The sequence below is a fragment of the Protobothrops mucrosquamatus genome, unplaced genomic scaffold (genome assembly GCF_001527695.2).
Source record: "Protobothrops mucrosquamatus isolate PMUCROS unplaced genomic scaffold, P.Mucros_1.0 scaffold199, whole genome shotgun sequence".
In the NCBI taxonomy this organism is placed as follows: domain Eukaryota; kingdom Metazoa; phylum Chordata; class Lepidosauria; order Squamata; family Viperidae; genus Protobothrops; species Protobothrops mucrosquamatus.
In genome coordinates, this window is record NW_015386555.1 from 352056 (window position 1) to 413003 (window position 60948).

Genomic DNA, 60948 nt, shown 5'->3' on the forward strand with positions numbered 1-60948 from the left:
CTTTTATCAACAGACAGTATACTTTTAAATACTTTCAACTTTTAGGAAATAACCATTTAAAAAGATAGTCATTTGTCCAGGATGCTTTCATTTGGATTTTTGCACCAAACAGAGGGTTAGATGTGATGATCTAAATGACCTTCCTTTTCTATGATTCTAGATTGTTCAGTCTTCAGTCCAGACTACTGAGCTTCACAATGCATCCAACCGGCCACCTTGAGACACCCAAAACTACAATAGGTGGTCACTGAGATGATGCAGCAGTTTTCTTTGTACATTTTATGTTCTTATAGAAACATAACATTTCAAGGAAGAGGACTAAAATAATACTTTTCTTTGACTTGTTACATTTCTATCTACATATTTTTATCTTTACGTCAGAATATGAAATATCTAATGTTCCATTGTTCGTGGAAAGCTTTACTACTTCATTCTGCTGATTGTATACACTATAATCAGAAGTTATCGCTCTATGAAGCTTGCCCAACCTCTCTGTCTGGCAGCAGGACTTATAAAGAATTCTGGTGGCCTTTGAAGTAATTTCAGTTTCCTCTTTTCAGAAAGTTTCTTCTTGTTACCATAGAAGGTAATGAAGAGATGGATTAAGAAAAGTCTCTCTTACGCTCAGTAGATCAGAGGCAAAGGCAATACACTTTTTTGTATTTTTGTGGTTTTTCCGTAGCTTTCACAGTTATAGTGGGGAGTAAAATTTTTTTTAAAAGAACATTATATTATAAAAAGAATAGTTAGCCATCTCTCCTACTTTACACAATGTAAGACTGTTTCTCAAGATCTGACAAAAGATAGAGATGTCAAAGGAATCTATCCTGGCTTTATTTCAAGGGTCATAACCTGCCGATGTGGGCTCTGTTGTGGCATAAAACGACAGCTGATGTCATCCTCATACTTGGCTAAAAATAGTTGAAATGAATCAGTCGAGCCATGAGAAAGTTATGCAAATATGACTGTATATTTAAGAAAATGAAAGTCCAACATCCTTGGAGGACACCAGTTCATAAAATCTGTTCTAGCATGGCATCCGTCATGTCCTTCAACAGCATCCACCTTGTCATCCTGCTAAGGTGGCTGGGAAATTCTGAGAACTGAAGTCCACACATCTTAAAGTTGCCAGATCTGCAAAACACTGCTTTGAAACAATGAAAGCTTGCACGAAAAGAGCAAAGTATTGTCCCCCTCTACCCAACCCCAGTTCTAGCTCAATGCTCCTTCAAACTAGGTACTAGTCCTGTGGTTTTGGTCATGAAAAGCAAAGCTTACAAGCCTCTTTTAGCCCTTAAATCAGGGTAAACAATGCATAGTCTATACCAGGGATGTCCAATCTTAGTGACTTTAAGACTTGGGTACTTCAACTCCCAGAATTCCTCATGAGCATGGCTAGCTGAGGTATTCTGGGAGTTGAAGTCCACAAGTCTTAAGATAGCCAAGGTTTGACGTGGTCTACACAGTGAAAACAATCAATGTAACCTTTGCCAAACTTTGCTCTCTGGAATCCATTAAAGTCTGATGTCTAAATTTGGTAGGATGGTTCACTGATAACTGCCAGTAGTAAATTGCCATTTGGCAGCTGAATTGCTTCTTTTTGCCATTAATTCATTACATACCACTCTGAGTTTTTATTTTTATTCTCTTTATTTCTGGCTGCTGGCCCCACTCTGCCTTGTATCATGGCCTCATGTACAGCAGTTTCTAGCTAGAAAACATGTCCAAAGCAGCTTATGGCCATTGTTAGGTTACCTACCTGAGCTTTGCATGGTTTGCTTGTAATTTCTAAAATAAAGTTAAAGTAAGAATTGCCTTTAGAGTGGGAAGTAAAATCTGGAGATAAAATAGCTGAGGACATGAGTTCTTCTGCTGAACTCTAAGCTCTCATGTGGAAAGCCCATCAAACGATGGAGAAATCTGAGAACTTACTGGAATAGAGGCTGAGAAGAACTACAAGTTAAGCACAAGGACAGTGAAGAGTAACTGTGAGAATATCTCACAGAAAATATCTCTCATTTTATATGGATAGGAAAATATTGCACAACATACCCCTGTTATTTTATCAATCTGAAATATTAATTTTGATTACTCTTTTGTGTGCTCAATCTTACTTAATATTACTTAGTTTGGGTATGTTTCCCACCTTGAATAGAAATATATATAAATGGCAAAATAAAAATAAAATAATAATTATAATTATGATTCTTAGATACCTTAAATATTGGTGGTAGGTTATTGTGAATGATTGATGAGGAAAGCAGTAATAATTAATAATAACACAATAGTAATAACAATATTCAAATGTTTGTTATCTCCAACATGTGGGAAATATTCAATCATACCAAAGCAATGAATATTGTACTTCAACAAGAATCTCTGGAAGATATTCTAGATGTGGACTTCAAACATGTAATTGTTAGAGGAGTCTTCTTACATAGTTCCAAGATTACAAGTTTTTTCTGCTTAGAGAATAAACAATTAGTAGCCATTTGGAAATACTTCCCGATCCAAATGAAGAGCATTAATGTTATGGATTGTGTGAATGCCTTACCTGTAAATGGTGCTCAGGATTCTTTGAGGACACTTCTCTCAAGAGTAGACATTTCTTTATTTCAAGTCTACAATCACTATCCCTATGGATTTTCTTTAGCTCATGGACATAAAATCTGTTACTACTTCGTCACTTCTTTGTATTTGGTTGGCATCAGCGCTTAACATAACCTAGAGAGTCATGTTAAATTAAATGGTGACAGTTTGTGGACTTCTAGCTTACAGTTATGCCACTGATTTACTGTTTTAATTATTTAAATTAAAACAGAATTGTTTAATTAACATTGTTAACCGTAAGCCTCTCAGAGTTTTTGAAAACAGAATGACATATAAGCCAAGACGCATAAATAATATCAAGTTACCTAAGCATTTATGCCATTTCTGACTCTGATTCACTGATTTTAAAAAATATAGCAAAAGGATTGATGAGACAAGGCCTTTTCTGTTGTGGTACCCCACAACTGAAATAGCTTCCCAGTGAAGATATCGTTGATTTTATGAATGCTCACTTTTCCATGAACTAGAATGAAAATTTAGTTTTGGTGGATTTTCCTCAGCTATAGATATAAATTAGGCTTTGACTATAGTCGCAATTCAATAAAGCTCAATGGCAGCAGGTTGGAGGAGGCAAATGAACTACTTTAAATCAATAAACAAGTTTTGTGCTGAACATACACACACATCCTTGGCTTAGCTTATTGGTTTCACTCACATAACAACTATAGACTCAGTTTTCAGAGAGAATAGAATAGAATAGAATAGAATAGAATAGAATAGAATAGAATAGAATAGAATGACAGAGTTGGGAGGGACCTTGGAGGTCTTCTAGTCTAGCCCCTTGCTCAAACAGGAGAACCTATGCCATCTCAGACAAGTGACTGCCTAGCCTCTTCTTTAAAATCCTCCAGTGATGGAGCGCCCACAATTTCTGAAGGCAAGCTGTTCCACTGGTTAATTGGCCTCAGTGTTAGGAAGTTTCTCCTTAATTCCAGGTTGCTTCTCTCTTTGATCAGTTTCCAGCCATTGTTTCTTGTCCTGCCCTCTGGTGCTTTGGAGAATAATCTGACTCCCTCTTCTTTGTGGCAGCCCCTCAAATACTGGAATACTGCTGTCATGTCTCCCCTATTTCTTCTTTTCTTTAGACTAGCCAGATGCTCAGACATTGATAATCCAAGCAAAATAGGGAAGGGTGGCCTTGTGTGAAGTGCGATGATTTTGCCAGATTGGGTCTCTCTATCTCTGCCTGTCTGTCTTTCTGTCTGTCTGTCTCTCTCTCTCTCTTTCTCTCTCTCACTCACTCACTCTCTCTCTCACACACACACAAATGCACAAACACACACACACACGCACACACATACATGCCTATAGGGCTAAAAATGCAAGCAGTTACAATTATTTCTACTGCTTTCACACAAAACTGGTAATTATGTGGGAACAGCATAGGAACAGCACTTACTACATCTTCCCAGAAACCACAGTTCATATATGCAACACTTCCTCTCACCCTTAAATAAATGAGCCTCCCTAATATTTCTGAGGGAGGAGACTTGTTCTAGTTGTCCAGAATTACTCCTAGGTAAGAGTCATGGGACTGGAATTTGGCTAGAGGACTGAACCCTGTGTTTCTTAGGACGGCATGATGGCACATGCCTTCCTCTAATTGTGCCTGCCAATTTAATAGGAAACATGGCAGCAACTGCTGTTTTACAGCGACAGCAAACATTCCATGAAACTCTGCCAAATAAGAAAGCAATTCTTAAAGCTTTGGCACTATAAGCACCTCCCCAGGGAAACGGATGCACGTAATAGAACTCTCAATTGATTCAATTTCTGTATTGCAGTGTTTTATACCAGTCCAGTACGAAATACTTAAAAAAAAAATCCTCAGTATGAAAGATCCCTTTAGAATAATAGCAAGCTAAGTACTGCAGCAGTTGACAAATTTAACATCAATTTTTGGAAGAAAAAAAGAAAAGAAAAGGAAAGGTATATTGACCCCTAAAACATAGAAAGTGACAACTTGTGTGTGTCTTTCTGTGTGGTTGCGTGCGTGTGTGTTTGTGTGTGTGTGTGTGTGACAAAAGCAAAACAACCTGAATCTAGGCTTAGATCCAGGTATCACTAAATATGACCACGTGAAAATTAGGGTGGAAAAAATCTGCTTCACAGTGACTCAGTACTTGGGAGCAAAATGAGATAAAGTAAAATGAATCAAATATAAGTGCAGTACAGTCTGCTAAATCAGTCTCTGAAATCTTTCAGCCCCAAGGGGCAGATCTCAAGCTAGAAAAAATGTTAGGAGGCTGGGAAAAGAGATTTTAGTATTTCCCTGATATAAATTGCATACTTTGCCTCTTTTTGCTAAAATAACACGAATCCATTTGGCCATCAGTAAATGAATCAAGTAGCACTACTGCTGGCTTGTGATCAACTGCAAAGATGAACTGGAGCTTTAACTTGGCTGAAGGGTTTGCTTCACAGTTGCAAAATAAAGATTTATATCCTTTCACATTGTTTCAGCAGAATAAACATTTGAATTTTTAAACAGTAGTGCTCCAACAATACAGATGCAGTGGAAGAAATCTGCTTCATTAAAATTGCTGCTGTGCCTGACTAACTCACCCATTTTGGCATCTTAGCCGTTCTTGAGAGCAGTTATAATAATAATAATAATAAAGTTGGAAGGGACCTTGGAGGTCATCGAGTCCAACCCCCTGCTCAGGCAGGAAACCCTACACCATTTCGGACAATAATAATAATAATAATAATAATAATAATAATAATAATAATAATAATAATAATAATAATAATAATAATAATAAAATAATAAAATAATAAAATAATAAAATAATAATAATAATAATAATAATAATAATAATAATAATAATAATAATAATAATAATAATAATAATAATAATAATAATAATAATAATAATAATAATGATAAAGTTGGAAGGGACCTCGGAGGTCATCTAGTTCAACCTCCTGCTCAGGCAGGAAACCCTATACCATTTCGGACAAATGGTTGTCCAGTTTCTTCTTAAAAACTTCCAGTGTTGGCGCATTCACTGTCCAGTCTCTTCTTAGTATCTTGGAATTTTCAACATTCCCCTGGCTTTCTGCTTTCATTGCAAGAATGGTATAGTAATTCTGTGGATCCTTTTTTACACTCATAACCGTGGACGTTAGACAAGATTTTCCAGTTTTGCAAATTTGTGACAAATCTCATGTGATAGAGTATTACTTATCTGAGCATATATCCATCAGCGGGTGTACAATCCTTCTACAGGAAGCACTTTTGCTTCACCAGTCAGCACAATCCAAGTCTATGTGATGACACTGGATCAGGGGTAGCATCTGTGCAATTCTATTTTCACTAGATACTTCATTTTAGAATTCAAAAAGGGCGAGGGCATTGCCTTAAATGGGCCTCAGAGATCCAAGGGTGCTCTGTGAGTGGCTGGGAACAGAATTAGAAAAATATTTATTTATCATGTAGGAAATACTGCCTTTTCCTCTTTATCAAAAGCTGCATAGGGCTTTACTGTATCCCCAGTTGCCTTGGGCTGCCTGCATTTCCAGCAAATATAGAAGTGGCAGTTATTGCCTGACTTATTGTGATATCTACTTCCGTGAAGTGATTTCCTGTTTCTTTCTGAACCCAGGTATGTTGTGTGTTGTTTCAAAAGTACAGCAACATGCAGAAATGTTCGCAATGTAACTCTACTGGAAAAGAGAAAGGCATCAACTCTTCGGAAGAAAACCAAGGAAAGGGGTTCATTTCTGCCGCCCTGGGGGGGGGGGAGTCCATCCTTAGCATCAGTGAGGCAAATTGATCATAGCTGCAGAACATTTGACCGATTGGAACATATGGAAAAACACCTCTGTGGCATTTAAGGATCTGCTTGGCCACTCTCCTGAGCCTGAAGTCCCTGATAAATAAATGAAAAAAAAAGATTCCTTTAAATAATACTTTTTAAGTGAAATAAGTGGCTTGAATATATTGACTATATATTGACTCTAATCACTGGACCTCCACATACAGAATTCATTGTTCATCTACCCAAACTCATGGCCCTAAAGACTGTAGCTCAGCAGGGAAGTTCCTGTTTGCAGGCAGAAGGTGGAGGTTTAATGCCTCACCATCTCCATGTAAGTCTTCCATGTCTGAAACTTTGAGGGACTCTCCCAGGCAAGACCCACAATGCCAGGTTAGAGATGCCAATGTCTGGCACCAGACAACTTTTGAAAGTGTGGAATAAAAGTTTCCAGATGTCTAGCAAAGCCTCCAGACTCTGTATCAAAATGCCTCTTTTAAATTGTGTCCCATTCCACATGAGATTGAAGCCGGTGCTCTGAAGCACTTCACTTTCCACTTTGCCTCACCTGCCTCCGCCTTGGGGCAGTGGGACCTTTTCGGGAGACGGGCCCTCCCCTGCCCGGCACAAAAGGGCCTTCATCCATTCTGAGCAAACCCCTTTCCAACAACTCTGCTCAGATACTGGATGTGGACTACGTGAGTCCTTTCTGCATCTGTCTGAATTGAAGTTGCAACAGACGTGCCTCCCCTCTGCCTTTGGCAAGCGAACGTTGCATCCCCAAAGGGAAGCGACTTGTGGTTTCATGAGGCAACTGGCAAGATGACACTGACAGTAGCAAAAGTCCAATTCCCGAAAAGGACTCTAGCAGCAGTGGCAACAGCAGCAGCAGCAGGACACTCTTGGAAGGATTGCAGCATCTCTGCTTTCGAGGAGCGGAGCCCAAAATCCGTCCCCGCTCCCCCTGTTTGCGCTTGCTCTTTCATCCATTCCAAAGCATGCCTGCTTCGTTGTAGGGAAAGAGTGAGGGAGCTGCAGCTCAGTTCAGCAGACTGATTTGGAGATTTTTTTTTTCTTCTTCTCTGACATATGCAAGCTGACTGCCAAACCTGAATTGCCAGCAGGGAAAGGGACTAAGCAACTGCTTTAAGTTTCAGCCTGTCTGTGGTGCAGGTTTTTCAAGTCACACATACACACCTGCCTGTCACACACACACACACTTTCTCTCTCTTGCCTCTCTCTCTCTCTCTCTCCCTCATTCATACACACTCACACACATCTAGGGATAAAGGTGCTGTCTGAGGTTGCCGCCTCTGTAGGTACCTTCATTGAGGACCTTGACTTTCCAGAGAAGATCTCCTGAGAGCCAGGTAAGTGCCAGACTGAACGGCAGATCTTGATGACTTGAAGCCCAGAGGTGTCTTCTGCTTCTGCTTCTCCAATGCAGTGAGAGGCCTGGGTACCTTTAGGCAGAAGGATCCGGGAAGGGAAGCAAATTTAAAGGTTTCAATTCATGTATTCTAAGAGCAGGGATTGTTCCCCCTCAACTTTTGCTGCTGTTGCTGTTGACCTTTTTAAAATAAAGCCTCCCAGAATAGCAAAAGCAAAAAAAGAAAACCAATGCAGGTTTTATTCTAACATTCTTTGCCAGTTCAATTTTGACAATGAGTGAAGCAAGACAGAGAAAGAAAGCAAACGGCAGAGAAAGGGAGAGGAGGTATGGGACACACTTGTGGATGTTTTTATGAAAGTGGGAGTTTGGGTAGGGCTTGCTCCATCGTGCATATGTTTAGTGTCTAATGTATTTTAGGGTTGGTGTGAAAGGTATTAACATGATGGGGGTTTTTTACGTTAGAAAATTTTGATATTTGCAAGGCAGACAAGTTCAGAGCATTCCCATTTGAAGAAGGAAATGTCCATTTTAAAAGAGGGATTTCAATTTTTAATTCAAAAATGTCAAGGGTCTTGAATGGCAAAATTAAAAATCTGACCTGACGTTGTTCCAGAATTCTGTTTAGTGTTGTCTATTCTCCTGGCAACTTCAGGGCAGCCCTTCAGCCTGAGGAAAAGAACCTGTAAACTTGGTGCCATCGTTCGTTAAAAAGGGTTCATGTATGAGGAATCCATTCGGGTGGGGTGGTGAGTTAGGAAAGCAAATGGCCAGGATAATCTGAAGGCCTACATTTTGTAGTATAGCTTTCTGTTGGGCTACATTTGCCCTGACTCTGCTGACCTCCGGTTCTTCTGGATGGCTTTTTTTTAAACAAGCTAGGGTAGTGCCATAGGGATTTTTAATTACTATGATTATATTTTTCCAGCATGAAAGTAATGATGATGCTGTGTTATGATTGTCTTTTATTTTTAATATGTTATTGCAAGGGCTAGCTAGTCTTGTACACTACACTGGTAATTCTAAGATTGTTGGAATTTAAATCTCACATGAATCCTGTTCCATCCTTTCCACAAGGCAGGAATTGTCAACCACAACTTCTTTCCAAAAGTTTCTTTGCAAAACTCAGTCTTCTTTCTCTAGCTATGTAGTTGTGGCAGGGCACACATTTTACTTATGAGTATCTGCCAACCATCAAATGCCACTAAGCAAGCATCTCCAAATTACAGGCAATTCAATACCTTCAGTATGCACAAAGAGCTGATTTTGCCACCCTTGCCAGTGCTATCTTAAAGAAAAGAGGGATTCCCCCATAAGTTGTGTAGTAAGAAATGCCACACAGTAGTAATATGGCAGAAATTGATATATTTCTGTGAAGCTTCTCATAATGATGATCCGGCCAGAAGTTTATTCTGCAAAGGGTGATAAAGCAAGAAATAAACAGTGGCTAAGAATAGCAATTGAAGCAGAGTTACAGCCTGATTCACAGACCAGTGAAATATTGTGATGATTGCTATAAGGTGGCAGATGTTAGAGAAAGTGGCCTTATTCAGGCATGCCCAGGTCCAGTTTGGATTCTGGGAAGAAAAGAGAGTGCATCTCAGGACAGTTTTGCTTCCTAGAGAAATTAGAATCCTCCCATTGTTTCTGCTGAATAGGAGCTGACTAAATACACACCAGTCAAATAGATTCTTTGACCAGCAATATTTGTTGAAGGCTCTTATTCTTGTCCCACGGACAACTTCTCCATACTGTGACCCAGACTGAAACTTAAGAAGTGAGTTACTGAGGAAAATGGAGGGCAACAAAGATTTTTGCAAATGTAAGTGAGGGGATTCAGAATAACAGAATACAGAATAACAGACTTGGAAGGGACCTTGGAGTTTTTCTAGTTCAAACTCCTGCTCAAGCAGGAGATCCCATATCATTGCAGACAAATGGTTGTCCAATCTCTTCTTAAAAACCTCCAGTGGTGGAACACCCACATCTTCTGGAAGCAGGTTGTTCCACTGATTAATTGTTCTAACTATCAGGAAATTTCTTAGTTCTAGGTTGCTTCTCTCCTTGGTTAGTTTCCATCCATTGTTTCTTGTCCTGCCTTCGGGTGCTTTGGAGAATAGATTGACTCCCTCTTCTTTATGGCAGCCCCTGAGATACTGGAACACTGCTATCATGTCACCCCTAGTCCTTCTTTTCATTAGACTAGACATACCTAATTCCTGCAACCATTCTTCTTATGTTTTATGAATCGAGGTCTTTCTTATTTCAAAATTGCCCTGCTGGGTGAGTATGATAGGAGACCAAACAGGGGCTGCAAAATTCCAGAAGACACCATCTGGCAATTCCCTAGTTATTAATCAGATTTTGTCAGTTCAGATCAGGGAGCTCTAGCCTGTGCTGATTGTAGCTGGAGATCCAGCTTCAGAGCCAGATTTCAGAGCCCTCTTCAGAGTTGCCACTAACATATATATCTGAGAACTATAGATAGTTTTCATGATATACTCACCTTTCCTTTTCCCTTCATCATAATCTGATATAACTGTTGTTTGTAACCATGGCATTGCTAGGGCTGAAATATATTGTGGGGGAGGGAAATTAATGTGTAGTATTGAGAATGTAGAGCACTTATAGAGCTGAAATCTATAACTAATTCGAAGCCATCTCCCCCACACACCTATAGCCATAGGTTATTTTCTGCAACCAGTTGCAAAAATAATAGTACTGCACACCTATCTCAGAGGACCTGGAGGATTGCCTGGAATTTTTCAAGGAGCAGCTGGCAGCTCCCAGTGCCTTCCTACTTGCCTGCATTTCCCTTCAAGGGCCCTTGGTTTTTTGCTTTCCCCCCAAATTCAGTAGACAGATGAAGGTCACCTTCTGGTCCAGATAATGTCTTCAGTGGTTAGAAGTAATTGTTTGGTCTGAGAACTGCTTGCTTTCAGGAAGTAATTTCACATTTTCCAAAACACTTGTGTGTATGTGGGCACTTGAGAAGAGAGATAGACAAAGAGAGACAGAGAGATATATCTCCTCATGCTGTCTCATTGGGTGGTCTCTCTGTCTATTACTATAGTTAGAAGAGATATTATGCCACCTGAACAGAACAGAATGTTACCATTTAAACCAGCTGTTATGTGTTTTTGTGTGAAATCCAACAGAGCTCTTTTCCCTGTAAAGAGTCCTCAGACAAGACTCATAGTGCTCATATAAGCTGTAGTAGGGCAACTGCAGGACAGCTGCACGCTAGCTGAAGGCTTCGTGCTATCTCAACAATTGTTTCCTGCAGTACAGGTAGTCCTCAAATTACGACTACAAGTGAGCCCCAAATTTCTGTTGCTAAGCAAGAATTGTTAAGTGAGTTTTGCCCCATTTTACGACCTTTCTTGCCACAGTTGTTAAGTGAATCACAGCAGTTGTTAAGTTAATAACACAGTTGTCAAGTGAATCAAGTTTCCCCATTGGCTTTGTTTGTCAGAAGGCTGCAAAAGGGGATCACACGATCCTGGAACACTGCCCCCATCATAAATACATGCCAGCTGCCAAGCGGCCACATTTTGATCATGTGACCATGGGGATGCTGCAACAGTCATAAGTGTAAAGAATGGTCGTAAGTCACTTTTTTCAATGCCGTTGTAACTTCAAACAGCCACTAAATGAATGGTTGTAAATCAAGGACTATCTGTACCATGTTCTGCCTCTTCCCAAATGGGAGATGGAAGAATGCCTGTTTAAAGTATGAATTGTTTACTAATTAAGCTCCTCACCCACTAGCCTTTGCTACTGCATGGGAGTTCTTTCTGGTTTATCCCTAACCACCTTTTGGGCAAGTAAACACCTGAGAGGGCATCAGCACCTTGGAAAACAAGGCTGAGGATGAGTTGCAGAAAAACCAGATTGTTGGTATCCCTTTATCAGCAGTTCGATCTAGTCTAATTAATAGCTTACGGGTTTATTGCCAAAACAAGCTTCATTTAACCTACAATAGTGTCATAAAAGTAACTTCTGCTTAATAAAAAGGGTAAGAAGGCAGTCAGCACTATGTTTTCTTCTGGCAAACTGCTATTTTAATATCCCCATTTTCCTCCTTGGAGTTATTTTCATGGGATTGATTATTTTGATTTATTCGTTAAACAAACTGATATAGCTGCCCATCTACCAAAAGGAACTCTGGGTGGCAAATAGAATACAAACCCAATACACACAAAAAAAACCCTACTTAAAACAAAACAAAACCAATATGAGACCGTGATCATGCCAGTGCCCACATCCTGTCCCCAGTGCCTGAAGGAAAACCCAGATCTTTGCTGCTTTCCTGAAGGCCAACAATTTCAGAGCCATCTGTATCTCCAGAGGAGACCATTCCACAAGGTAGGTGCCATAACAGAGAAGGCATGCTTCTGAAGCCCACTAGGCAATATAGTTTCACTGTGGGAACCCAAAACATGCCCACCCTACCAAATCAAGTAGGATAGGCTGCAACCATAGGGGAGAGATGGTTCTTCAGGTCACCTGGCCCCATACCATGTAAGTCTTCAAGCTTGATCGCCAGCACCTTGAATTGCACCCAGAGGCCTCCTGTATGCCCATGCAGTATGTGCAGCAGTGGTGTTATATAGCCACACTGTGGTGCACCCAGTACTGCCCATGCTGTATTTTGGACCAGGTGCAGCTTCTAAATGTTCTTCAAGGCCAGCCTCATGTAAAGGACATTGCAATTATTCAATTAGGAAGTGAATGTGGCATGAATGAGCATGAGAAGAGCCCCCATTCTAGAAAAGGGTACAAGTGGCACACAAGATGTACTTGTGCAAAGGCTATCCTGACCATAAGCTGCCACCTGCTCTCCAGGTAGGAAGTGTGAGTTCAGGACAATTCTAAATTGTGCATCCATCCAGAGTTAAAGACGGCAAATCAGTACATATGAGGTACCCCAAAACCTTGTCATGGTAGAGGTAAAGGCAATTCTTCCCCATATAGGCCTGTACAGCCTCTAGGCTCTGGGAAAATACTTCACATCACTTGGGCAGCTCAGGGCAGAGATGTACAGATGAGTATCATCAGCATACTGCTGGTACTTAATCTCGTGCTGATGGATGACCTCACCTGGCATTTCATGTAGAAGTTAAATAAAGGTGAGGAGATTTGAGCTTAGTGGCACCCCAGAAAAATCCCATTACCAACACCAATTGCAACCAGCATCGGAGAAAAGAAGAGTACCACTGGACAGCAGTTCTTCCCCTTTCCAAAGCCCTCAGCCATCTCAGAAAGATGTCATGACTGATGGTATAGAAAGCTGCTAAGAAGTCAAGTAGGGCCAGGAGGGATTCAGAGAATCCTCTTCTTCCAAAACACATTGAAGATATAGACCTTCCATGTTCTCAACAATTTTCTCCAAGAAGAGAACTGGACCAACATTGTTCAGTACTCTACTCTCTGTTTCGCCCCATTGCTGTTCCAAGTCACTTCAGAAAGGAAAAATAATTAAATCTAAATTATGTACCATGTGTTACATTCAAGTATGGGCCACAAAACTGAGAGCCACAATGTCAAAAGAAAAGCAATTTCAAAAGAGGGTGACTGGCAAGGAGAAAACCGGTTCTTTTAGGCTAGCCCTTTTCCAATCTATTCTTCCAAAATTCCATATTTAGGTCAAGACTTTTTCAAGACAAGCTTGACTCACAGAGATATGTGCTCATTGAGATATGTCGGCACATTGACATGGGTTCCTTGGTAATGAGACAGAAATGGTTTGCCACTGTTTTCTACTGGGTATCTTTTGATGACCCATTGTCACCTACAGTTTTGGATTTCCTCATTGTCTCCCATCTCAGTTTCAGCCAGTTTTGATTCTGCTTAGCTTTTTCTAAGCAGATATCAACCACTGTCAGTTATATGCTACTAAATAGAAATATATTTCTATTTTTCCTTTTATTTCAATTAAATTTCCTTAAATCTTCACCAAATTGGCATTGTTATAAAAATGGAAAGATTGTTACCACAGGTGTAAATATTATCACTAGTATTCTGGTCTAAAGCTAGTAATCCAATTTAATGCTGGATCACTAATAATCCAGTCTAGCATTGGCTGGTATTTCATTGCAGGTTTGTCCCCCTTAGCACACAAGGATTTTTATGGTTTGTTGGTTTGGTCTTGGCCCACAAATACCAGTAATACATAATAATAGGACTACCAGATCTGGGGTACAAAAATCAGAATGATTTCTAGAAGTCAGCCAAAAGATACAGAAAACCTAACCCTTTGCTGCCAAAGTCAGGATTTTTGCAACCCAGAGTTGATAGTCCTACCTTCTAATAGTAACACTGAAAAACAGGCTGCTTCACTCTCCACATACGGTACTTCCCTGTCTTTCATTGCTAACTAAGCAGATCTCTGAGCTGGATTTATGAGAAGAAGCCTTGATCCATTTCCAGGGCGCTTTCTGCAGGCAACACTCAACAAAATTAATATGCAGAGACCAACTTGGCCTAGTCGTATTTTTAAGTGGGGGTGAGGGATGTTGTTGGTATTGCAAAGCACCCATTCTTTATCCAGGACACAAGGGCTGCCAACAAAGCAAACAAAACCGAGTCACAAAGCTGTGTTCCCTCAAAGACAAGATGAATTAGGATTATGTTTCTATTCAAAACTGGGACAGAACAACCCCAAAACAGCATCTGGTGAATGGGCCTTGTGTATTTTCCCCCTCAGTCCTCAGGAGTGCCAAGGCAACTGGTTTCTGTGACAGGGAGCTGAAGATCATTGGCTGGAACTCAGAAGCTAGCCAAAATGTTATGTAAGATCTTCAGCCTTTTGATTGGCCTTTGCTTCAAAACAGAGTCGCTGCAGATGGAAGTTAAAATGGACTTCACATTAAATTGTCTTTGTCTTTGATGTGCACTTTTGTTTTTGTTTTTGTTTTTAATTGCAAATACCACCAGGAGAGGGGCCATAAGAGGGGGGGGATGTATCCATTTCCTTGCAGCCTTGGGAAAAACCATGTTTAGGTCTTTGTAAGGGGAGGGCATGTCTCTTAGTGCAAATAATAACTTCGAACAGTTTTAGGACTTCACTAAAGGGCAAAACACTAAGGATCCGTCAAGCTTGCTTTAAAGTCAGCACTGCTACAGTATTTGCATGTTTTAAAACTGTAATATTTGGTTTTGTAGCACCTGTATCTTAAATGCAAAGGTCATCGGATTTACTTTGGCTCTAAGTTTCCTTAGAGCCACATCCATGGCCATGACTGGATGATACCACATCCCAATTTTCCTGCTACGTCTTCAAGTAGGGAAGTTATTGTATACCTGTATTATAGTACTGGTTGTGGAAGAAGGAGGAGGAGGGAAAGGGTTAGCCTATACACATCTTTCGTAGGAAAAGGTTACTTTAGTCAAAGTGTCTTGAAGTACTTTTAAAATCCAAATAGCTTTAAAGCTTCTAAAAACACTGTCAATTCAGTTCAGTCTTTATTAGAGTCATAGACCAGCACAAAAAGTTAAACATTAAAATAAAGCAAAACTGAACAGAATAAGGCATGGTAATATAGTACATTTGATAGTAAAATCAATGGGGGGAAAAGGAGTTATAGGAGTTATAAACACCTATAGGAGTTTATATAGTGATAGATGTCTATGGCAGGGCTTTTCAACCTTTTCACTCATTGTACCACTTTTAGGATATGGCAATATCTGAGTACCACCAGTCACCTAGCAAGGTGTCAAAAACTTGATGACCAAAAAAAAAAAAAAGGAAAAAAGTGATAAAGTACAGGTAGTCCTCGACTTACAACAGTTTGCTTAGTGACTGTTTGAAGTTACAATGGCATTGAAAAAGTGCCCCCCAAGGCACAGCCGAGCAAGACACCTGCCTGCCCGCCCGGTAGCACTCTCATTCCCCTCTCCCACTACCACTTTTCTAGGATGGTGCCAATGTACCACAGGTGGTACCCGTACCACTGGTTGAAAAGCCCTGGTATGGTGATAGAAGTTTATATTTGGAATGCATAATAATATCAGAATGTATTGATGTTATTAGCCCTGTAAGGTCGTCCAGACAAGAAACACAACCAGGAGTACTAGCTCTTTTTTTTTTTTGTAAGATTATATTATCAGAATCTTGCAAGACTGAAAGTATTTCTCCTCTCTTTTCCTTTTACTCTTCAGAAAACTAGGGAGGGTCCCTTCTGAGATGCTTCCCACACCTTCGGTGGGCTGAGATATCTTTTACATGCTGGTTGTCCAGTCTGCATCTTTTCCTCCTCTCCCCCAAGGTCATTCCCACATACTAATACAGATGTGCACCTGGATGGGCAATCTACTTACCGGGCAGGTAGATTGCTACAATAAATGAATGACATGAGAGGGTGGCTGGAGAGAGCCAAAGCTTACCAGCTGGCACTTTTCCTCCTCAAATAGCTTTTTTAAAAAGTATATATTTCTCCTGGTAGAAGAATCAGTTAAAAACAAGTACAATAACAATTTCAGGTGGAAAACCCCAGATAAGGTTGCTCTGCTATCTTGCAGTTTAAAGAAGGGCAGGAACAGACATTTGCTGCTTAAGATATTTTGGATGAGATGATGCCTGTAGACTAAACCAGATTTGCACAATGCGCTATTATCACTACCATCGCCACCACCAATTTGTAAACTAGCATGGCGTGCAAACCCAGCCACTGGGGATTATTTCTGATTCAGTGTGTTGTTCAAATCTAGAAAAGTGGTTTACTTGTATTCCGATATGTTTGGTTCAGGACTATGTATCATATGAATATAGTCCATAAGGCCGTGGACACAGGCTCATTTGGAAATCCAGCCTCCAGCTTCATTTTGTAATCCCATTTAATATTTCCCTGACAGAGATTTTAGGTGTGCATTTTTTTTAAAAAAAAAAACAGATTTGAAATGGTTGCTTGAGGTTTGAAACAGCCTTCTACAACCTTACCAAAAATGTTTCAACTTTTATAAAATTTAGCGCCCAGCAAAAAAACTGTTGCCTTAAATTTGGAATGGCTGGTCCAAATGCGAAACGAGGCTGTTTCAAACTCAGAACATTCTCAGAATGGTTAAAACTTCACTAAATATTTCCAATAAAATCAGAGTATCTGTTCCAAACACAAAATGAGTTTGAAATGTGCTGTTTCAAATCTAAATGTTTGGAACTGAAAATGCTTTGCATGCCCCCCCCCCATCCAATCTCTGCTCAAAAGCATTCAGGCAACGGGAATCAACAGGTTTCTCAGTAATTGGATAAAAGGTAGAACCAGGAAGAACCATTATCTACACTCCTTCTATGGCACCCAACATTTGTAATCTGGGGCAAAATGTTTCTATACTATTTAGAGTGCAGCCCTGCTCTAAATTTTTCCCTTTGGCGGAAGAAGTAATAGTAGTAACTGTGAGAGGGATCTCGGAGTCCTAGTGGACAATCACTTAAATATGAGCCAGCAGTGTGCTGCAGCTGCCAAAAAGGCCAACACAGTGCTGGGCTGCAATAACAGAGGGATAGAATCAAGATCACGTGAAGTGTTAATACCACTTTACAATGCCTTGGTAAGGCCACACTTGGAATACTGCATCCAGTTTTGGTCACCGCGATGTAAAAAAGATGTTGAGACTCTAGAAAGAGTACAGAGAAGAGCAACAAAGTTGATTAGGGGACTGGAGGCTAAAGCATATAAGGAACGGCTGCTGGAATTGGGTATGTCTAGTTTAATGAAGAGAAGGATGACGGGGGACGTGATAACAGTGTTCCAATATCTCAGGGGCTGCCACAAAGAAGAGGGAGGCAAGCTATTTTCCAAAGCACCTGAGGGCAGGACAAGAAGCAATGGATGGAAACTAACTAAAGAGAGAAGCAACCTAGAACTAAGGAGAAACTTCCTGACAGTTAGAACAATTAACCAGTGGAACAACCTGCCTCCAGAAGCGGTGAATGCTCCAACACTGGAAGTTTTTAAGAAGAGACTGGACAGCCGTTTGTCTGAAATGGTATAGGGTTTTCTGCCTGAGCAGGGGGTTGGACTAGATGACCTCCAAGGTCCCTTCCAACTTTATTATTATTATTATTATTATTATTATTATTATTATTATTATTATTATTATTATTATTATTATTATTATTATTATTATTATTATTATTATTATTATTATTATTATTATTATTATTATTATTACTATTATGTGAGAGCTCATCTATGTCCTCCTCTTGGGGCATCCCATATTTCAAATGAATTGAAATTCAGACAAATCACTTCACATGCATTAACACCAACATTTCTATGAGCATTATACCACAAGGTGCATATATATTGGGGCCTGAAGTCAATGGCATCCAAAATAAAGCATGTAGCTAAAATGAGATTATATGCAGGGTCATGTTATCGTGCAAATGTCACATAAGTGTTTGCCTCTCAACATCTCACACAAGTATGTAAGTTGTGACATTTGTGTGATTATCTCATGCCCGCGTATTTTATCATTCTTCCTGTGGGATGTGAAGTCTCTTTTAAACAGCACCAAAAGTTTCCATAGGGTTATTTTTATCATCATCTTTCTGCATATTGCCAAGTTAAATTCGATCTGGTAATTTAGATGGAGACAGCAAAAATCATTGATTTATTTTTGTGGCTTTATTTTCTCTGAAAGTTTCTTCGCATTTCTGCAGTGTAATTTTGAAATACAATAAGGATGCAGCCATTTATAGCCACCTTTGAAGATTACCTCTTGAGAAAGAGACAGAGAGCCAGCAACTGCAAGCATTAAACATTTTTACCACTTCTACAGTCTTCTATTTCCCAATTGCTATTAGTAAGCACAGACTGTTGGATAGGTTCAGTATGATAAAAATGAATTTCCTTTGGAATCTGGTATTTAACCATGCTGAGAATGATACAAAAAACTAGTGTACATTACTTTCCTCCCAAAAGCAAGTATTTTTTTTTAGTTTGGTTGAATATAACTAAACTATCCACATAATAAGAATTGACTTCTCCTCCCTTCCTGAAAGATTATGCTAATGTTAGTAGCATGTTTAATTCAGCCACCGGCAATGCTTCTAATACAAAGCAAAAGATCCTCCCCTTTCCAAATGATAAGACTTTATTTCCTTTTTTGTTTTCTGAATGCATGCTATCTAAACTGCAAGCTGTTCTAAGCTCTGGTAAGTAAGGATGTGTGTTTCAAAAACATCAAGAAGGTGGCGGCGACTATGCAAATGAAGCCCTGCCCCTTGTGAAAAGAGGTGGGGCTTTGATTGTGCCATGATGGCCAACACTTTGATGTTTTGGATTCCCTTCCTTCCACAGATGCCCATATAAGCAGTGATTTTCTTCTTTGCAGAATTAATCAGGGTTTACATTTGACAATTGCCAAAAGAAAACTCTCTTCTTTTATTTGGTGCCTTTGTGTCAATTTCTGATGACAAGTCCCTGTGGTTTTCTAACAAGATTTTCAGAGAGAGAGAGAGAGAGAGAGAGAGAGAGAGAGAGAGAGAGAGAGAGAGAGAGAGAGAGAGAGAGAGAGAGAGAGAGAGAGAGAGACTAGATGCGACTAGAACTCACATTGCCCGGTTTCTAGCCTAGTGTCTTAATCACTGCATCAAAGTGTTATTTAATTGCTAATAAATTTGTGTATTGTGGTGCATGGAAATGATAGTGGGATCCTTGCATATTTAAAATGCAAATGGAACTTTTGGCAAAAATATTTGTTGTGATTGAATCAAAAGGGTCAGGCAAATAGTAACTTCGGCACATAATCTAATTCTTTATGTTGATATGCCTTCCTAGCTCTCTGTTTGCGACCAAACGTGTACAAAGTGAAAATGTCCATGGAAAAGGTTATCAGAGAAGACCAGGTAGAGATTTTGGAGTACAACTTCACTAGAATCAGCAAGAATCCTGATCGTGCTACCCTGGACCTCATTGCTGCTGAGGCAGGTCTATCAGTAGAAGAAGTTCTAGTGAGTAACCATGTCTTTAACTTCAAATATAATAATTTGCATCTTGAGGTGATTCATTCATTTTTGGACCACTTTTCTCCCATGTTACCACTTTCCAATAAATTATTCCTTCTCATCCCCTCCCAGCATTTGCTAGGGCTAGAGAGTGCCTCACTTTCTAGAACAGTGGTGGAGAACCTATGGCACGCGTGCCAGAGGTGGCACTCAGAGCCCTCTCTGTTGGCACGCGTGCCGCCGCCAGCAGCAGGTCCATCAGGCCACCACCACCACCACCCGGAGCAGGAGTCCCGCCCAGCACAAAGGAGGTGAAGTGGCTGATTAGCAAGTTCGAGTAGAGGTGATAGAGCAGAGGTCACCAACCACTATCAACTGGCGGACTGGAAGAAAAGGGAGGGGGAAGTATTTTACATGTGCGTGTGCACACATGGGGCCGCGAGTATGCACACGCTGCAAATGAGGCGGGGCTAGTGCATGCGTGATAGTAGCCCTGCCCCATTCTTGCTTGGTGCAGCACCTTGTATCTGCACCCCACGGCGCAGCGGTGGCCGTTTTTGCGCCTTGCAGCATGGTGGCCCATTTTTGCACCCCTGGTTTTTGCGTGCCCATCTCCTGAGGGCACCACAATGCTGATGGGCCCCTGGCACTTTGCGATAAATAAGTGGATTTTGGGTTGCGGTTTGGGCACTCGGTCTCTAAAAGGTTCGCCATCACTGTTCTAGAACATATGGAAGGGGGATGAGAATCAGCCTATAATCCCCTCTGTGGAATCAGAATCTTCTTACTGATTAGAAAGAGACCACCTCTCTGCAGGATATTTATGGTGGGACCAACCCTTTATGCAATTTGACTCTCCTGATCCACAGTGGATCAGGAACGGAGTGATAGAATGCTGGTGAGGTGGTAGAATGAATCACAGCACATTTGGCTACAGATAAGAGACCTCAGTCTTCTTGTTTTTTTTTTTTAAAAAAACTAATTCATTCTCCCTCAATACGGGAAACAAGCAAGAGAGAATGGACTGAGGAAGCATTTTTCTCTTTGACTGAAAGCTGTTTTTCCTTTTTAGTAGGGATTCAAAACTTTTTTTTCTTTTACTAATAGGCCAAAATGATAACATCCATTCTATACCAATACTTTCCCAGATGGAATGACCATTCTTTCCCCCCCCTTTTAAAACCTATGCTCTCTGTAGCTCACCACTCATTTTGCCATTGCCTGCCAAAGTCTCATTATCTTGTGCCTGTAGCCCACTCTTTACTCACTGAGCAATATTCCTTTGTTTCTCCAGGTATGGTTCAAGAAGCGCCTGGGAGAGTGGAGGAAATCAGAAGGGCTTCCTTCAGAATCTAGGTCTGTCAGAGATTGACTAAAGCCCCCCCTTATGGGGACATCCCTGGAAAATGGACAGCAGCTCAATTATTGCTTTCTCTGTGGAATGTTACTCTCAAAAATATTTTTCCTGTTTTTTTAACCTGCTGCTTATTTAAAATGTATATACTAGAGGTGGAAAATAAGTATATGAAATTATGCATACTGATTGTAATGTAGACTTTTATGAAACTTACAAAAAAAAGGTTACAAACTATGCCTATTGCAAATACAGCGATAATTTAACGGAGTGGATCTGCTTAAATATTTCTATTAATTCCAGCAAAATTAACTATGCCTATTGCAAATACAGTGATAACTTAACAGAGTGGATCTGGTTAAATATTTCCATTAATTCCAGCAAAATTCATAGGAAGGCGCAATAGACTGAAATATGCTTTTCTTGTCTACTGTACTTTGAGAAATAGCTTCAGCACCAGAGTCCAGGAAAGCAATATCTGGAATCAACTGCATCCATTAACATCTTACAGAAATTAGATTTTAAAAAATGAAGTTTGGGCACGATCCATCATGTGGTGTTTGTGAAGACCTTCATGTGTACACAAACAAGAGAACAAGCTCCATCTTGCTCACACAATCCATTGTGAATTCAAGGCAGGCATACTAATGAACCCTGTGAAACAACCTTCTGCAATCTTGAGCAATGTGTAATATCTTGAGTCCCATAGTGCAGCTTAGTTACAGTCAAATCATGTAAAGACCCAATTAGCCAACAGGTGAAGTACAGGTAGTTCTCGACTTGCAATCTTTTGTTTAGTGTCTGTTCAACAGAAATTTTGGGCTCAACTGTGGTTGTAAGTTGAGGACTACCTGTATATAAAAATGATAGGAATAAAAAGATGCGAATGTACTTTGCTTCTTTCTCCTTACCTTTCCTCTATCTCATCCCTATCTCAGATATCTGGCAGAAGGCATCCAGCATAGATGGGTTGTTTACAGACTAGCCAAATACATCAAAAACAGTGGCTTATGTGCATAGTTGATTAGATAATTAAATGAATATAAGAAGCATATTTCTAATAATTCTAATGCTGTGCATGAAAAAGAGTATTTTTCTCTGGATATATTAATGTATCGCACATTGTACACAGACTTGATGTGTCCATCTGACTGATTTCATACTCTATTATCTCTGAAAAAGCCACTTCTGAGGAAAGGCTTACACAAAATCTATAGAGATAACAATTTATTTCTTCATCACAGTGACACAATGTACAGAATCTGTCCCAACCACAATTATGTGTGGCAAACCAGGCCTTTTTTTCAAGTGGGCCTTTTTTTCAGGTTCTACACATGGAAGGCTGCTTCAAAATATAGGTCAATTATACGAAGTATTCATAGGAATTAATTATTAATTAATCTTTAATCATGCCTGATCATTCAAAGCAGCAAAGCAAACCAGTTAAAATAGAACGTCAAGGTTTTAGCAATCTGTTCCCCTACCTACTTACATTCCTGACTGACTGATTTCAGTGGGCAATACAATGGGGAGAGAAGGGAGAAGTAAAGCAAGAAATAAGTGCCCAGAGAAGCATTCTGTGCTAACAGCAAATATATCATTATACTTATAATTCTCCGAGAAGTCAATGAACTTCAAAAGCATTCAGAGATGCACAACAGGAATTCTGATGAATAGCTTCAAACCTGGAATGCTGAAATGGGTGGAGTGAGGGTTTGGCCCATCCTCCCAGTGAAAATGAGAACAATGTGTAATCAATTATTTCAACAAGTGTATTGAAGAAGTATCTAAGTTTAGAAACACACATTTTTAACTGTAAATTATTTTAGGAAAAGAATCTAAAAGGGGCAGCATTATGTCAATCGGTTATGGAAAACTAGCAAACCATGTATCGAAGAGCAGAATCAGAACAGTGAATATGAAGGTCCATAGTTCAGCAGAGAAGGTCTCTGTGTATGCTCCAAGTCTCTCAGGTTGAAAGGCTGCTGACATCTCCAAATGAATCCCCGTTTACCATTTTGGAGAATTGCTGCTGTTTTGTTTGATTTTGTTTTAGATAGGAAACAGCTAGATAAATCAGACTGACTTTGTATGCCCACTTGCTGTTTTGCAAAAATAGGACAAATGTGGAACTGTTTTGACATTTCTTCATAACTGGGGATTTTTATAAGGATATGATGTTTTCACCCAAATAAAGAAATGTGTTGGGGCATTAGGAAACTCTTGATGAAACAATGCAATTCGGTGAAGAAACTCTCGCACTATGTCATGAGTACTTTTAATATTGCTTGCTGTCGATGTAATAGAGCTCAGTGATCAAAAGTTCAGAAGTAGCTTTCTTTGAACTCAGTTATTTGTGACCTAGAGGTTGAACCTCTGGAGGTTCCCTGACAGAATAGGGTTGACACTGTCTTTGTTCAAGAACTCTTTTGACCTCCAAATGTAATCTATGGCCTGAGAACTCCTGATCTTCCGCAAAGCCATCTTTGAGATTGTCATATAATTTCCAGGTCAGGCCTACTTAGGCTTTGGAAATCAGTCAAGGACACCGAGCATTTAGGTGTATTATCTTAAGCTAATCTTTGCAAGGTGTATTATTTTAAGCTAATCTTTCATAATCAGGTGTTGGCCTGATGCATTAAACTATAATTCTCATCGTTTAGATATTCCCTAGAGAATATGAATATTATTAATAAGGCATTGCTTCATTCATATAACAAGGAAGATGCACTAATCAATTCTTAGGAAATGGTAGTTGGGCCAATAAAGTGGCATTCTTGCTTTCATCATGGCTAGTACCTTCAGGTGAGTCAGGTTAAGAGTTGGCTTTTCCCCCCAGGCCTTGGACTTGAGTGGTGAGGGTGTGTCTCCCACGGTATTGGTTTTGGACATTTATGGTCTATGTACTGTATGTTCTCCATTAGGAACATCTTTTTGAGGGATGGCAATGTTATTCTATTGGATTGGATTGTTGTTTTAAACCTTGTATGCCACTCAGAGTCAGTGATTATTTGGACAATCTCGAGTTGGGCCATTTATAAATAAGCTAATAAATAACAATACAACTTTCAGTGTTGTGGTTTGATCTTATTTGCAGGAGGTCAATAATGCATGTTTTGTTCTTGCAGGTTATGACTCATCCCAAGGTCCTGAGTTATTGTCAGCCTTTTGAGGTGAACCAGACTTGAATTCCGACGTCATGAATGTAGTGTTATTATAGGGTAACAATAATAGAATTTTGCAGTGCTGAATGTGCTCACCCATCTCTACCTCTGTCCTAAAGAGAACTAGGAAGGATCAAGGTTTCTCAAATTCTATTTCTGCCCTGATTCATTCTCTGGCTATTGGCTTAGTTGCAGTTCTTCCTCCTGTACCTCAAGGTTATTCTCACATCCCAAGGAATTCTCTTCAGCCATGGCTTTCATTCTTTTGAACCAACTATTGTATATACTTTTCTGGGAAATTTCCCAGTTTAGTTTTTTCCTTCATCATATTGCTCACTCCTACCATACTTCTCTGTTACTGACCTGAAATATCATGTCCAATTGCATTAGCTGTTCATTTGTTTCATATAACTTCCTAGCAATCCTAACCTGGTTATTCCAAGTTTAGCTTCTGCATTAGTTTCTTGAGCCTTTGAGTGGCTGAAGATGCAAAGTACTCTCCTCCTCACACTGAAATTTTACATTCTGTAACTGTTCTTTTGAGAAAATATTAACTGTTCTGACTTCAGATCTCATATTTTTTCTTCAAGTCTTTTGACTTAGATACTGCAGTGTAATCTTCAGTGCTATTCATATTAGACTGCAGGTTCTCTTTTGACTGTCGTTGCAAGACAACCATGTTTCTTCAAGCTCACAAGCTCAGAGAAATTTGGAGTGTCATCTTGTATTGTTCCAGGATTATCGCTGCATATATATATATGCTAGTCCATCTCAATATGGTTAAAGATCATAAGGTTGGGAAATTAATGTAGTTTACAACCTCACACACCGCAGCACAGAAAAAGAGTAAATTGAATGTCAGGAAGCCTTTTCTCTATTCTGCTACAGGAATACCTATTATGTAGACCAGGGGTAGGCAAATCTTCCTTTCCATTCACCAGTGTAAACCTGGAAATTATTCAAACCTGGTAATTATGGGTTCAGCACATCACAACTACATTTCTACAGCACTTGAAAAATTGTAATAGTGTTGCAAACACTGGGGAACTTGGAAAATGTAGACAATCAAATTTCATTCCATATATGAAAGTGATGGATGAGATGAAAACTTTTCTATATTGCTGCTGTTGCCACATCCAGAGGCAATTTAACAGGGATAAATGAGAGGGAAGGGCACCTTCATAATGATACATTCCAGGCTACAGGGTAACATTACTAGCATGCTAAGCCACTATTCCAAAACAGAAGATTGCAGGGACAGAGAATATGAAACATCCAAACCTGCTTTGTGCCTTCCAGATTGGTGTGTATGGGAGGGATATTGCCTAATCAGCACTTGAGAGTGATGGCAAGGAGTTTCCAAAGGTTGTGTATTATTTCAATTGCATCATACTGATGTAATACAGATACTAGGCATTTCATACAGCCACTGTAGTGAGGTCATAGGTATGTACTCTTAATCCTATGAATGCACAATAATATACTTGTTGAAATACTGGAAAGAAAATCAGTGGTTCGGATTGTCACGTTCAGTAGCAAGAAAATCATGTGGAAAATGATAGAGCACCATTTAGAACTTTGGAGATGCCTAGAATCTTTTGGTTCTACACAATAGACTTGTTTTGCTTCAGATTCCCTTCTCCAGGGCACAAGGTTAGTAATGGCCCTCTCTTCGTAAGGAGGAAACAGAATTATGCACATTTACAATTATTTACTTGGCTTATACTTTATACAATGAGAGCCAGTTCGATGGAGTGGTTAAAGCACTGGGCTAGAAACCTGGAGACTGTGAGTTCTAGTTCTAGCTTTTAGGCACAAAGCCAGCTAGGTAACCTAGGGCCAATCACTTTATATCATCCCTAGGAAGGAGGCAATGGCAAAACACTTCTGAAACACCTTGCAGAGAAAATTGCAGGAAGTTTGTCTAGACCAGAGGTAGGCAACCTTGGCTCTTTTATGACTCGTGGACTTCAACTCCCAGAATTCCTGAGCCAGCCATGCTGGCTCAGGAATTCTGGGAGTTGAAGTTCACGAGTCATAAAAGAGCCAAGGTTGCCTACCCCTAGTCTAGACAAGTCTCTGAGAATCAGACACATTTTAACAGAAGAAACAAAAAGTATACAATATGTCTGAACTAAATCTTACCACTTTTTCCATCCTCATGGTGAATTATATTGCTGATACTTCCAGAAGCTGGTATTATCTAAATCCCTTCAGTTGTGAATGGTGTTGCATTGATATTGGTTGAAAGCTATCTCTAGATGTCTCCAGAATAGGTACCGCCTTTATTTCTTGAGGAGCAGAAAATGTTAGTTCCATACAAGCCTTAAAGCAAGGCCAAGCTTTTCGGAGTTTCTGGCATGGGCTCTAGATATCTGGGTTTAACTTTTTATTATACCGTTTCATTATTTCTGCTGTATGAATATTACCATTTTATTTATGTATTGTTTTATGGCATTATTTTCAATTGTTTTTCTTTTATTGTTGCTTTGCTTTTTGCTGTCTATTGATTTTTATCTAGATTTAAATTCTATTATTATTTGTTATGAAAGGTAGGTGATGACATTGGATCAGGAGAAAATACAAATCAAACATTAATATTTAAAAGTCAGGCTCCTGCTTAAACGTGAATAACTGTGTTGTTCGTTCAGCTGATGTTACTTTTCAGACGTTATTAAGAACTTGTGGAAGCCAACACATGACAGTAGAAGAAGTAGACAAAAGCATGCAGCTATAGTTCCTTTAATTTATTGAAAATGCCACAGAGATTTAGATGTGGGTGATCCGTGTGATCAACGAGTAATTGGTTGCGCTAAATGCTTGACTCTTTCTGTACAAAATGCTTTCTTAGCAGACTCCTTTACAATAAAGGCATCTGGATTAAACTGCACGAGATTGGTTGGGGCCCTGACAAAAGAAATGTGAAAAGATTAGTTAGCAATAGCAATACCACTTAGACTTATATACCACTTCACAGTGCTTTACAGCCCTCTCTAAGAGATTTACAGAGTCAGCATATTGCTCCCAATCATCTGGGTCCTCATTTTACCGACCTCGGAAGGATGGAAGACTGAGTCAACTTTGAACTGGTGAGAATCGAACTGCTGAACTGCTGGCAACCGGGAGTCAGCAGAAGCAGCCTGCAGTACTGCATTCTAACCATGGTGCCACCACAGCTCAATGCTGCTCCTTTTTATAAAACTGCCTGCAAGATTCACAAAGAAATCCAACCCCAGAGTTTCATATGCTGGACGAGAAAATATATATATAACATTGCTAAGGTCTGTGCTGTTTTCTTGGCAGAGAATTGCTCTGTCAGTAGGATAATAAACCTTCGTGGATCAGTTCTAAATTTCTGCTAACCGGTCGACAAAACATATGCCATGCTTTCACAACACAAATCTTTTTGCACTTGTGTCCTGATGTTACATGTAAGTCATGAGGTTTGCGCTGTCATAAGTCATAACATATGTTTTGTTACTAGCTTCTTGTCCCTATTATTATGATACCACTGTGATAACACCTATGTTTTCTGCTTCTTTTAAAAATCCCATTGGCTTCACCAGAAGAAAAAACAATAGAAAAAAACCCCAATATTATGAGGTAAAACAATGAAAAAATAGTCTGTCTCTCCATCCCTATATGCAGTGAAGGAATATCTACTAGTCAAATGATAGTCATTCCATCAATAATCCAATTCAGGAGGGTTCTTTGTTCTCAGAAAACTCAATGGTTCCCAATGAAGTCATTGGGATGAATGTTATTTAGTCACCTGTCAAGCAAATAACTGGAGAGAATACAGTTTGCAGAAAGATTCATCTAGCACTGGCAGCTATGGATCATCTATAGGGGAAAAAAGGGGACTTAGGGCATTTATGAAAGGCGAGCAATAGCACCAATTGCCATGGGCTCCAGATACAGAGGGAGCGCCATTTAAAAGGATTGCTAAGATCTTCAAATGAAGGAAATTAATAAATATATTTTCACAACTTTCCTGACACGTTCTTCTTTACCAGGTCATAACTTCAGTGGACAAAAACAACGGAAAGAATAAGACACTGGCATGAGGGGCAATGAAAGCTAGGATCTCTGCATGCATGGAGGATCCTTCTGCCCTTAGGTCTCTCATAGCGGAGTCTCCAACCTTGGCAACTTTAAGACTTGTGGACTTCAACTCCCAGAATTCCCCAGCCAGCTGTGCTGGCTTAAAGTTGTCACGGTTGGAGACCCCTGTCTCAGAGCCTTTAAAAGTTATCTAAAGGCCAAGATCCTTTCCCTCAACTGGACAGTTGGTGAGACCATCAACACGGCCATCAGATCATCTGGGAGACCCCACCTGTTGGGAGGATGAGCGAGTTCCGTGAGTCGAGGAGAGGCCACTGCCTGCATGGCTGCCACTGACACGGGCCACTCAGGGGAACGGTCCATGGCACTGTCAGAAGGGATTGTTTTTGGTCTTGCTAGTTCAAGTAGCCTTGGACTTGGGACAGCTTGTAGAGCAGTCAGGGGTATCTGCAGAAAAAATGCTGATATTTGAACCTGGGATTAATTCCAGAATATTTCTGAAAAAGATAACCTACAAGATAAATCCATCCCCAAAGGATTAGGACCTACTCTCCCCTTCTCTCAATAATCTCTGAAAACAAAGTAGAGGCAAAGCTATAGACAAGCTTTCTGGCAGGATTCTAAAGGTAGTAGAATGAGTGTGACAGGTCCCAAGAATAGCTGAATATAGGATTCTGTCAAACCCTGAGATGAATAAGATCAATTCAGAAAGATCTGCTGGATTATCTACTTAAGTCATATTCCTCAGAGGAAGGAGTTAAGTCAAGATTGCGTAGGTAACAGGGCGGAAGTCCTTGATGGTGATCCATCTTATGGACATGGTAGGAGAATAACAGAGGTCTTGGAGGTCTTCTATTCCAACCCCCTCAAGCAGGAGACCCTATACCTGTCAAGCACTAGGGAAATCAGGAGATTCGGGCAACTCAGATGAGTATAAAGATTTATTACAAGATTAAGCTCTCTACAACAATCTGAACTACTAACGGTCAAGGGAAATTTGCGGGAGTTAAGGATAGAAAGGAATTCAAGGTATGCTGGACTTAGATCTCTTGCAGCCATGCAAGGACTCATGACTTATGACATGTTTGACCCTTCCCTTGGACTCAGCCTGATCATCTCCTACAACAGGGGTGTCAAACTCAATTTCATTGAGGGCCGCATCAGTGCTGCGGTTGTCCTCAGGGGGCCGGGTGGGTGTGGCCAGGGTGGGTACAGCCTACTGGGTGGACATGGATGGAGTGGGTGTGGCCTACTGGGTGGGTGTGGCCAGCTCTAAATCGTTCACGTCAAGGGTGCCTATGGGGGCCTGGGAGTGGGACAGATCTGAGGGTCTCTGGCAGAAGAGGATGGGACCAGGGCAAGTGCCAAGGCATGGTCCACTGGAGGAGCCTCACTGTTCCTCTCAGGCCATGTGGGGGGGGGGGGGCTTATGGAGCTAAGACTGAATGTGTTTCAGCATAAATGGTCACTACAAAATTGTACATTGGCTCCCGGCTGGCCTGGGCCAGGACCAAGGCAGAGGGGGCCATTCCCTCACTGTTTCCAAGATGGCTTCATGGGCCACATGAAACCACTTCGCGGGCCGCATCCGGCCCCTGGGCCTTGTGTTTGACATGTCTGTCCTACAATATCATTTCAGACAAATGAAATAGGATCTCACTTATAAAAGATGCTCACTTGGATGCTACTTATTGGGCATTTACAGGAGCAGCAGTAATCGGGGCGGGTACCAGTGGCATGAGAAACACTACTCAGAGATGGTCTGAATAGGAAGGCATTGACAATGACACTGAACAGGGTGCAGTGGGAGGAGGAAGTGATTGTGTAGCTATTTCTTACCTTCTATAGTGGCAGCAGCCAGTGAGAAGTGGGAAAGGGCAGAGGTGTGGTGAGGCATAGGATGGCTGGAAATTTGGGGCATTATACTGAGGTGTATTATATTGAGGTTTTTAACAAATTTATCCTATGCATACAATGATAAACATTCCTTCCTAGCTAACTTTTATTGTGAACAAGAATAAGACCAAGAAACAGAAATCGGGGCCTTTATATATGATATATATGATCAGATCAGATCTATGCTCTGATCTTTAAACAGTACTTCCATTCAACAGATACTAGTCAGTCTCTTGATGGCTTGGGCAATTGTTGAGATCTATTTACATAAAGGTTCTTTCCAGCCGGATAACTGCTTGATCCTACCTTGCAATCTTATCCCTTATATCAACATAGAAGTATCAAAGTAAAAAGAAAATTACTTGGCGGATTGGGACCTCCATGCATGTCTTTTCATATAACTGCATTTTTTTCCTAACTACTGGCTGGGCAAGTTGCTGTAATCTTGGGCTAGCCTCAGCTCTTCTTGCAGCCTTTGAAATCTCTCTTTCAGGCTAGATAGGAAAAATAAACCAACAATAAAGCAAATTTGATTACAAAACCATCCAACTGACCAGCCAACAAGCAAAAAGAAATATGGTCAGATGCCAAAAAAAAACCACATATCTTTCTCCCCCGATAATATTTCCAAAGGATCCTGTGGAATAAGAAAGAGCAGGCTGGATATATACTTCTTATTTAGTCTCAAGTCAAGCTGATGCATCTTTAATCTATATACAGTAGAGCAGAAAGGATCTGTACAGACAAAGTTCACGCCAATAGTTATGATACAGAAGAAAATCTGCTTATTTGCTCATTCTAATTTTGGGAGGGGCATATGGCAATGGCTTCTTATCAGAGATAGTATTTCCTCTTGAGTGGGGGGATAGTATTTCCTCATGAGGGGGAAAACTCTCATATGAGAGTGCAGGTAAGTCCATCCTCAGGAACCTAGACTCTGAAACCCAGCTGTCAAAACTGCACAGTTCTGCTTCATTACCCCAGCTCTGAAAATGTAAATTTTCAGACCAGCAAATTTCTATTTTACCTCAAGGGCTGGTCATCTGAGACATGGGCCATCTGGAAAACACATAATGCTAACGTACAGCCCAAAATCAGAAGATCAAAGGCAAACGTATTCACATATTCGATATAAATGTGTTTCCCAGAGGGATAATTCTGTCAGAGTTCTGAGCCAAAGATTATTCAGCTTTCTTTCCCTCCTCTCTCCCATCCTTACTGTATGCTCAGTTTTGCAATTCACAGTAATGTGACTTGGGCAGAAAAGCAAATTACAATTGTAACTGGCCCTACTGCTCCAAACTTTCTTAGTGATTCCCCTAGAAAGTTGTGAAATGCCCCAATAATCTCATGGTTTTCCCCCAATATTCTCCTCTCTAGTTCCAGCATCCTAGTGCAGATTCTTAGTCCTTCAATTTTTTCTTCAACCTTCTTCTGCCTTTCATCAGGTCTTTCCAGTGGTGGGATTCAAATATGTGAACCACCAGTTCTCTGTGTGGATGCCGCTTCCGGAAGTCCATTCTGGGCCTGGGCAACAAAAAATTAGCTACCGGTTCTGCCGAAGTGGTACAAACTGGCTGAATCCCACCACTTGGTCTTTCCCTCTATCATTTTTCTAATTTAAGTCTCTTTTCAGCAGAAAAAAAAATTACAATCCTTTCCAAGGAAAAATTAAAGAATCAAGGTTGATGGGTAAATACAGGACAAGAGTAGATTCATCATAATAGCAGAAGCTATTTAGGCCAAAATCTTTCTAACCTCTTCATCTCTTATTCACAATCATTTCATCTCAGAGCTTCAGAATTAAACCTGCTCTTTCCAAATTCATCTTATAATCCCACTATTGAGCAGTTCTGGTTTCAAGTGGTATATTTGGTTAGAGATTTGCTTTGCAGCATATTAAAAATCAAGAAGAGACTTCTGGTCCTGCGCAGCAATGCAGCAGTCGAGGGGTTCAGGACTCCATGCTCTTCGGCTGAGTTTCTTCCTATTAGGGGACCCTAAATGGGCCAGAAGCTGCCCCGAAGAGGCAGCAAAGAAGGAAGGAAATCCCGGGACCTCGGAGACACGGCAGTCAACCTATCAGTCCAGGAGAAGCCTTCCAGAAACCAACAGGAGAAAGGCTAGCCTAACTTCAGTGTCTAGCCAAGCTGCAAGCAACCGAAGTCAAAAGCACTATTTTAAGCTGATTGTAAACAGTGCGTTTGAATCTGGGTAAGAACATCGATTTTCTCTATCCTACTTATCAACTCCTGAAGAAAAAAAAATCCCAAGAAGCAAAAAAACCTCCGAAAGTGGAGGGGGATTTTTGCCCCACCCTTTTACTAATGGAAGTGGTGAATTAAACCTTTTATGGAGGACCAAAACATATTGAAATGAAATGAAATTACTATAAAACCTAAATTTGGATAAGTTTGAAATTATTGAATGGTTAAATAGTTATCCCTCTGTTGTTATATATGTTGTTTGAGATAAAAGAGGCCATCCCATCGCCATTTTTTTGGAAGAGCTAACAAATTGTCTCTCTCCTGAAATGTTTATTTTCCCTTCAGTCTGTTCTTCTTCTTCATCCTCAGGTTTCTTAATTTCTTAGCAAAATGCTCCATCTGATGTTGGGTTTTCAGGATGTTGTACTTCTTCTCTCTGTAATATAGGATTTATATGACTCTCCCTTTCTTTGCCTTCATACAGAAGGAAAACCAACCCCACCTTTAACGTTTATTCATTAGCATAGCTCTTATCATCAAGAAGCTCTGCAGCCAATGGAAGAGCTCCATTTCCACTGGTGGAAATTGGTGCTCCTTGCCCAATACCTCCTGGACATAGTAAAAGCTACATTGAAGAACTTGTAGTCTAGGAAAACCATTTATTGCTATTAGGAAAATTATTATTGCTTCTGTAGTGTAGAAACTATTCTCAAGAAGAAGGGAGAAGCAGAAGAGGCAGAAGAAGCCATTTAAAAAAGTAATTTTCCCCCAGTCTTAGCAATAGATCAAAGTTTGTAGGTCTATGACCAATAGCTTATTTCTTCAATGCCATGGATGGGGTTAAAAAGAGCTGCCTTTGCCAAATCTGGTTCGCTCATGCCTCGGCCTGCATATTTTTATACTACAAAGTCCACATCATTGGTACTAGAAAGTCCATGTTGTGTGGCTTTCACACCCTTGGTGCTTCAGGCATTGCCAACTCTCAACAAAACAGAAAATGGTTCTTCTCAGCTCCCTTTTTCTCATTATGTCCTGTGTGTGTGTGTGTGTGTGTGTGTGTGTAGTGGGGTGGGGGAACTGAAGTTGTCAGAGGCTCCTTTGGGAGAAGCACAAGGAAAGGCAGTAGAGAACACAAAGGATTCCCTAGATTTTTCTCCTCTCCAGCAAGTATGGAAGTTTGATGGAGATGACAAAAAAGCAGACCATAATTCTGGGGAACTCCCTCCTCATTCCTTCTATGAGATCACTCTTCCTACTAGAGTCTAACAAGAAAAAAAAGATATTGGTTGTCCGAGAGATTCTGGTCTCTCTGGTAGCCTAAGCAGAAATTGCCATGGACAGGGATGGTCTTGTAGCTGGCAAATTGGGGTTTCATTTTGCTGATGTCTCTGAAGAACCTTCTTCCTCCTTGCAAACCAGAATAACTGCATAGGAAATGTTATTGAATTTTCCATCAGGTTAAAAGAAACCGCCTGCTAGATCACTTTGATCTAGCTTTGATCCTGGCACTGAAATGGAAACTTGGTTGAGAGGACAGTCGCAACAAATGGCTACCTCACACTGGGGCAAAAAGGGAGGGAAGATGGGTGCGATCTTGGTATGCTTGCAATAGAAAGGATGGAAGTTTGGTAATCCACTGATTTTTTTTAACATGAGTGTTTATAAATAAAAATCCATCTCTAGCTAAAGCAACATCAAGCAAATAAAATAAACATTACCTAATGGTCTAACTGACAGGATGCTAGTCATTATTACAGAACGGGAAATGATTATGAGTCAGTGAACAAAAGTGAGAGTTTTTATGAAGACTCTGTGCAAGACAGGTCATATAATCTGGTCTGATAACGAAGCACTACTGGTAAGGAATCAGCTGAAAACAGACTTAAAAAGGAAGTTCCATGCAACATTCAACACAACAATATGTCCTTATGAGTGTTAGTGCTGTAAAGGGGAAGGAACACACCCTTTTGAAACATAATGGCGGTGAGGTAGATGGGAAGGTCAAAGTTTCAAGAATGCAATTCTGTTTTCATACACCAACTCAGATTTGGAAACAGAAACATTCGCAGCAAGAAAATGATCTGAGGCTGGACACAGAAATTGTCAGCATAGCTTCTAATCTTCTTTGTACTTAATGACCAATTGAAACCAATGTTCTATAAAGCTTCAGTTGGCTTAATAAATATTCCGACAATGGATTTTTCTTGTTTTTATGACTATTTTGTATATGTGTGGGTGGGGGTAAAAATTGTTAGTGCGCAAGGGCACAATAAATTCACTAGGGAGGAAAGAAGATACAGCAGGCCAACAGATTAAATCTTTTGTGAATGGAAATCAGGAAACAAAAAACAGTGGCAGATGCGATCATCTCACTGTTTCCTATTTTTTTCCCTTCCTTCCTTTCTTCCCTTCCTCTGCATTTCTATATTAGAGATGGATTTGGTGATGATTCTTACTTTTGAATCATCTACACAATAGAGGATACAATGGTTAAGAATGCTCTTTTTCTATTTTCTTGGAACCATTTTTCAGATGTCTAAGTGCTAAAAGAATAAGTTGCCCTTAGACACTTAAAAGGAGTAGAAGCATTAATATTTTAAACCAGATATGAACTAGTTTTTCTGCTCATACTGGTAAAATATAATGTGATTCATAATCACATTATAATCCAAAGAAGAAAAAATTATACAGGACAATCCACAACAGAATATTGGATATATTCATACATCTACTGCATTTTGAGTAGCCTGCTGTATATGCCGACAAATCCTAGCAACATAACTTCCAAGTATGCTTCCTCTGTTCTTCCTCCCAAGATCTCTATAAAAGTTATATGAATAGGCCATAGTTTTTTAAAAAAACAACAACGACAACAACACAGTGTTGCAATAGCAATTCCTTTAGTAAACTCTATACAGGTAGTCTTTGAGTTACAACCACAATTAAGCCCAAAATTTCCATTGCTAAGCAAGACAGTTGTTAAGTGAATTTTGCCCCATTTTATGACCTTTCACGCCAGAGTTATTAAGTAAATCACTATAGTTGTTAAGTTAGTAACACTGTTGTTAAATGAATCTAGCTTCCCCATTGGCTTTGCTTATCAGAAAATCACATGATCCTAGGACATGCTGGCTCAGGAATTCTGGGAGTTGAAGTCCACGAGTCATAAAAGAGCCAAGGTTGCCTACCCCTGTCCTAGGACAATGCAATCATCATAAATACATGCCAGCTGCTAAGCATCAAAAGTTTGCAAATATGACCCTGGGCACGCTGTTAAAACAGTCATAACTCACTTTTTTCAGTGCTGTTGGCATTTCGAGCAGTCATTAAACGAATGATTGTAAATGAAGAACTACTATATAATTTTTTTTTAACCTGGTTTTTCTTACATTTTCCTCTTTCTGACCGCTCATTTTAGCATTTTTTAAAATTTCAGTTACTTTTATGAATTTAATTTTCTGACCTGCAACATAATATTCCTGTTGCTGTGGTCAGGAAAAGAAGAGACAGAATCTGCCCTAGACTCTTGAAACCAACAATGGCAGCAAAACAATTGAAAATAATCTCCTCACCTCAAAGGCTTCTATTGAGGATCTAATTTCTGGATCTCTGAATTCTGTGAACAGATTTGAAGTGTTATCTCGGCAATGAGATGTTACACCAAACTCTACACTCTCAAGTAAAAATGATCGATTTCTATAGAGTGATGGCTTTTTTTTTTTTTTAAAAAAAAAGCTTATTATGCATGGTTCACTTTGAAGATTGCATTTGTACCTCTGCCTCCAATAATGCTCCCACTAAAAAGTTCAATAACATTTTAACTACAAAATATTCTTTAGAACTTAACATTCCCTTATAACTGCCTGGACTGTAATAACCTTTCTAATCAATTAATAATTACTTCAGTAAACATTGATGTTCAGAAGAAAATATTGATTCCTGACCTGGGCAGGGGTTGAACTGGAAGAACTCCAAGGTCTCTATGATTTTATGGTTCTATGATTTAATACCCATAATGGATCCTTCTGACAGAAACAGAAAGCACATCACCTTTTTGATTCTCAGAAAGATACTTTACTAATTTATAAGCAGATTGAAAACAGTAATTATTGTGCTCCTTCATTCCAAAGAACAAAAACCCTCTGCTTTCACATATTAACATGAATAACTAGTTCTCTCTGTTCTTAATAACAGCATCAATGCAGGAAGATGGGGTTCTACAGCCTCTGTTTGTTTTTCTCTAAGCCATCTACTACTTCACTAATAGCCACTTGCTGCTGACTTTGTTCTTACTGTCTGGCTTCGCAACAGAATGGCGGAAAAAGGATTTGGTGGTTCTTCAGCAATTCAATAATACCATCCATATTCCTATTAAATGAAGATCTTCCTAAATGCTTTGGAATTTTCTGCATTCAGATAGTTATTGATCAAAACATGAGATTTCTCCTAAAAATATTACACAAACTCATACACTACAAAATGGTATGCTTAATTCAGACAACTGTCAAGTTTCTCTTATCATCTCTGTCTTTAACTAGAGGAAGATTCACTAAGTCAGTGGTGGCGAACCTATGGCACACGTGCCAGAGGTGGCACTCAGAGCCCTCTCTGTGGGCATGCGCGCCATGCCCCGGAGACGGCAACCGTCCCTCTTCAACCAGCCACCCACTAATTCGCCAAGGTCCCACGTGGCTGGATGCATCCCAGCACCCATGTGCTCGCTGGCCTCTGTGTGCAGGGGCCGATGGTGTCAGGCAGCAGCCGCCCCGGCCCCTGCCTCACCTTGCCCTGTGACAATGGCACCCCCGCCCTGCCTCACCTTGCCTTGCCTCACCCCGCAGGACGAGCCTCCTGCCAACCGCCCCATCTGCCAGAGACCCTCTGGATCTCCCCCAACCATGCCTGGCTCCCACAGGCATCCCTCCCCACAAGCAACATTGAGGTGATCACGCCCACCTTGGCCACACCCACCCAATCTGCCATGATCACTAAAGTCATGCCCATCCAGTGGGCCACGCCCACCTGGCACCCGGCGATAAATAAGTGGGTTTTGGGTTGCAGTTTGGGCACTCGGTCTCTAAAAGGTTCGCCATCACTGCATTAAGCAGTCCTCCAGAATAAGATCACCATTTAGTTCTTTTGAAAGTGAACTAACTCTTACAGCAGATCAGCTAAAGCTGAAAGTCAGAGACCTGATCCAAAATTGAAGGTCTTGGAAAAGTAGTGAAGTTGATCCAAGAGAAAGCAGACCCTTGCTGCATGGGTATCTTTTAATAAAGTCTAAATTAAATTTAGTCATTCAGTATACCTAAATGACTCAATTAAAGAAATGGCCAGATCTCAATGGCACTGTCATTCCATCGATGAAAGATAACCTTGACCTCTGGATGGACAGCAAAAATCCTGGGAAACAATCTCCAATAACATCTTCTCTAACAACTGTGCACAAACTGCCTGCCTCTCTCCAATGGATCTCTTTCAAGTACAATTTGAAATAAAGCATACAAAAACAAATTAAAAGAAAAGAATAATGAAATTAGTTACCAAGAATTGCAATAGATTTGTAATGCCCAAACAAAATAGAAAACAATAAATACATAAATAGAAAAAAATCCTGCAAACGTAATAGGGAGATGAGCAATTAAAAAAATGAATGAATATAAATCCCCTAAATATCACAACCTTTATAAGCTTTAATATTAAATTAAATGCATAACAATTGCCTTTTTTGTAAAATATTATAAGATATATACCAAAGAAAATGTATTTTGTATTTTTATTACCTGTAGTAGAAAAATATAAAGTAAGTTCATAATACAAATAAAATAATTATTGAACCCAGTCTTTGATATCTGGAATAATATTACTTTTTCAATCTGTTTATATTCCCTTGGGTAGTCTCCACAGGCATTACGACCAACACTCCTCTAAAATAGCCAGATTCTGCCATTTTGGAATATATTTTAATATAATATTGACATCAATCATTTGGAAATGTTTTTCATACATCTGCTTATACATGTGATAATAGTTTCCCAAAAGGAAACCAAAACTGGACATGACCAAATCATATGAGTTAATACAGCTTATCCTCAGATTGTTTGCATCATCATCAGAGAAAATCTACAATTCATCATTTGTGGCACATTTTTGAGGAGTTCTATAGACATTTGATGGATTAATTTCAATTTCAAAAATCAAACAATATTTTAAAACCTTTGTCTTCTGGCAATCTTGGAATGTTACCCTATCAAGAATTGAAGATGATAATTTTCTTGATTCAGAAAACCGAAAACCCCAGAATCACTCCATCCTGAGTCATAGTTGCTTCCTCCCCACCCAGATTTTCACAGTCTCCAGGGACTGGGTAAGCTTCTTCCAGCTTCCAGCTTTTTGAAGCTGAACAATTCCCACCCTCTCAACGATCTACCCCAAAAAGGCAAGATTGGAAGTTGGATAGAAGTTGTCCAATATGGTGAGGTCCAAGGATGGCCTCTTGAGAAAGGGAGTCTTTAGAATATTTAATATATTCTGTCCGTATGACAAATCACAACGTCTTAAGGATCTATTGATACCTCAGATCCTAAAGGAAATAATTTGAATATTTTCCAGTTAAACTTATAATCTGAATATTTTTGAAACTGTTGAAACTACTCATTTCAAATTAGGCAATGATGTAAAAAATTATCCAGTATTGCCAGAATATCATTAGCAAAGAAAAAAAGATTATACTGAGTCCACCATTGTAATTCTAAAGATATTGCAAGACTGATTAACAATAATTGCTAATGATTCAGCAATTGAATCAAAGCAAGCAAGTGGATAACCCTGAAAGGTGCCACTCTGTAACTCATTTGGTTCAGAAATTAAATGATTTATTATTCTTGCTATTGGTTGCAAGTCACACAATCTATTTTATTTAAGAGACCGTATCTAGACATAACTCACTTTAAACAAATAATTTGAACTATAACAAAAGTGTTTCAAACATCCAAAGATGCTAGTTTAGCACAATCAATCTTGGATTATTATATCAAAAATATCTAAAGTAAATTTTTGAATTGGAAACTTTGTCAAGTAAAGAAGAAGAAATAAAAACATAATCCAGTCTAAAATAGGTCCTGTGAGAAGAGGGGGGAAAAAGGATACTTTCTTTTTATAGGATGATAGAGCTATCAAGTATCCTTTAATTTAAATTCTTGCATGTAAGCTTGCATCAAATTTGATTATAAATACATTGAAAATATATAACAAGGTTTAGATCTTCAGCTACAATTAAATGACCAAAAGACATGGTAACCATTTTTGAAAACTTTAACTTGCTTCAAGATTATTTTTGTACGATCATGCAAATTTGCCATAGGAATATGACAATCAAGTTATCTACCAACCCTCCCCAAAAGGGGAAAAAACAAATAAACCATCCATTGTATTATGGAAGCATAACTGGCATTGAACCCAGCATCTGCTCATCTTGGGGGGGGGGAGATTACCTCATAGTTTCTGTGCAAAGGGATGGCAGAGATTTGGGGGGGGAACCTTCAATATCTTCAGAAAAGAAGACAAGAACAAACAATTTTGGCTAAACTGTATGTTGGATCAAACTATTTTCTTAAAGGGACCACAGAAAACAGTAGATCCATGAAGATTTAGATCCTGTGATTCTTGAGCTTCAGAAAATCCACATATTTTCTTGAAAAGCAAGTCTCAAGATGGTCAGTTTTGCAAACTTAATGAGAGGAGCAACACTTTCTGCAACATTTAACTCAAGTGCCTCTCAGATCTCTACATCACAATCTGAAGAAAGCATAAGAGACTCTTGTAGGCATTATTCTAAACCAGGGGTCCTCAACCTTGGCAACTTTAAGACTTCTGAAGTTCGACTCCCAGAATTCCTCAGCCAGCTTTGAGGAATTCTGGGAGTTGAAGTCCACAAGTCTGAAAGTTGCCAAGGTTGAGGACCCCTGTTCTAAACAATCAGGCAAAGGATTTGAGCCTTCAATATCAGAAGGTAAATAAATTATTTTTCAAAAGCCTATACTGTAGCTTAAATCTTATATTTTTATAAGCTCTCTCTTATTTGGATCAATACTCTTTGCATACTTTTGAATTTTAGATTTAGTTGTTTTTATTCCTGACTCATAGTGTACCATGATCAGATCCTGGAATCTAAGACTCAAGTTTCACTTCAGAGTGTTCCCATTTTTTCCCATAGGGTAGTTTTATAATTTAGTCAATTAGTTTTAAGTATTTAGATTTTTTTCATATTCTATAGGTAGTGTTTCTAGGGTGAATCATTTTATTTCTATTAGTCATCTAATTTAATTTATTTCTATTAGTCATCTAATTGGAGTCTTGTAACATTTCTATGTACATTATATAAAATTGCTGGTCAGTGACTGTAAAAAAATGTAGAAAAAAGAAAAAATGTCCTGACTATTATGTAGAACATGAAGGTATAACATGACCCACTAAATCTATTTTATCTAAGATGGGCCTAGGATTTTGATCAATTAGGTGACTATCAAATTTCCCTTCAGGAGGGTTAAAGCACTGAACTATGCTAGAGAAACTTGTGAGGATAAATAAACAGCTGGACAATCATATGTTAGCAACCTCCTTGTTTGGTAACCATTTGCAGTTATGACAGTGATGAAAAAGTAACTTTGTGATCCTCCCATTTATGACTTCCACAGATCTGTTAAGCAAAGGAGAGGTGACGTAAGTTCATAAGCACAGTCACAGTCTCACTTAGCCACCACTTTGCTTAATGACCAAGTTGTCAGACTCAATTGTAGTTGCTAAACAAGGACTACTCGTAGAGGCCTCTCCAGACCACACACACTTCTTTAAAAAGTGAAGAACTGAGAAGAGAACTTGCAGAGAGAACTTGTGCATATCCCCTTCTAGTTTTCTGGTTTTCCCCCATGACTGAATTAAAAGCATTAAATTAAATTAACATGGTTCTCTGCATCATACATGCAGAAAAATGTACTCAAATCATTTTTACTGATTGACTTTATTTCATAATTACCTGTTCTGGAAAACTAAAGTTTGGATGGATAGTTCTCGGTTGAGCAAGGGTCAAAATCCGTTGAGAAGCTCTGGAACAAAGTGCTGAGGAGCAGACAGGCCACACAGGGGAACTTCGTGGCCTGTAGATTAATAATAATAATAATAATAATAATAATAATAATAATAATAATAATAATAATAATAATAATAATAAAGTTGGAAGGGACCTTAGAGGTCATCAGGTCCAACCCCCTGCTCAGGCAGGTAACCCTATACCATTTTAGACAAATGGCTGGCCAGTTTCTTCTTTAAAACCTCCAGTTTTGGAGCATTCACCGCTTCTCGAGGCAGGTTGTTCCACTGGTTAATTGTTCTAACTGTCAGGAAGTTTCTCCTTAGTTCTAGGTTACTTCTCTCTTTGGTTAGCTTCCATCCATTGCTTCTTGTCCTGCCTTCAGGCGCTTTGGAAAATAGCTTGACTCCCTTTTGTTTGTGGCAACCCCTGAGATATTGGAACACTGCTATCATGCCCCCCCTCGTCCTTCTCTTCATTAGACATACCCAATTCCAGCAACTGTTCCTTATATGTTTTAGCCTCCAGTCCCCTAATCATCTTTGTTGCTCTTCTCTGTACTCTTTCTGGAGTTTCAACATCTTTTTTACATCGTGGTGACCAAAACTGGATGCAGTATTCCAAGTGTGGCCTTACTAAGGCATTGTAAAGTGGTATTAATACTTCACGTGATCTTGATTCTATCCCTCCGTTAATGCAGCCTAGCACTGTGTTGGCTTTTTTGGCAGCTGCAGCACACTGCTGGCTATTTCACTTACTATGGTGAACATACTTTCTTGATCTCATTCTCAAGTATTTAAAATTAAAACATGTGACATGTTGTAAACACTGTAGTTCCTTCAGACACATTCCTGTGAAGTTAAATTTTGTCTGATAATAATTTACACAGTTTTCAGTCATTGAATGTATCTTTTTACTGAGCATTCGGAAACAATGTCAGAAACTGCAAGTTTCCTTCTTGATGTGGCCAAGAACATGTTGGCTTATATAGCAATTTTTAGAGATCAGAAGTTTGCCTGAACATGCTTGTAGTATAATGTGGCTAAAAAGTGTCAAAATACCAGGTATCCTCACAGTTAGCTTTAACTGTCTAACGGTATTCTCACAATATATTTATTTATATTGCATATCATTTTTTTTCTTGATCATCAGCATGGAAAGCAACTGTATTCTTCAACATATCACCATCATTTTCATGCATATCACTGAAACTCTCCTTCCCACATTCCTTCACTTCAATTTCATCCCAAATCATCCATTTTATTGTTAATTCAAGGTTCTGTGTTTAGCCCTTTTCACCGACTTCCAATTTTTTTAAAAAAAAAATAAATCAAAATGACTGTATTTTCATTGCTTTGTTCATCTGAAACTGTTCTTGGGTTCTCTTTGACCACATCCTTTGCAATTGTCTTTTTTCTCTCTGCATACGTCATGCAATTACTTTCTGTAATCCTTATTTTTTACAGCAATCATTCTTTTATATTATCTTCACAGAGGTGTGCTGGCTCATATGGGTTCATGGGAGCTGACTGTTAAATTTGCAAACCAGTTGAGAGTAGAGCTGAGCCACCATACCTAGCAATTCCCAAAAACTAATCATTCACATTCAGTTTTGGGACCCTCTGTAACTTTTTCTCTCTCCTTTCATTTCATTCCCACCTATCCACTCATGTTGCCTAATAGATTTTTTTTTTCTCCTTAATCATCTTAATTCAGATTTTCATAAAAATCATCTTTGGTTCTTCCATTATCACCATCTCCATAGACCCATTCACGAATAGATAGTAACAAATAGATAGCAATAGGAGGAACACAACCGAAGCACAACCTTTCCCGCTAATTACATGACTTCTTCCCATTTAGACTTTCCCCAGATGGAAAACTGGCTGCCCTCTGCATATTAAGGAAACATGTACCTGGAATTTCCCACATATTATTTTCAGAAACAAATTACTGGTGTCCTATGTGACTATGTAATTGTGCAAGAAAATGTGGAGATTCTGCAGATAGCTAACATCTGATGAAATATTTAATTTAGCTTTATTTATGCTCTTGACCACCTGTCAAAGAATATGCACACCAAATGAAGACTGTACAGAGAGTAACAGCAACAAATATTTGCACCAATAAAAGAGTTTTAAAGAATGCAAAGTTCACAAAATCACATTAAACAGACATCATAAGTAGACCATCCCAGTCTCGATCTAGCCTGTTGCTTAGCCAAAGCCTTGTGATGGACTGTTTAGAGAGGTTGTTAGTGTACAAGTAGTCCTTGACTTACATCCACTCATTTAGTGACCGTTTGAAGTTACAATGGCACTGAAAAAAGTGACTTATGAACGTTTTTCACACTTAACAACAGTTGCAGCATCGCCACAGTCACATGGCCAAAATATAGCTGCTTGGCAACCGGCATGTATTTATGACAATGACACCATCCCAGGGTCATGTAATCACCATTTGTCACCTTCCCAGCTGCCCTTCTGACAAGCAAAGTCAAAGAGGAAAGTCAGATTTGCTTAATGACTGCATGATTCACTTAACAACTGCAGTGATTTGCAAAACAACTATAGCAAAAAGATGTAAAATGGGGCAAAGGTCACTTAACAACTCTCTTAATTAGCTACAGAAATTTTGGGCTCTATTGTGATCGTAAGTCGAGTATAACCTGTAAACTCTATTAACTATATTAAAGAGATGAATCGGGCAGAAATTTGCTAGATCATATTTGTTAATATTTTTTTTAAAGACCGGAACTGTTACTGACCAAACCCTGACCTCAGGAATATGGAGAGCTGAACTGATTTTATATTAGAATATCAGCCTATTTTACAAAGGCTTTCTTGCCTGAATTTCTACATCGAAAATCCCACTGGCCTGTGGCAATTAGAAAAACTCATTAGTGTTAGAGCCTCACCTTAGTTTCAGATAAGTTGCAGAAATTGGCCTAGGTTCTGCTAGCTTCAGCAATCGCTTTGTCGGCATTGCAGAATACACTGTTGAAGAACGTTTCCAAATCTCTGACATTTGACCACAGCTGAACACGAAGAGGGACCTATAGAAAAACCACAAGGATAAGTGAAATAGTAGAAACAGGATAAGTCTAAAGTAAAAAGGCCATTCTATGTTTTTCTTTGCTCTACTGCTTCTGGTCACTTCAACTGCAACTTCAATTACTCAAGGTCATAATGATGCTATTGCTATCTGCACAGCTCCATCTTATAGAAAGCTGTGATTTCCTTAGCTGAAAAGAGCAATTATAATAGTTTAGCTTCTACATGCAGACAGGGTGGCATGCAATACTATGGGATGGGAAATACAAAGCACACCAGTACTTCCAGAAACATTATATTAGACGAGCACTACTAGATTTGTGGATTAAAATTAAAAAATCTAATTACATGAAAATACCCAATTGGAGATTTTTTTGCACCCAAAATTTATGAACCTGGGAAAGGTAATTACATATAAAAACATTCTAGATGAGACCGGAGAATTGAAAACAAGAGGGGAACTATTAGAAGATGACATAGAGTTGGAATGGTGGGCATACTTGCAAATACAAGCACGATATAGAAAAGATAAAAAAAGAACCTGGGATTAAATTAGAATATACAGAACTAGACAAAATTCTGCTAGGAACTGAAGACAAAATGATAAAAAAGATTTACCAATATTTATTAGAACAAAGTATGCCAGCAAAACAGGTAAAAGATACAATGTTAATTTGGAATAAAAACTTTGGCTATAATATCGAGTCAGATTATTGGCAACTACTATGGGACAGGAATAGGAGATTAACATTAGCTACTACTTACAAAGAAAACTTATACAAGATGTTTTATAGGTGGCACCTCCCCCCTATAAGGCTAGCAAAAATAGGCAAAAAATCTTCACCATTATGTTGGAAATGTAGGAAAATACCAGGGACTTACTATCATATGTGGTGGGAATGCTCAGAAGCTCGAAAATTTTGGCACTTGATAAAGAATTGGTTAGAAGAGATACTATCATTAAAAACTGAAGTAAAACCAGAACTTTTTTTATTAGGGACCACTATGGATAAATTCAGCAAAGGAGCTTTATATTTAATTCTGCACATTTTAACCGCAGCAAGATTAACATATGCTCAAAATTGGAAAAGAAAAGACACCACCCCCCCCGAAGAAGAACTACTAAACAAAATTCTATCCTGTGCGGAAATGGACAGACTGACATTAGAGCTCAAAAATAAAACAGAAACAGAATACTTTGAAATTTGGAATAAAGTGTATAATTGGTTGGATTTAAAGAGATACGCTGGGACAAAGACTGATGATTAAGTATATAACCTAGAAATTCTTATTTTAATATTTGTTATATCAGATAGAACCAAAAGTTATTTAACTAGGATGTACTTTATTGAAAGAATGCGCACTGTGTAACAATGTAATAACTTAATGTAAAGTAATATTAATAGTATCGTTTAAACAGGGAAATTGTATCATGTCCAATGTGTCTTTTTTGTCTTTAATTGTATTATGTTTAATGTGTCTTTTGTGTTTTTTAATTGTATATTCCAGTGATGGCGAATCTTTTAGAGACCGAGTGCCCAAACTGCAACCCAAAACCCACTTATGCATCGTCAGGTGCCGGGTGGGCGTGGCCCATTGGGTGGGTGTGGCTGAGGTGGTAACAACAGACTGGGTGGGACTAAAAAGTTTAATCAATTCCAACTTTGCAAGATTTTTTTTTTCCCACGAGAAGTTGAAATTGACTGATTGATTGAACCTTTTTTTTTGTACATGGCGGTGGAGGCCTAAAGTGAAAAGGTTTTATAAAACCCAGCTGAAGGCCTAGGACTTGGGTGACGGCGTGCGTGCCCACAGAGAGGGCTCTGAGTGCCGCCTCTGGCACCCGTGCCATAGGTTCGCCACCACTGGTATATTCAATAAAATTTTGTAATTAAAAAGTAATAATAGTTTAGCTTCTTATATTCCTTTTGGATGTATTAGAAAGAAGCAATAATAATTTCTTTCCTTAAATTAAAAGAACATTTTTTAAAATTAAATGTTTTTCACCAACCTGTTTATGCTGTGCTTTAATTACAGGTGTTGCAGGAGATGACCAGGCTGAGCCTGAGGGAGGAGTCAAACATGTCATCAGTCATGAGTACCTTCGTGCCCACCAGAGATCTAAGTCCAGCCCACCTTTAATTTCTTTGACTCTTATCTACCGCCAATTTGTTTTGGCCCTTAGTAGTTCAGATTAATGTCAAGCACCAGGGAAATCAGAAGATCCAGGCAGTTCAAATGGTTATAAAGATTTATTGCAAGAATAAATAAAGCTCTCTACAAGAATCTGAACTACAAAGGCCAAAACAAATTAGAGGTAGAGAAGAGTTAAAGGAATTCAAGGTTGACTGGACTTTGATCTCTTATGTGGGTACAGAAGGGACTCATGACTGATAACGCATTTGACCCCCTCCCTTGGACTCAGCTTGGTCATCCCCTACAGATATGCTGTTTGTCTGCCTTTTATTTAATCATCCTGAAGCTTGAATTTAGGCTTATTAATATTTGGTTCATTTTTATGCTATTCTACAGAATTGTGGCAAGCACTTTTCCATGCCTATATATACATACACTTACATTTCCTACCTCTGCCCCCTAGTGTAAATAGGAGATTTGGAAGAAAGTTCAGGACAAAGTAAATACATTTATTAATTTCACAAGCTGTGCTTAAATCATTTCAAGAATTGTTCCATTGTTGCTACATGTTCTGGTACTCGAAAGCATTCAGTGTCAGACTGGGATTCAAATTAAAACATCCAGCTATTCCAGAATAAACAGATGCTTATTCGATGAGTCAATCTTGCTGGTGCTAGCAGTCAAGATAAATGCTACACCCTTTTTGTGAACAATAAATTTTACTATTATGGTCTGAAGTTACTCTGCACCCTTTTCATGTATCCTTTTTGGCATCAAAACTGTATTTCATATTGAGGAAATTCATTATTATTAATCAAAACTATTATTTTCTCAACTTTTTGCATTTGGCAGTTGAAACTACAATGTAGGAGATATTAATTAGATTCTACATCATATTAATATTTTTTTAACAATATCTACACTGGTGAGTGACAATGGTTCTTAAGTCCCCCCTCAAGGAATGTTAGGATTTCAATTTCAAATAGGTTTGTTCCTTTAAATTAGTAGTGCTTATGTATCCTGAAAAAATAGGTGCTGATTTGAGCACCAAAGCAATGTCTGGAGCATTAGGGACAAACACAGTATTTATTGAATGGAAGCAACAGTAAGCAAAGCAACATCTCCAATACCCAGACAAAACAATGTACAGTAGTGGACACCAAATGATGGTTTGATCCCAATGATTTTAGTGTGAGAGAGGTTCTTTCATACTTAAGTAGCTCATTCTCTGAAATCAATGGGACTTCAGCACTAAACTGGTCTATTTATTGAAATCTGAGTAAGGATGGGGAGGAAGAGGGAGATCTTCTTTCAGAAATCTGCCAACCAAATTTCAGATTTGCCATGCAATAGTACTCCACCCCTGCACTGCATCAGGCCCTCAATAAGTTGAATCAGGTCCATATATGGGCAATCTGTTTACCAGTTGGTGAGGTTGCTGCTTCCCAAGTCCTCTTCCAAATGCCCAGAATCTCCCTCTGCCAATCCTTCAATTTAAGTATCATGCTCAAGATGCAGTACTGGGCTGACAAAAAAAAGCAGCATGCTAATTACCATTTCCTATATAGATAGTGGACATCTGTTAGTTGAGAAATATCACCTGCTGTATCCAACTTAGTATATTAAAGTGTTGAAAGAATGATTAACTCATCATTCTGAGTTCCTAACCAAAAAAAATAGTCACCGAGTAGTTCTTATTTTTATTGAACCGCTTTATCCTTCTACCAAGACATTTTAATCAAGGACTTTTTCTCTAGGAAGTAGAAAAGTGGAATCCTTGGTGCTCTCTGAGCTTGATTGCTTTTTTGCAGACATTTTATACTAGGCAACATTTTAGTACTACTAATACTAAAGACATTATCTAGTTAAGTAATTAAACATCTGCAAGAAAACAATCAAGCTCAGAGAGCACCAAGGACTCCACAGTTCAACCCTAAACAAATATTTTCTTCCATAAGTAGAAAAATATTCCCTTTGTATGTGGGATATTTTTTTCCAAAACTACAAATTGATATAGTCTTTCTTGGAATACAAATAGTTATTTCAAACAATCTCTGCTGCTTGGCAGTAAACACTGGATTTCTGGTCCTTTCCTGATGGCTTCCTCTCCTGGCTATTACATGTCCTGGTTAGATCTTAAAATGGTTCTGCATAAGTTCTCCATCTTTTGTAGAATCTTAGGAGTACCCTAGGTAATATTGTCTTCTGTTTGTTAATAGTATTGTGTTTTTTTCACTGTTTCGCCCCATTCTTTTTCTTTCCTGTTTTCTACACACCAAAGAACTCCATTATGGAGAGAAAAAAATTAAATTAACACATATTGATATTTGATCCACTGATTGCCCAATGAGCAAGAGGCGGTAGAACCAAAGGGTAGGAAAAGTAGCAGCTGACTTTAGCTCTTTTACATGGGACATAGAAGGCAAAATGACTATTCTTAAATATTTGACTTTTGTGTCAAATATTTAACCATCCCATATCAAAAGCTGCATCTGAGGAACTTTCCTCAGACAAAACCTTTCGTTGGTCCATATAAACCAAAGATAACATTTCCTTGATTTCAAAAGAAATTTGATATATACTGACTTCCAGTTTGCCATCATGGACGCCATGGACGCTGGAAGGCAAGCTCCATCTTCCGCGTTCGATTTCGCACCGCTGGGGGACCCTGGAAAGGGTCGAAAGTCGCCCTGTAGGAGCGACAAGCAAGGAGGGGATCCCTGCTTAATTGCGGGAGGGTGGTAGCCCTTCCGCTTGATCTGGGGCAGCCCTCCAAACCAGCAGATGAAAGACCAGCCATAGAAATATGGCCCATTATTAGGCTGCAGACAGCCGAAGTCAAACTTACTACCAGGCACTTCTAAAGCAGCGTGGATGAGACTAGGTGAGATCTGAACCTCTCTTCAATCCTAACTATCTTTTTTACATGTATAAGCTGCCCAAAGTATTTTCCGCCCTGTGGAGAGAGGGAAGGGAAATCCTATCCCACCCTCTAAGAGCAGCGGCGACTGACTATCCAGAGGAGTTTAAAATGTTGAAAGAATAACCTTATTTTAACTGGATTTATATGTTTCTAAAATTTGGGGACCAAAAGATTTCTTATCCCTATTGAAGATTTGGGTTTTTACTTACAAAAAAGAAGTAAAATTGGAAAAAGAATTATAAAAATTTTGGACTTAAAAAACCTTAAATGGCATTGGTGACATCTTGTGGCTAAATCTGATACTACAACCTGTTATTGTCTAAAAGAGACTTTGCTTGAAGTCCAGACTACAGATAAGACTCCTTTAACCTTGGCAGATATCAGCTGTGAGAAGCTCAACTGTGTTCTATACCCAGTGATAAAATTATTTTCATCTCCTGATTGTAAAGCTTTTAATTTAATATACCACTAAGAGAATATGGATGAAGATCGGGAACAGATTCTTTCTATGTTGAAACTATTCTTACAGCTTCTGACGAAATAAGACGCTATAGAAAAGATGTCAGCCTAGATATTCAAACCCTAACTTTGACTACAATTAAAGAATCAACTATGCAGAACACAATAGAAGAAGTGTAACAATCAAATACTATGGACCAACAAACACAATTAATGGAAAACTCATAAAAGGGACTGATAACACTGAAAATGGAAAAGACTTTTTATATAAACCAGAAGAAATCTGAGGAGCAAGAAGAAGAACAGACCGAAGGGAAGATAAACATTCCAGGACAACTACAGGGAGTTAGAATAATAGAGACAATTGGTTAGTCCTTCCAAAAGACTGGCGATTGGATGGTCTCTTTTATTTCAAATAATATATACAATAACAAAGGGAGATCTATTTGATGATTTAAAAGCACGGACATGGAAGGCGAGTTGGCAAAGAAAGCAAGCTAGGTAAGACTGAAGAAAATTGGGGTTTGGATTTATTAGTGAGGATGTTATGTCATTAATTAAAATAGAATATACTCAAACAGACAAGATGTGTACTTTGAATACTAGATTATGCTATGAATTGAGAAAAAGAAAATTTTGGTCATTTACAACTTGGAAGTATAAATATCAAAAATTAAATTTGAATATTGATGGAAAATTAAAAATTGGGGAAAACAAATAAATAGGATATTGATTGTCTATAAAGATTGAATGTAAAAGTAATTAAGATATATATGCTAAAAGATTTTGATAAATGTAATAAAATGTCTTTACGTAGTTGATAAAATAAGAACTGTATTAGTTTAAATATGAGATAGTAGATATTAAGAGGAAAAGAGAGGAAGTATTTGATGTTGAAATAAGGGAAATTTTGGTCATTAAATTTAAGATATTTGGAAATTAGTAGAAAATACGAATGTTATACTGTATTATCAACTAGATGATGTAAGATGGTGAGAAATAGAATATATTCAAATAGATGGGACATGTATCTTGAACATTAGGTTTTGTGATGAATTGTGGTAAAGGAAGCTTTGGTTACCTAAAACTTGGAAATTATAAATATTAAATGTTAAATTTAAATATTGATGGGAAACTAAAAATTGGAAAAAACTAATTACAGAATATTGATTGTCTATAAAGATTGAATGTTAAAGCAATTAAGATATGTATGCTAAAAACTATTGATAAATGTAACAAAGTTATTTTTACTTAATTGATATAATAAGAATTGTATTAGTTTAAACATGAGACAGTAAATACTAAGGGAAAAAGAGGTAATATTTAACGTGGTGGTTTGAGATTTGTACTAAAGACACTTGTATGTTATTGAATTATTGATTAACTCAGCCGCCATGCTTTTTAAATACTTAAATGTAAAACTGGAAAATCAATAAAACTTTTTAAAAAAATAATTTGCTCTATACTATAGGTAGTTACTGTTTAGGAAATTTGATTAAAACATTTTGACTTAAGTGGCATGGAATGAAGAAGATCAAGACAGAGAGAGAAACAAAAAAGGACAGGCATAAAAGCACACCTCTTCTGTTTATCAGCTGTTTCCCTTGGCCTTGCCAGAGTCAGGATTCTTGAGCTGGGCTGTCTCAGCAAAGTCCTTGAGGAGAGGGGCCATATTGGCTCTTGATTTCCCCAGATTAACTTGCTGTTATGAATACAAAATGCAAGTACCAGTCAAAATGAGTATACAACCATATACCCTAGTACTATATAAATAATATTATATTATATTTATTATATGAGAACCAGTTTGGTGTGGTGGTTAAGGCATTAGACTAGAAACCAAGAAAGTGTGAGTTCTAATCTTGTGCCTTAGGCACAAAGCCAGCTGGGTGACCTTGGGGCAGTAACTTTCTTTCAGCCTTAGGAAGAAGGCAATGGCAAATGTTTTTGAAAAACTTTGCCAAGAAAAGGCATTCCTCAAGAACTGAATGAATTAACACTTAAGTTGTGAAGGCACCAGACTAGAAACCGGGAGACTGAGAATTCTAGTTCCACCTTAGGTCTGAAAGCCACCTGAGTGACTTTGGACCACTCACTCTCTCATCCCAATTCATCTCATAGGAATGTTGCTATGGAGAAAATAGGAGTATTAGGTGTGTTTGCAACCTTGAGTTATTTATAAAAATAATAAAGGCAAGATTAAAATAAATAAATCAGGCATTACTGAACCAAAGAAAAACATTTGTTATACAGCACAAGATCTATGCTTGACCCCACAATATTAAAAATATTGATTTTACATTGTGTTTATTCTATCTAAACATTGTAGTAATTGAAACTATTACTCTTCAAAATATCTGTAAATTAAAACTATTTGGGCAGAGAATATGTCAACATTTACAATTATGAGATTGAGAAAAAAACAGACAAAAATATTATTTTAAGGCAGAAACAGAAATCTGGCCTCAAGGCAAAATTCCCCACAAAACAAGCCTGGCTGGGGAATTCTGGAAGTTAAAATCCACACATCTTTAAATTGCCAAAGTTGAAAATGACTGCAATAAATGCTACCTCAGCAACAGAGACCTCATAAATTAGATGTTAAATTCTGAACGGACTTCACAAGAGCAGACCTGTAACTGTCGTTGCCATCATACAAAATGAAAAGGGCTATAGTACAGGAAGAACAGTTGCCAATAGCACTGCATGATTCATCTCCACATACTAATAAACTAAACAGTTCTTGGTACAATATATTTATACAGGAATAAACTACCTGAACTGATCTTGAAGAGGTATTAAAAAGGGTGGAGTTTCACTAAGTTAAATTTTAATATACCGAAACTATAATTTTATTTTTTTATATACTAAAAGAAGCCATTGCAAGCTGGTAGGGATCTTGAAACAGGTGTGTCAGCAGAAAGATTAATGTGTCTTACACTCTGCACTGGTAGATAACCAGAAAAAGTAGCTACTAACCGGTTTTCTACAGGTGATCAGTATTATTAGTGCAAATAGCCTTTTGTAGCTAAAAAAATAAACCAGAGGGAGGAAGTAAGTCAACTGAATAAAGTATCTGAATTGTTCTGTATAATACTGTACTTGCTAAAGAAGGGTTAGGCAAGTTGGTAATTATAGTCACCCAGGTGCTCTGGTATATTCTTTTGATGCCTACCAAGCTCTCTACTTTATATGTCTGTATATGTATGTTTAGATTCTTTTAATTAAAGCAAAACATAGTGCAAGCATGCTGCAGAATCAAGCCCCAATTTTCAAGTACCATCTGAACTCCATATTCAATCTTGGCAACTTTAAGATGTGTGAACTTCAACTCCCAGAATTCCCAGCTAAGGAATTCTGGGAGTTAAAGTCCACACATCTTAATTTGTCAAGTTTTAAAAACACTGATATAAAGTCTAAAGTCACTTTTAGAAAATGGTAATAATGAATAATAGAGCCCAATGCTTTCTTTTCAAGTGTATTCTGAAAAAAAGATAGAAGTAAATTGGAGTACTAAGGAGTAACTTGGGGAGTTAAGAAGCATGACAAACAAGCAGCCACCTTATTGGTTTGATTGCAAATGAATGGGGCTTTCTGTTAAGGCCTCATCTACCCTGTGAATAGGCGAGGCCCTATGACATCCACTTCATTAATGTACTTACAACATACACTGGAAAATGTCAAATGTTCTGATCACTCACCTAAAACACACTCTAAAGACCACAGGTTGTCCATGATTTAGGACCACAATTGGACCAGAATTTCCATTACTAAGCAATGCAGTTGTTAAATGCCTCATGCCCAATTTTACAGCCTTTTTTTGCCATGGTTGTTAAGTTAATCACTGCAGTTGTTAAGCAAATCATGAAGTCATTAAGCGAATCCATCTTTCCTTAATGACATTTCTGACAATTTTCTTTTAATGGTGATCACATGACCCCAGGATGCCGCAACCATCACAAACACATGCTGGTTGCCAAACAGCCAAATTTTGATCAGGTGAGCATGGGAATGTTGCAGTACTGGTAGTCGTAAATGTGAGGACCAGTTACAAGTCAGTTTTTTCAGTGCCATTGTTACTTTGATTAGTTGCTAAACAGATGGTTGTAATCTGTCATGTATATCTGTATCTATACCTTGATATCTAACTCACCGATGAAAATTCCATACATCTTTGGTTGGCTTTGGTTTTGCAAGCTCTTGTAACCTGGAAAAAACAATTTTTAAAACATTACTTGGTGACCGAGTGGAAGGTCAGTTCTCTAAAACTTTACAATCTGACAAACCTTCCCAGTTCCACTGAGCAACTTCCAACTATGCATTGCATCTAATTATATCAAGTGCAAGGGCCAAAGCTACATCCCTCCAGATCTTTAACTTCCATTACTACTGATCTGCTCTGGGAGCACCGAGAGATGCATATTTGACAAGGAGATTATGCATTATTATTGCAAGGTCATTTGAAACAAAAACCCAGGTAATACATTTAGCTGATTACATTTAATCTCCAATTGTATTCTACCATGTATAAAACTTGCTTCTAGGCAAAAGCTTCATTGAGAGGCACTGATGCATTGGGGTGGTAGCCCTTCAGTTCAGGCTGAGACTTGTTCAAGGACAAACATTCTTTGCCAACCAAACACCACCCTCAAGTTCATAATGATGTTTTCTTAACAGAGAGGAGCTTGAGAAAAACTACCATGGAAGGAGGAAGAATCTTTCTCCCAGGCAGTGATAGAAACTGTGAAAGAGACAGAAAGATCTTCCTCCTTCAACCATTAGCAGCACAGGCAATAAATTAAGGCAAGTGATGGCTAGTTGCTAAGGATGTCTCTCTGTTGACATAACAGCACAGAGATATGCAGTTGTGTCAGAAGAATTTATCTCAAGTCTAGCAAAGCTTGTAGTTCCAGATTGTATATTAAATAGAGTGTACAATGCGGAACACCTCCAGTGCATGAAGGAATGGGATTTTTTGCTCATAGTTAGGGCTCATTTGGACACCCACATTCTATCCTGGAGTCAACATTATACTGTAGTGACCTCAATGTACTTTGCCCAGGAGAACTATTATTATCAGTCCTAATGGATGATCACTTGACTATGAGCCAGCAGTGTGCAGCAGCAGCCAAAAAAGCTAATACAATCCTGGGTTGTATAAACAGAGGCATAAAATCAAGATCACGCGAAGTATTAGTACCGCTTTATAAAACCCTAGTGAGATCACACCTGGAATACTGCAACCCATTTTGGTCACCATACTACAAAAAAGATGTTGAGATCTTGGAAAAAGTTCAGAGAAGAGCAACTAAAAGGATCCAAGGCCTGGAGACTAAAACATATGAAGAAGGGCTGAAGGACTTGGGATTGGCTAGTGCTAGTCTAAAGAAAAGAAGAAACAGGGGAGATATGATAGCAATATTCCAGTATTTGAGAGGTTGCCACAAAGAAGAGGGGGGTCAAATTATTCTCCAAAGCACCAGAGGGCAGGACAAGAAATAAAGGTTGGAAACTGACCAAAGAGAAAAGCAACCTGGAATTAAGGAGAAAGTTCCTAACAATGAGGACAATTAACCTAGTGGAACAGCTTGCCTTCAGAAATTGTGGGCGCTCCATCACTGGAGGTTTTTAAGAAGAGACTGGACAGTCACTTGTCTGAGATGGTATAGGTTCTCCTGCTTGAGCGGGGGGCTGGACTCGAAGACCTCCAAGGTCCCTTCCAGCTCTATTCTATTCTAAAATTCTAGATGGAATGGGACAACTTGCCTCAGCCAGCCTGCTGTGGCCAACTCACCATGACCAACTACCACAGCCAACTTGCTGTGGCCCACTTGCTGCAGGACAACTCATCATGGTCAACTCGTTGTAAGATAACTTGCTGTGGGACAATTTAACAATTCTATTTAATTATTTAAAATAAATATTTTTTTAAAAAAAATTGCAGTTCACATTTTTTTTGGCCCCTCCTTTTGCATCCTTTCTTTAATGAATCTAATCCACTATTTCTTTCATATCAGTGTAACTCTTGTCCTGCAGCAAGTTAGCTATGACAAGTTGTCCTGCAGTGAATTGACAATGGCAAGTTGGCCGTGGCGAGTTGTCATAGACCCGTTATTACACTCAAGCTAAAAGGCTAATCCTGCAGTATTGCAGTCTTACAAATTTTAATTTGGGATAGTTTCAGATCAGCTACTGGTGGGTTCCCTGTTGCCCTTTATTCTCCCATCCAGCATCACATCCAGGTGGGAAAAATAACCAACAGTTGTTGTACAAAATGTGTGGTAGGACAGAATTTAGGGGCCTCTGGGTACCACCTCCCAGAGTGTTCAGTTAATTTTTAATTTTTCTCCCCAAACACATAACCATTTCCTTTGCGATCAACTATCCTATGTAGAGAAGAAAAAAGGCAGGATCCAAAAATGTAACTATTGTTCACCACTCAAGTGCAGTTCCACCCACTAAACTGGCTAGAATAAAATACTAAACTAGAATGATTATTGTCTAAACCAGTGGTTCTCAACCTTTTTAATGCCGCGACCCCCAACCGGTCGTAAGTCGAGGACTAAACCGGTCGTAGGTCGAGGACTAAGCCACTCGTAAGTCGAGGACTAAACCGCTCGTAAGTCGAGGACTACCCAACTGGTCGTAAGTCGAGGACTTTCCCTGCCTGGGAGTGCCGCGCATGCGTGGTTCCGCCCCCTGCGCCGGCCGAGGCGTAGCTGGCAAGCGGCAGAGACGGAGCAGGCTGGCCACCAGCTGGCCCAGCCCAAGGGAGGTAAGGCACCTGCCGGAAAAGGGGAAAAAAATGGCGGACAAAAAAATGGCGGACAAAAAAAATGGCGGGCAGCCTTGCTTGGCGACCCCCGTGAAATGGTCGCGACCCATAGGTTGAGAACTGCTGGTCTAAACCTAGATAAACTAGAAAAACCTAGTTTTCTTATGTGCAGCAATTTAACTGTAATCACCTAAGCAATTAAGGTTAAGTCTAAGTCTAAATTTATGTCAAACAGGTATTGTCAACATTCTGACACTCCCTTTGTTTTGACTAATACTGTGAAACCTTCCTTATACAAATTATATGGCTGTTATATCCCAAACGATTAATATTAAAATGGATAGTATTTCTTTGTCCCTGACTCTTCTGTGCAATCTCCCTGTCTCATGCACATAAAGGAGAGGTAAATATGGATAAGCTGACAATGAGGAAGAACGTCAGCAGCTCTCTCCAGTTCTGCTTCTGTTACAATAGCTGATATACATAATTAAGACTGATTGACATCTATGAGCATTGTGTTGAGGAAGAAAAAATTGTGAAGTCATCATCAACCTCCTTAGCCCATATAAATATCATCACTTTATATACTAGGGGTAACGCATATGTTTTCAGCTACTGCAGAAAGATGGCAAATAATTATGACATCGTGCACACTGGAAGACTCACTGGTTACCAGAGAAGATAAGATAAATGCATTCAGTTTTTTTCCTCACAACTGATCATGGGAAAAGACAAGATAATTTCCCCCCCCTTTCTGGAATCCCTTCACATCGTCAAACGCACTTCTACAGACTTTCTGAACCAAATATTGGGGAGGAGATCAGAAAAGGAGAGGCATGTCCTGTTTTGTAAACTGAAGTCTGAATGTGTGACTTCGGATATCACTCTGCAATTCCTGAATGTATTTAAGTAACTACTCAAGAGATGGGAGCTTGATGGTTTTATCTTACCTTTCATTTGAATAAAACCCATAGGAAGTAGCTGCAAAAGAAGCAGAAAGGAACAAATGGATCTGAAAATGTCCACATTCCATGATTAATTATATATTGTAAGTAATTCTGTAATGTTTGGGAGTGGGAAATAAATCAGCGAGATAGCACATGGAGTCCCATAATACAATCCGCGCCCCTCTTCTTCCTCTGTATGATGTTGCCAAAATGGCCACCAGGAACTGCAGTCCTAGCAATGAAAATTCCTATTGATAAAGTGCTAATAAGGACTCATAAGAATGCCAGGAATTACAACAAAAAATGTGGTTTTGTTTAACTATACAGTCTTATAAATGTTTAGAACTTAGCCAGCATGGAACTTCTGAGTTTTTTGAGGTCCAAAGGGCACAACTAGGTCTGCTTACATTAAACATCCAAGAGACATGTAGCATCCTGACTGCTAATATATTCTTGCATAAGCCATCGTAACTAATATTATCACTTGCTTTTAAGGTATCAAAAAGACTTTTGTTTTGTGCTGCAAATACTAGCATGATTCCCATATTCAGCACCTTAAACAGGATATGTTCTATAAGTTATAATGAAAAAAAAGAGTATATTATCCTCTATGGCAGTAGTTTCCAATCTTTTCTATGGCCCACACCCTTAGGAAATGTTTGCTAATGTTCGCACCCTGTACAAAAATAATTGTGACTCATGACTCATCACAAAGGAACACAAGCCACTCTTTGTTGTATGCCCTGAAATTCTATCCTGCACACCCTGGGAGTGGAGCACCCCAGATTGGGAACCCCTGCTCTATGGATTCATATATATATGGCCCTGAGAAGTGCCAGCAATCTATTCCATATAATATGCCCTTTGTACAACTTTTCTGGCATGGTTAATAGTTTGATAATTTATTTGTTGGGCTGTCTACATGATTGTATTTGTTTGTAACACTGGCTGATAATTGAAATATAATAATAATCCCCAAATATCTGGCGCATCACTTGAGCATCATTAGCATTGACAAAATCAGAATCAGTCAATTGCAAAAAGCAGTTTTACTTAGAACAATGAACATCCTGAGATGATACCATTAACACCATCAAATAACAACATCTGCCTGTTCCAGGACCTTAGAAAGGACTTGGTCTCTGGATAAAAATGCCAAATCCAATCTAAACTATAGTAATATATTCTGGGATGCTAGGAATTAGGATTATTTTAAACTTTCAGGTATCTCACATAATGCTGAAATAAGGGTTTTGCTCAACAAATGATGTATTTTTCTTCTGGTTTTTACTGTTTTGGTTCTAATAATTTTGTAATGAACTGTAGTTCACAAAACCTTGTACCTTTTAATAAAATTTGTTAAATCAGAATGGTGCTACCAATCTCTGAGTTTTTGGCTACCATAAAACTATTTTCCTACATTGTTTCTGAAATGTGAAGCCCAATAAATTCATTTTCTAAAAGATTTTCTGGATGGCTGCCCCACAAGGGGATGGGGGGGAACTATTTTATTTAGTTAATTATCAGTTGGGGGTTAAGTGGCAAGGTCAGAAATATAAATTCTAGCTATCACAGCAATAAAAAAATTAAATAGTACATGGGTAGGAATAAAAGAAGTAAAAAGACTAGCAGTTATCTCTAGATTTCAGAAGACAAGGCTTGTTGCACAGAACTATTAGCACTGCTTCTGGCCTTCCTAAGTTCCCAAAGAGTAAAAAAAAAAAAAGTTACTGAGCATTACATGGATTGATAAGCAAATTATTAATGGGATTTTCAGAAAGTTACAAAATTGGTTTTTTTTAAGTATAGCATTTTAAGTGTAGCATTAAATACATTTGTTGCACCCAATTTGTAAACAATGAAAAATGACAGCTACGCTCAAATGGTAAAATGAAAGATGACCTCCATAAAATCCATCCAGCTGTGCAAAGTGCTCCCTTGCGGTGGAATCGTTACAATCTTATTGCCTTTTAAACGAAGGGGGAAAAAATTGAACGATCCCTCCTCCTGCGAGAGGGATCTATTTAGTCAGGAGAGTGATTATAACTTGCCCTTCAAGACCTTTTTTCTTAAATCAAGTCAAAAATAGTATCTTTGCTTTCCCCTCCTGCGGAAATCCATTCTGTGCATTAACTGGATCTCATTCTGCGAGGTGTCATAATTGCAATGCACAATAGAGGGCAGGTTCTACCCGGAAAGACGGCGGCACTTTAATTTAGAGTGACGGTGTTCCCTTTACTGACCCGATCGTGGCTCGACCATCCTGCGCGAGAATAGCTCTGCTTCCCCGACCTCACGCCTCAGCTTGCAATTGTAGAAAAGCGGGTGCTCGGGAGCGCACCTTGCGTTCTTCTTTGTTTCCGTCGCCACGGCAACCTGGAGAATCACTGCTCCCTCCATTTGTTTCTCTTTCTCTGAACTTACTTTCTGTGCCGCGGGAGGGCGCGTAGGATCTGCAGGTATTATTCTCAACAGTGCAAACAGTCCAGTCACTTCGGCTGGGCCTTCGATTTAATTGCAAGAGGATTCCATGCAATTATTCACATTGCTTTCCTTCCCTTTGTTACTATATCTAACATGAATATTCAACTATCCGTCTGTTTTCAGTGCTCTAAGATTGTGTTTTTAAACCTCAGCAGCTTTAAGCCATATGGACTTCAACTCCCAGAATTCCTCAGTCAATATGCAACCTGGAGAATTCTAGGAGTTGAAATTCACATGACTTAAAAGTTGCTGGGATTGAGAAACACTGCTCTAAAAAACTGAAAACCAAGAAAAGGAAATCAAACATTTCTATCACTTTCTTGAGAATGCATTTGTCTTAGTAAAATAAGCGATAATTGCAGGAAACATGGTACAATACCTTTATGTCAGTAACATGCACAATTAAAGAAAAAATATTCTGGTTTAATAAAAAAAAAAGAAAATTTTAACATTCCAGCAGAAAACATTTCTAGAAGAGTTTGGTACAGTTTTTATTCTTACAAAAAAAATTGAAACTTTTTTAAAGCTTGTTTTAAAAGCAAAAACAGCATTTGTTACATTTTCTTGCCAATGTCAATATAACCTGGCACTACTACTACCACCAAATATTTCTTAAAGGAGAAAGAATTTTATTGCATTGATGAAAGTACCTCTATGCTGAAAATTGCAACAATACTGAGTGGGAT

The 60948-nt window shown here is 38.8% G+C and overlaps 2 protein-coding genes across 4 annotated transcripts; one reads left to right on the forward strand and one right to left on the reverse strand.

Annotated features, from left to right (window-relative positions):
- The first annotated feature begins 19550 nt into the window (after positions 1–19550).
- HOPX (HOP homeobox) lies at positions 19551–21335 on the forward strand. The gene is made up of 2 exons (XM_015813851.1): positions 19551–19717; positions 21006–21335. The coding sequence occupies exons 1-2, from the start codon at positions 19580–19582 to the stop codon at positions 21081–21083; spliced, it is 216 nt and encodes a 71-aa protein (XP_015669337.1). The 5' UTR covers positions 19551–19579; the 3' UTR covers positions 21084–21335.
- A 5630-nt stretch (positions 21336–26965) lies between these two features.
- THEGL (theg spermatid protein like) lies at positions 26966–60160 on the reverse strand. 3 transcript variants are annotated; one of them, XM_015813841.2, is made up of 9 exons: positions 60022–60160; positions 57782–57812; positions 54210–54263; positions 51636–51758; positions 44403–44540; positions 41432–41552; positions 30553–30684; positions 28566–28741; positions 26966–27136 (listed from the first exon to the last, which is right to left on the reverse strand). In XM_015813841.2, the coding sequence occupies exons 1-9, from the start codon at positions 60038–60040 to the stop codon at positions 27022–27024; spliced, it is 909 nt and encodes a 302-aa protein (XP_015669327.1). In that variant the 5' UTR covers positions 60041–60160; the 3' UTR covers positions 26966–27021. The 3 variants fall into 3 exon arrangements, with proteins under 3 accessions (XP_015669327.1, XP_015669326.1, XP_015669328.1); XM_015813840.1 differs by lacking the exon at positions 60022–60160 and having other exon boundaries at positions 57782–57997; XM_015813842.1 differs by lacking the exons at positions 30553–30684; positions 60022–60160 and having other exon boundaries at positions 57782–57997.
- Positions 60161–60948: the final 788 nt, after the last annotated feature.

Bases quoted from the DNA above. Each gene is read 5' to 3' on its own strand.
- HOPX (XM_015813851.1), top strand. From the start codon at position 19,580: ATGTCCATGGAAAAGGTTATCAGAGAAGACCAGGTAGAGATTTTGGAG. The intron at 19,718-21,005 runs GTGAGTAACCAT...TTGTTTCTCCAG, and splicing joins TATCAGTAGAAGAAGTTCTA to GTATGGTTCAAGAAGCGCCT.
- THEGL (XM_015813840.1), bottom strand. From the start codon at position 57,864: ATGGAATGTGGACATTTTCAGATCCATTTGTTCCTTTCTGCTTCTTTT. The intron at 41,553-44,402 runs GTGAGGCTCTAA...ATTAATCTACAG, and splicing joins GCAACTTATCTGAAACTAAG to GCCACGAAGTTCCCCTGTGT. The intron at 27,137-28,565 runs GTGGGGTCTCCC...TTCTTTTGTCAG, and splicing joins CTCGCTCATCCTCCCAACAG to GGCCCCAACCAATCTCGTGC.